We start from the raw sequence: 72,089 nt of genomic DNA, 5'->3' as shown, positions 1-72,089 counted from the left end.
CAGCTCCGGTCAAACATCCGCTGCCCCTTCGCTCATGGGCTGCACTTGGGGCTTTTTTTGTTCATTGTCTTTTGTTTAATTCCCTCCATCCCCTCTCTCATCCCCCCCCCCACCCCACAATGTTGCTGGAAACAGCCACCCTTGAAAAAACCCCCAAACAAAAGCAGCTCCTGGGTGTGTGCGGCGGGGGGAACGGCTCCCGCTGCCGTTGGATGGATCGGGGGTTGCTATGGAATTAGATTAAAGGATGAATAGACACTTTGGCGTGTCAGAACTGCAGCTACTGATTGTGTTACAGGGCTGTGAGCTGCACAGTCAGGGACTGAGCCGAAGGGACAGGCGGCTGGGGCTGTGGAACTCAGGAGGCTGGCTTGCCATTGGTTGAAGGGAGCCAGTCTATGATTGGCCCCTTCGCGTACCATGTGACGCGTTGCCGCAAGAGAACACCATTCTCTCGTGTCTCCTGCTGGCTGCCGCGTCACAGTATGTCGCAAGTTGCAAGTGAGGAAGGACTGGGACCGGATCGTGAGTTCAAACCGCAATGGTAAGTTGAGCTCACGCCCGCCGCCCGCGCCAACGGGCGCAGCGGGTCCCAGCCCTAACTGCAGATCAATGATCCTCATTGATTTGAACTCATCCCTGAAAACTAAAGCTTTGAAATTACTGCTGCATTCATTGCCTAACCCCTTCAGGTATACATTTGTTTAAGTATGATTCCTTTTAAACAGCTCTATATAATGTAGTACATACCTATACAAATTACTATATATCATGTTTTATTTCAGCATAAGTTCAGCTTTTCATTGATATCTGTCTCAGGTGGATTGCATATTATGTGACCAATGATATGATCTCATACATATTTTTCTTAATATTGTCCCAGATCTCTTTATGAATTAAATAATTTAATTTTAATTAATATTAAATAGTATTGCTCTGTGTTCCAGATTACACTGATATTAGATATGTATAGATTTACATACTTTTTGGACCAATACAGACTAGAACTTAACCCCACAAAAGTATATATTTTCGGAAAGTACTGTACATTTCCAAAGAATTCAAACATGGGTAGCATGTCTCTTCCGAGAAAAAGTTCTGACTGGGAATCTTTGTTGACAGCAATTTTACATTTATGAGAAAAAATATCAAGACCTCTAACTTCAAACATTGAAATTTCTTAAACCTACTCAGTGTAATCTTAAACATAAATACAAAATGCCAGTGTCCTGGGTCTTTTGAGTACATTGATACAAAATATGTATAGGTTTCATACTGTTTGGCAAATAGAGGCTTTAAATCAATAAAACTGTGTACAGTATACTGTAGCTCTTTACATCTGATTTTTTCATGGCTGAACAAAAAATGTACTCGTTATCATTGGCAAGGCAAAACTACCCTCTAGCATAAAAATACCCCCATAAAGTATATATTTTCAGAAGATACATCCCTCAAGGAATATAGACGGCTAACATGTTTCCACAAAAACACTGTTGGCCATGAATTTGTGCTGGAAATAGCGATCTTGATATTTATCTCATAATTTTACACTATGTTCAGAATGTACATCAAAATGACTCACACAAGCTCTGAGTAATTATCATAATGGATACCTGATTTTATTGTCCTCTGATTACGCAGATCCCAGATATGTATAGCTCTTCATATTATTTTGTAAATTAAACGCCCCCTGTTAGTAAGGCTTTTCACACCTAAATTTTGTCATGAGGGAACACAAAAAAGTATTCACCATCATTTGCAAAAAGGCAAAACTACCCTTTTGCATAAAAAATACTGCCATAAAAAAGTCTATACAGTATTTCTGAAAATACATATCTCAAGAAATGTAGACATCGGTAAAACTGTTCCACAAAAACTATTTTGGTCATGATTTTTGGTTGAAAACAGTAGTCTTGATATTTTTCACATAACTTTATACTAACAAAATTCCTCCTTCAAATGCAATGTAATTACCCTGGAACCTCCAAGTGCAGCTATACCAGGTATATAAAACTTTTTTTCTCTCGCAAATTAAGTCTCCAAATGAGTATGACTGTATAAAGCTATTCAAAACTGATTTTTTTTCCCAACGCAAAAGGTGTTGGCCATAATTGACAAGGCAAAAATACCCTTTAGCATAGCATAAACACATTTAAGTTTTTATAGTAGGGGACACAAAAATACAGTATGAAAGCGTGATATAAAAAATGGATATGAAACATAAATAGAGACAGACTTACTGACATAGAACGAACAGACTCAAAGGGAAGCAGCTCCTGAAGTTGCACTAACAGCTGTCAGATGTGTGCGTGCTCACGTTCTGAATCACATGCGACACCTTGCGAGCTTCATCACTCCCCTGAGACCATAATTTGCATAGTACTGTATACTCAAGATGGACCCACATCCCTCTCTTTCCCTCACAAATACAGATACACATACACACTCGCCCCTGTATTCCCCTTTTTCTACCTCCCCCAATCCATCTCTCAGTCCCCAGCCCATCAGATACATCTCTTCCCCGGTTCAAAGCTAAAAGGCATCTGATTTACCTGTGTGGTAGTATCATAGCGTGGAGCTGGAGATGCAGTGTGGAGAAGAGAACGTCCCAGTAGCAGACACCGGAAGTTGTAATTGACTTCTGAGACATACTGCTGGGGTGGGCTCAGATCCTGCCCTCCACTGCTGCTGCAGTAACCACCATTGTCCTCCTCCGGTGAGCTCTGCTGGCACCAGCCACCATCATCCACCTTCTGCCATCACAGTCCCTCATCATCTTCAGCTGTCACCTCCTTGCGAAAGTATAGGACATTTGGCCATCCCGACAACAGACCCAGGACAATGGGACAGTGTGCTACAAAAAATGGACAATCCCGTATACACCTGACAACCCTACCTTAGCATAAGAATACCCCCATAAAAGTATATAATTTCTGAAGGTACACACCACAAGGTATGTATGTATGTAGACATTGGTAATATGTTTCCTAAAATATATTTCTAGCCAGAAAGCTTTTTTGAAACTGTGGCTTGATATTTTGTCCCACAAATGGACACTAATTTCAAGTGTCTACATACTTGGCAAGAAAAAACAACTCTTTAGCATAAACGTACCCTTTTCAAGTATATCTTTCAGAATATACACACCCAGTGAAGTGCAGATATGGGTATTTTGTCTTTTTCCACAACATGAGATTATTGAGAATCCCATTTTTAGTGCCATTTGTAATTTTTACAAATACGCAAGAACATTTTAAAACTGTGATTTCAGTGACGGCATTGTGGTGTACCTTAGCAGACATGTACAGTAATTGGACAGATCAGTTCAAATCCATTCCCCGGAATTCACCAGAAATTTTAGGCCAAATCTGCCACCCACACAAAAAAACGCCCACGGATTTCACATTCAAATTGTTATTAATCCAGAATTATTTAAACATCAATTTTTGAAAAATACCTATTTAAATAAATAGGGTTGAAGCAAGAAGGCTCCAGAGGTGAACCCCATTCATTTCAGCTTCGGTGACTCACCTGCTTCCAGAGCAATTTACCTCCATAGGTGGTTCCAGCATCTCTCTTCAGTTTAAATGTCCCGGTCATGTCGGTCAATAGGAAACCGTGACCGTGACATTTAAACAGCAGAAAGATACTGGCAGCACCTACAGAGGTGTGTATCTCAGGAAGCAGGGTGTCCCCAGAGCTTAAATTAATGAGGTTCTGCTAGGGAGACCCCTGCTTGAAACCAATTTTTTGTAAAGTTTTATATTTTATCCTCTACTCCAGGATGTTGTTAGCCCTGTCTTTCCTACAGTATGTATATATAGGCTAATATATTGGCCTTTATACATATACATAGGCAAGATACAGTAAGATAAAACAACTGGAAATAGATGAAACAATACTATAGAAAATACATTACAATACATATTAACACCTTAGTAGAAAACAGGGAAAAAGTATAGTAATAACAGTAAAAATGATGACATACGGTAGCAATAAAACATTAAAAGGCCAGTTCTCAAAGGACATAAGGCCGACAAAAAGCCTCAGTAGAACAGATTTCAGGTCAAGTAATGCCAACTAACTCAGCAAACATCAATGTAATTGTGAAAGCCACAGTTTCAAAAAAGCTTTCTGGCTAGAAATATATTTTAGGAAACATATTACCAATGTCTACATACATACCTTGTGGTGTGTACCTTCAGAAATTATATACTTTTATGGGGTATTCTTATACTAAGGTAGGGTTGTCAGGTGTATACGGGACTGTCCCTTTTTTGTAGCACACAGTCCCATTGTCCTGGGTCTGTTGTCGGGATGGCCAAATGTCCTATACTTTCGCAAGGAGGCGACAGCTGAAGATGACGGGGGACAGTGATGGCAGAAGATGGATGATGTTGGCTGGTGCCTGCAGAGATCACCGGAGGAGGACAATGGTGGTTACTGCAGCAGCAGTGGAGGGCAGGATCTGAGCCCACCCCAGCAGTATGTCTCAGAAGTCAATTACAACTTCCGGTGTCTGCTACTGGGACGTTCTCTTCTCCACACTGCATCTCCAGCTCCACGCTATGATACTACCACACAGGTAAATCAGATGCCTTTTAGCTTTGAACCGGGGAAGAGATGTATCTGATGGGCTGGGGACTGAGAGATGGATTGGGGGAGGTAGAAAAAGGGGAATACAGGGGCGAGTGTGTATGTGTATCTGTATTTGTGAGGGAAAGAGAGGGATGTGGGTCCATCTTGATTATACAGTACTATGCAAATTATGGTCTCAGGGGAGTGATGAAGCTCGCAAGGTGTCGCATGTGATTCAGAACGTGAGCACGCACACATCTGACAGCTGTTAGTGCCACTTCAGGAGCTGCTTACCTTTGAGGCTGTTCGTTCTATGTCAGTAAGTCTGTCTCTATTTATGTTTCATATCCATTTTTTACAACACGCTTTCATACTGGATTTTTGTGTCCCCTACTATAAAACCTTAAATGTGTTAATGCTATGCTAAAGGGTATTTTTGCCTTGTCAATTATGGCCAACACCTTTTGCGTTGTGAAAAAAATCATTTCATGCAAGAAATTAAAACATTATACAATAAGAATCAGCACTTGATGACATTTCTAAAGCTTATTTTACATACTGTAGAGACTGGAGATCCAAATATATTATTACAAAATTACATCTGCTCACCACCAAAAGCCTACCACAATACCCTTTAAAAAATGTGAGCACTGTCAAGGGAGACCAGGCAGTTTGCACATTTTTACCAGGATCATTCATTGAGAAAACAAGATATTGAAAAAAATTGTAATTTATTCACATAAATTGGCATATAAATGGTGAAACACAAACTACAGACGAAAAGCACACTTACTGGGGTTCTGGGGGTCGTAAACTACTCTGGGTGCAGGCAATGCTAAATAAGAGTTTTCCCCTGGTCGGGACTTAGTCCTAAATCCTCTGGTTCCCAAATCGGCGTGAAGTGCCACACGCCACCGCTCCCTTCTCTTCTGAGAACATGGACTTTTTATTGACCGGATGTTAGTCCCAAACTCCTGGAACTAAAATCGGCTTGCAATCCCAGCCACTACCGCTATGTTCGATTATTAGAACTTGGGTGCTAAAAACGGGACATAGACTCTGGCAGGCAGACTTTCCTGGCATGAAATAGAAGCCGGTTGCTCTGCTATACGCGCAAGAGCAACTTTAAAAAGCCTGCCCGCACTTCTGACGCTAGAAAATCTCAAACCTGATTGGCTCAGACGTTTCTTATTGTATCTGGAGTTTCATTCACAAAATACTACAGTCAATCAGGGCATGGGAACTTTCTAGGTAGCCAATCAGAACCAAGCCGGTATAGAAAGCCGGGTCAGTGGAAAATCTGAAATTGCCAAGGGACATGCGCAAGTTTGCCACCTCCGTCCCTGGCTATCTCATGCCACCCGCTGGGTCAGGCTCCACTAGGTCTGGCAGAACAAAAGACAGCCTGGATGACTGCCATTGTTCCCAGGACGTGGGTACTTGAGTCTTTCCCTGCCACCCAAATGGCTTTCACACCTCTGGCATCCTCTGGTTACTTTGAACTCCGATGTCCAGCAGACTTACTGCCACCAACTTGGTAGCCCTGGCAGCCTGTCTGAACATCAGTTCTGAAAGTCCCAGGTCATTACAGTACACAATAGTACATTTCAATGTATTAATAAAATAGACTTTTATACATCCCAAAACCCTGGGTATGGGGAATAGAATAGAAAAGTATACTTTTATTCCTATCAGCCTGTATTCCCCACACACTGTCTTTTGGACATAGACAGGACTCTGAGGGTCCAAACACAACCTTATCTATGGTTGGAGCACCCAAGAACCCAATACAGTTTCTGGGCTATCTGGGCATTAACTTGGGTATCCCCCTTAACCTAGGGAACCCTTTAGTTACAGGGACACTTTTCATCCCTTTGCCCCATTTACCTTTCTGGGCTATGCTGGAGCAGGGAATCCTAGTGGTGAGTCGCGCAAGTTTTTCAAGGGGAGATATTGCCGGGACAATGTGTCTACATGTATCCGAGAATCAGGCATGACTCCTGGGGATGCTTTACACAAGCAAAACGCGTAGAGTAATTTCCGTGGCATTTTCAGAGGACTCCTATCCGCCCCTATCCAAGCAAAGCTTGCGGCCAAAACCCTCCTCCATCCAGAAACATCTGGGATCCAGTGGCGTCACAGACCAGAAGTGACACGTTGTGATCGAGACTTCTGAGACGGAGGCAGCGGAGAGTGCATGAGCTTGATACTGTGATGGTAAGGGGGTAACCAGACTCACTAATAAAGGTTAAGCCCGTTTGGTTACCTCTCATCCATGTATTGGGGTTCTGAAGTGTCAGCTCTTGAACCCTATGATTGTTAATGCATTCTGTAAAAATGTGCGACAATAATGTGTTTTTACCTTTCCAGGTGTGCCAGCAAGCATGATTACTAGGCTATGAGTTTCAAGGGGGGGTTTATGGCAAAAGTCTTGGCAGAATGTGTCTAGCTAGCCGGGTTCTAGAATTGCTGGAGACCCCGGGAATCAGGTTGGTTTCTCGGGTACATTGAGACACATTGCTCTGGAAAAATCTCCCCTTGAAAACGCTTGCATGACTCACCGCTAGGATTCCCTGCTTCAGCACAGACCAGAAAGGTAAATGGGGCATAATGATGTGTGTTATCCCTGGAATGGTAAAGGGGTCCCTAGTTTAAGAGGGGATGCCCAGTTAATGCCCAGGTGACCCAGAACCTGCAATAGGGGTTCTGGGGGTAGTCCAACCACACAAAAGGTTTCAAGGAGTTTCGAAGTCTGGTTTAGTGGGTGGGGAATATAGCTAGTAAGAATAAAGTGTACGATTCTTATTCTATTCCCCATAGCCATAGGACTTAGAAAATTATAAAGTATATATTTTATTAAACAGTATGTTTAAAGTGTGTATATGCTTGTGCACGGTATATGAGCTGGGACCTCCAGGTCCAGGTTTCCAAGAGACTATTTGGCTACCAAGCTTGGTGCCATCAAGTCTGCTTAGGTCCAGGACATGAAAGCCTCAGAGGTTGCCAAGAGTGAAAGCCATTTGGGTCCTGGAGTTAGGTTCAAGAACTCACGTTCTGGGTTGAATGGAAGTCATCGGACCGCCATTTGCCCCAACCCAGACTTTGAGGAGCCTATATCAGCGGGTGGATTCTGCATGACAAGTGGCAGAGGTGCCAGGTTGGCGCATGTCATTGTCAGATTCTGAATGCACGCTTGCCTTGCATCAGTAGACTGGCAGCGCTCTGATTGGCTGGTAGCAATATTCCCACGCTCGGATTGGCTGTAGTATTTCATGAATGAACTCTGAAATACTATAAGAAACCCTCAACCAATACGGAGAGCAGATTATAAGTGGCAGAAAAGAAGAGGCAAATTTGAAAGTACAAAAAGATGCTCAAGGAGAAATAGCAGCGAGACAGCTTCAGAAATTTCAGGTCGAGAAATTTTCTAAGTTCCACTTTTTGTGGTCAAGTTCTGAGAATTGAACGTAGCGGTTGCGGCTAGGATTTCAAGCCGAAAATAGTTCCAGGGCATTTGGAGCTAAGTCGCAGTCAAGTTATTTCAAGGCTTCTGGAGAAGATCCAACAGTGGCATCTGGAACTTCATGTCGATTTCAATTCCAGGACATTTCTGGACAAGTCCCGGTCAACCAAAGACTTTGTTTAACATTCTATTTAAGCCAGGAATGTCTAGTTTTCAGCCCCAGACCCCCAGTAAGTGTGTCTTTCTTATATATTTTGTGTTCCATTGTATGTATTCCTATTTTAAGGGAATAAATGACCATTTGTTTTATTAACTTGTTTTGCTCAGTGTTGTGATCCTAGTATAAAAGGTGTAAATGCCTGGTCTCCCGTGACAGATACACACCACTTTTTATGTGTCTTATTCCCTATGACACTATGTACGTTTTGATTTTACTTGTTTATAAAGGTTGTTACATTTGATACTAGATTACACCACCGCTGATGTTATCATCTGAGTGAGACTACGCCACACCAGAATCATATCCAAGTGGGGAACTGCATCCATTCATAGAGTCCAGCATTTGCCATAGTTTTGGAGAGGCCTTTTTATTTCTGATACCATGTGAGTTTTCATTTGAGAGAACTTCAAGCACATTTTTCCTTGTTTAAAAACTTTATTTGCACTATGTTGTTTTTCATTATTCTTTTCATATACAAAATTGATATCTGTGCTCCCCTATCTTCTGAGAAAAAAATCCGAGAAACAGGCATAATTCCAGGGTTCATTTTTAGGGGAACCGACAACTCTAGACCCCAACTACCTACAGTACAGTAGGCACATTCTGACAACAATTCCTCAACAAAATCCCCCTTGAAACTAATGCCCTAGCAATCCCTGCTCGCTGACATTTATTTATTTATAAACATGTTTTACCAGGAAGTAATACATTGAGACATACCTCTCGTTTTCAAGTATGTCCTGGGCACAGAGTTATAAAAAGTACATGGTTACGATAAAAGAACAGGGTTATAAAGGTAATTCATAGACATTTCATGGACAGATACAGTTGGAAAATTGGGTACAGGGGATAAAGGGCTTATGTGTTTCAGATAGAAATAGAGCAGCTTCAACATCACTTTAACATCAACTAACATCAGCGAACGGCAGCAAACGGCTCACGCCCTTTGGCTGCCCTTCGGCTGCGCCAAAGGCTGTGCGCCTTTGGAGCAACGCAGGTGTACGCTGGGTGGGTGAGGTTGAATCTGGTGCGTCTGTGAACAAAAAGATCTTTTCTTTGTCCCCTTGGCTCATTAACATTCCAGTGGGTGGGGTTGCCGATTCAACAAAGAACAAGCACATGTTAACTCTTAGCACGCTGGTCCTGTGCAGAGGGGAGCAGTTCTTGGGGGGCCCTCATCAGGCTGTGCGCCTTTGGAGCAACGCAGATGTACGCTGGGTGGGTGAGGTTGAATCTGGTGCGTCTGTGAACAAAAAGATCTTTTCTTTGTCCCCTTGGCTCATTAACATTCCAGTGGGTGGGGTTGCCGATTCAACAAAGAACAAGCACATGTTAACCCTTAGCACGCTGGTCCTGTGCAGAGGGGAGCATTTCTTGGGGGGCCCTCATCAGGCTGTGTGCCTTTGGAGCAACGCAGATGTACGCTGGGTGGGTGAGGTTGAATCTGGTGCGTCTGTGAACAAAAAGATATTTTCTTTGTCCCCTTGGCTCATTAACATTCCAGTGGGTGGGGTTGCCAATTCAACAAAGAACAAGCACATGTTAACCCTTAGCACGCTGGTCCTGTGCAGAGGGGAGCAGTTCTTGGGGGGCCCTCATCAGGCTGTGCGCCTTTGGAGCAACGCGGATGTACGCTGGGTGGGTGAGGTTGAATCTGGTGCGTCTGTGAACAAAAAGATCTTTTCTTTGTCCGCTTGGCTCATTAACATTCCAGTGGGTGGGGTTGCCGATTCAACAAAGAACAAGCACATGTTAACCCTTAGCACGCTGGTCCTGTGCAGACATGCCCGGAAAGATAAAAATACATAAAATACTTTATTAACGCAAAGTACATGTAAAGCATACAATGTTACTGGGATCAAGAGCTAACTCTCTTGAACCACTCGGATCAGGGGCAACCAAAAACAGGCTTAACCTTTACTTAGAGCCTGGTTACCCCCTCACCGTCACAAGCCCGAAATAGAAAATCTAGCATGCAAAAAGACTTTATTATTATATTTAAAGTTGGAGGGCAGCTGCAGTTGGCATAACTTTATAAAATCAACATTGAGGACTTGGGAAGAGCCTGTCTGTTGATGCTTTCTGTAATCTATACTATGTTATGCCAAATGCCCAGATGGGCAATCAATAAATCAGCAGAAAAACTCATAACACCTACCCAGTCATTTAATGCCACAAAACATTTACTAGTACTCAAATGCTTAATTTACACTATTACCATACATGCTCAGGGGCATTGTGTAACAGTACAATATATAATAGAAAATGCAATTACTGTCATTTGTTTTGAGCCAATACGAGCACTTCGGTTTTAATTGACAAAAAAGTCAAAATGTCTTCTTATAAAAATAACTCAAAGCTCTAAAACTATGCTAAAACTCAACACTTTTTAGCTAAATTTCAAATGTTTTCGTACAAAAAAATACTATAATAAAAATTAATTAGTCGATATTGGGGCTGCTAAGTGTAATTTCTAAATGTTATAATTATGATCTGTTACTAAAATTATTCTGTAATGAAGGAGTGGCTTGGCGACTAAAAACACTAACTGGCACTGAGTTCAAAAACTTGGTTCACTTCCTGGTGTTGGCTCCTTGTGACCTTGGGCAAGTCACTTTATCGCCCTGTGCCTCAAGCAACAAAAAAGTGCTATGTAAAACTAGTATCACTATACAAGAACAAATTATTATTATCTGAACATTTTATTTTCTGAGACAAAATATTGGATGCTATCCGTCTTTAAAATTGAATTTCAGTGCTATTACCCATAAAAACTGCAACAGCCACCTTTTTAATAGTTTACGTTTATGAGACGGGAGATCTATTCATTTTAAATCTTTTAATGGTGTTTTCTAACTATGGCCTTTTTTTGCAAAATTATGTAAGGAAAAAAGCAAGGGTATTAAGTACAGTAGATGCATGGAAATTGTTGGTTACTGTCCGCAAGAATAATATAGTAACATAGCAACTCAGAGAATGAAAAAAATGGTATATTAAGCCAAGCCTGGTCTTTAGTCTTTGAGTGAAGGAGTATTAATAAACGTGCAGTACAAGAGAAAAACTATATTATCTTTTTTTTAAGAGTCTATTTGAAATGCTTCTTAAACATTCTAGTGGGACTATGCTTTCTACATACGATTACTACTTACTATTTACAGCATAAACCTTTACTGCAGTATTAAAATACCTGTTTTAATTATACCTTGTATCCTAATGATAATATATTTTGTACTCTTGTTCACTTGGAATGTACTCTGTATTTTATGTTTACTGACAATGCATGTACTGTAAAACAATACAAGTAGCAATATTCTGATGAAATGATAATCCATAGTTATGGTAGATAGTGATATACTGTACTCTATGGAGTAAATAAATAAAAAAATCCCATTGATTTGAATGAAAATGTTTTTCATTGATAAATTTGGTGCAGTTTATTTGCTCAGTTTTCCAAATGGAAAGGATCAAGACAGTGTTTATACTGTAATTGGATGAGGTGGCACAAGTCTATATGTTGGGGGGGGAGCTTTAACAGGTTAATCTGATGTGGAGGGGTTTCCTTTACTTATCACTTCATTAATTTTTAACACACACCCCATATTTAAATTTGTACATATCTCTATTGTTTCTTTTTAAGTTGTTGGGCTTGTTTTGAGTTAATGATGAAATATTTCCCCTTTCTAACACAAGGATATTAACTTTTTTATACAGTATTAACTGTTATGGTCTAAGAGCCCAAATGAGTAGTAATTGAGGGCTCTATGTCAAATACCAGTTACATTTTAATGGAATAAGAATTTCAATATCCTTGTGTAGACAGGGAGTCCTTGAGAATGCTTATTCCCTAAGCATTTGCTTAGTTTGTTCACGCTCTAGCACTACATATGGGGAAAAAGCTGATCTTACACGTCAACGAATCTCCAGTGGCAATCTAAATACCAAAAAGTGCCTGCACAAAGGCTGATGCAACGTAACCAGGCAACCAACCCCCCTCAACCAGTTCACCAAGGAGGTAAAGGGTTACATTTTTGGGTGGGACGAGTGTCCTCAGGGGGTTATCGCATGGGAAATGTCTCTTAACTCATGGCCTTCCAATGAAGTAATCCTCCTGTGCTCCAGTTCCTCAGGGATGTCATAAGGTAAAACAGTGTCTGTGTGCGTCTATACAGGGATCTCATACAGATGTATAGGAAATGGCAGAGGATTGGTGGGACAGCGGACCCATACAGAAAAAAGGTTGGAATTCACTAGTATTATTTTTTCTCTGAGTCCGCTGTCCCACCAATCCTCTGCCGTTTCCTATATGCTTACTTGTGATTGGAGAGAGACACTCACATTCAGTACTGGTCTATTCACTCTACACGCTGATTCAGCGTGACACCCACCGAGGGAGGGACGGTGCTCAACAGAGAGCTGCACAGCTCCACACTGGATACCTTATCTGACACAGGGTCTGACTTCCAATCCAGGTCACGAAGTGGAGGTAATTTATTCGCTTCTTGCTGACTGCCTGGTAATTTCTCTATACTGTACTGTATGTCCTTATAGTGTCATTTTGTTCTCTCTTCCCTCAAAATACTGGGGCTTTATTTGAGTATGTTTGACCATTCAGTACTTATGCTGACATTATACCTAATATAATTATTATTTATCTGGGTCATCCTGAGCTTTTACTCGCCTAGTTTGTTTTTTCTTCATACAGATGTTGTCAGAATTTACTGTTCTCATGGCCGTGGAACAACAGGCTGAAATCCTTGGACCAACACCCCTTCCCTCCAGACAGTTTGTAAAAGCTGGGTAGCGGAGTTTCAGAAAGAAAAAATATCTCTGTGTCTTCCCAGAGCAGCTCTTACAGATGGTCTGTCCTGTCTCTTGATGACGTAGTTGCCCGAACACGGGCCTCTACGTCATGAGGGGGGAAACTAGAGGACCATATTCAGTCATCTACATCATTAAGGACAGGACATTTAAATAATTTTTCTATACAGCCTCTGGAGCACCCTGTTAATTTCAGCTCCGGGGAACATCTGCTTCCAGAGATGTAGGCTTCTATAAGGGGTGCTGGAGTCACTAACTTCCTATTGGCCCATGATGCGGGAGCTTAAACCTCAGCCAGAGCGGCTGCTGGAACCCCCAATGGAGGTCTATATCTCCGGAAGCAAGGTGGTCCCCAGAGCATAAACTGATGGGGTTCATCTCTGGAAACCACCTGCTTGAAGGCTGTTAAGAAAAATGAAGATAAAAACAACATTTGATTGCTTTAAAAGCTGCTCTGGGTAAACACAGAGAGAGACTGCTTCTCTCTGGGACTTCTCTGTGCAGCTCTTACAGACCTGTGGCTGGCTCTGTAGGATTAATGCTTCAGAGGTCCCATTCAAAAGTACGAACTCCTGCTGAGTTTATCATCTCGGCCGCTTTCTTTTATCTTGGCTGTGACCGAGCGCGGCTGCATTACATTCTAGCCCCCCGCAAATTGTCACAGTCACACGGATATTAAGTCTGGCTACATCTGCATGTCTTTATTTGGTGCCTCCAGCTCTCTTAAGTAGTCGCCCTGAAACTGAGCTTCAATATAATGTTAACATTCTCCCAGATAATGCATTTCAATATTTTTTAATTGTTTGAAACTCCTCAAATAATTCTGATAGGAATTTAGGATGTTTGGCATGTTAGGATTTTTGTAAATGACCTCATGTTTTGGAACGGAATACTCCATTCTTTCATCTCCCGAGCTGTTTATAACCAAGGACAGCCCATGACCTTAAAAAAAAATAGAAAGGAGCCAAAAATTGGGCTGGCAAGCTCTGAACTCTGTGGTTTGATTTAAATATGAGGGTGAAACATTATGGTGCAAACTCCTGGGTTAACTGGTATTTCAAAGAGTATAGCCTACTGCAAAGATTTTGAATTTTCAATTTTGTTGTGCATGTACCGCAGCTCTGTGTCAGATTTTGTCTGTGCTGTTTAAAGTGATACTGTATGGTGAGGGGTCTTCCTACTACCTCCAAGAAATTTGTAGCTGCAAAGAAAGAAGCACAGAAAAGAACCTCCTATGGTGAAGTATGTCTTTATAAAGTATAAATCAACATAATAAAAACTCCAAAATGTACAGTCACAAACGTGTCCATGTAAGTGGGCATATGTAGAGCAAAACTTGGCTCATCAGTTCTACATCCTGATCTTGGTACCCCTCTGCCTATTCTCTGCTCCCCTCTACATGAGCTTCAGCCTCAGATCTTCCGGATAGTTTCCTGGTGATGTCACTGGGGACTATGGATGCTCCGGTTGGCTAAAAAACAACAACACATGTTTCTCAGATTCTCCAGCTGCTTCATCAGGGGTAAATTGGTGTGTGATCCCTCGTAGGTATAAAGGCATACCCCGGTTTAAGGACACTCACTTTAAATATACTCGCAAGTAAGGACATATTTTCAATAGCACCATACCCCTGTGTCCGTACGCTCGCCTTGCTAGTACGGGCACTTATTCTGCCCTACAGACCGCCGTAGTAGTGACGCACCAATTCCCCTCGCCCAATAGGCAAACGGCAGCTCGCGCATGCGCCTGTCAGCACGTCCTGAACAGCAATACCAGCTCCCTACCTGTTCAGAAGCATCAATAAGTGGGAAAAAGGTAGTGCTACACTTTAAGTACACTTTCGCTTTACATACATGCTGTGAACCCACTGCGTACGTTAATGCGGGGAATGCCTGTATATGGTGTTGGGAAGCTTTAATGTGATAGCAGATACACCAGACAATCATTATCTGCTGAATACACACCCTTAGCAATACACAAATACAAATGCTACAGATACAAATTAACACAAATAGACACCATAAAGTGGGAAAAAGGTAGTGCTACACTTTAAGTACATTTTCGCTTTACATACATGCTGTGGACCCACTGCGTACGTTAATGCGGGGTATGCCTGTATATGGTGTTGGGAAGCTTTAATGTGATAGCAGATACACCAGACAATCATTATCTGCTAATTACACACCCTTAGCAATACACAAATACAAATGCTACAGATACAAATTAACACAAATAGACACAATACAATTACACCTAAACAAATACAAATTTTATCATACAAGAAAAGTATGGACAGCATAAGGAAAAAACCGAAACATATAACTCTCAGAACAAAAATGAAATAAAACTAACAACATATAGCTAGATAAAATGTACTAATGTATCCTAAAATCCATAACTTAATTATGTTAAAATCAGCAATGCATGCATCTGATGCTAAAATAATTTTAAATATTAATATAAATAATTAAACATTTTATTGACATTTTATTAAAAGTTAATGTGGATATGGAGGGAAATGCTGGGACGGAAGACTAAGGGGGTTATGCACTAAGCAGTGATAAGTCTTTTAAGTGAGATAAATGCCTTTATAGCGCAATACTGCGTTCTGTGAGATTCACAAAGCAGTGATAAGTGCTTTTACTGTAAGTAGCCATTATAGCAGGTTACTGTTATCACTGCTTTGTGAATATCACAGCAGGCAGTATCACGCTATAAAGGCAGTTATCTCAATTAAAAGCACTTATCACTGCTTTGTGCATAGCACCCAGAAAACCCACTTATCACTGCTTAGTGCATAACCCCCTAAGTCTTGAATCAAATAAAACATAGTAAATAGATAAAATGGGTGCACTATTTGTATAAAGGCACTATCTCTAAAAGAGTTTAAGAAATGGTAAAAAAAAAATCTGTATGAAACAAATGCTGGAAGGTCAATATCAAGTTTACGACCTTTAGGGCACAAAGTCTTAATTTTGTGAATCCAAAATATTTCCCTGTGACGTAACTGTTTGACTCTATTACCATCACATTTGTCTAGGTTAACTACTCTATACCTCCAATCTTCAAACCCTTGCTGCTATTGTTATTTTTCTCTTCAAAATGTCTGGATAACCCATGCTGTAGGAAACTTTTTTCAATATTTCTTTTGTATTCGACAAATCTAACTTTAAGAGGTTTTTTTGTCATGCATGTGACAAATACACTCTAAATTATACACTACGTGTGTAGTGTTGCAGTAATGAATTGTTTAATCTGGAATACTTCTCCAGTGATATACATAGTTACATAGTTACATAGTAGATGAGGTTGAAAAAAGACATACTGTAGGTCCATCAAGTTCAACCTACGCTAAATTTAGACAACAGATACTTTATCCTATATCTATACTTACTTATTGATCCAGAGGAAGGCAAACAAAAAAAAACCATTAAGGGGAAAATGATGTTCAAACAAAATTTGTTAACATCTGTATTGTTATTAAAACGGCATAAATTGCACCATATTTTAAGTGTATAAGTGATACCAACTCATAAGCTACAGTATATAAAAGATCCACATTGGAATAATTGTGTCCTTAAAAGGAAATGTAATATAAAGAAATTGCAAAACTTAAATATTCATATAAAGATATGTGGAAATCATTATAATTATAAATAGTTCTGGATTACAAAAACCCAGAACAGTATATGATACTGTGTAACAATATACTGTATATACTGTTGCGGCCCCTTTTATCCTCCTACATTCCCGAAAAAATTCGGGGATGTTTTCCGTTTTTCACGCACTTTGCCGCGCGTCAGCCGCAGTCACCAGACAGCGCTAATAGCGCTAAACAATTAAAGCGCCAGCGGCGCCCAAAACAGCCAAAAACATGCCGCTGCTGCCCGCGATTTAAAAAATCGTGGGGAAACGGCCGCATAAGGCTAAAGGCGGCCGCCACTGTATATCTTTATCCATTGGTCGACAAATCACCCAAAAATCTACTCGCCGAACAAAAAATCTACTTGCCACCTAGCCCCGCCCCAGCCCCGCCCCAGCCCTGCCCCTAGTCCCAGCCCCGCTTTAAAAAATTTTTTAATAAATTCCTAGTAAGAACAACATTCGTTTTTGACATTAGTTTACTTATTGTATTACATTATACTACAATTAGTCCTTGTTACGTGTGTGTGTGTGTGTGTGTGTGTGTGTGTGTGTGTGTGTGTGTGTGTGTGTGTGTGTGTGTGTGTGTGTGTGTGTGTGTGTGTGTGTGTGTGTGTGTGTGTGTGTGTGTGTGTAAATGTCGGATTTAGAAAAAAAAGCCAGATGTAAATGACTAGTTTACTGAACCCAATAAATAGTGCCTGGACGCCCCTGCGTCACAATATCTAAAGCCGCAATCCCGCCTGGGATCTTACCTGATCCGCAGTCCCTCAATGTCCAGGTACCCTCATTCCCGTAATGTTATACATTGGAGGGGAGGTGTTCCTTACCTGTCTTCTGGTTTAGGGCGGATTCCGATGTCATCCATGTGAAGCTCGAGAGTTAGATCTGGAAGAAAGCAGTATAGGTTATTTCGGTGTAGGTATAGGGCAGTTAAGATATATAGGGTAAATAAGAGATCCAGAGTGTGAGAGAGAGAGAGTGTGGGTGAGAGAGAGAGAGACAGACACAGAGAGAGAGAGAGTGGGTGAGAGAGAGAGAGAGAGAGAGAGAGAGAGAGAGACACAGATACAGAGAGAGACTCACACACACAGAGAGAGAGAGACAGAGAGAGACACACACACACACACACAGAGAGAGACAGAGAGAGAGAGAGAGAGAGAGAGAGACACACAGAGAAAGAGAGACACAGAGAAATAGAAAGAATGAGAGAGACACAGAGAGAGAGAGAGAGAGAGAGAGAGAACACACAGAGAGAGAATGAGAGACAAAGACAGAGAGAGAGTGACAGAGAGAGGGAGAGGGCGACAGAGAGAGGGTGACAGGGATGGGTGAGGGCGACGGATGGGTGAGGGCAACAGGGAAAGGGTGAGGGTGACAGGGAAAGGGTGAGGGCGACAGGGAAAGGGTGAGGGGTGAGGGCGACAGGGAAAGGGTGAGGGCGACAGGGAAAGGGTAAGGGCGACAGGGAAAGGGTGACACAGGGAGAGGGTGAGGGTGACAGGGAAAGGGCGAGGGCAACAGGGATGGGTGAGGGCGACAGGGATGGGTGAGGGTGACAGGGATGGGTGAGGGCAACAGGGATGGATGAGGGCGACAGGGAAAGGGTGAGGGCAACAGTGAGAGGGTAAGGGCGACAGGGAAAGGGTGAGGACGACAAGGATGGGTGAGGGCGACAGGGATGGGTGAGGGTGACAGGGATGGGTGACACAGGGAGAGGGTGAGGGTGACAGGGAAAGGGTGAGGGCGACAGGGATGGGTGAGGGTGACAGGGATGGGTGAGGGCAACAGGGATGGATGAGGGCGACAGGGAAAGGGTGAGGGCAACAGGGAGAGGGTGAGGGCGACAGGGATGGGTGAGGGCGACAGGGAAAGGGTGAGGGCGACAGGGAGAGGGTGAGGGCGACAGGGAAAGGGTGAGGGCAACAGGGAAAGGGTGAGGGCAACAGGGATGGGTTAGGGTGACAGGGAAAGGGTGAGGGCGACAGGGAAAGGGTGAGGGTGACACAGGGAGAGGTTGACACAGGGAGAGGGTGACACAGGAAGAGGGTGAGGGTGACAGGGAGAGGGTGACAGGGAGAGGGTGACAGGGAGAGGGTGACAGGGAGAGGGTGACAGGGAGAGGGAGACAGGGAGAGGGAGACAGGGAGAGGGTGACAGGGAGAGGCTGACAGGGAGAGGGAGAGAGGGTGACATACTCACACAGACTCACTCACAGACACACTCACACTCACAGACACACGCACTCACAGACACACACACTCACAGACACACAGACACACACACACACACACACACACACACACACACAAAGTCACTCAGTCAGTCACACACACAGTCACTCAGTCACACACACACAGTCACTGTCTCACACTGTAACAAACTCACACACTCACCCACTGTCACTCTCACTCTGTCACTCACAAACACACACTCACCCGCAAGGCAGGGGGTGGTCGCACATGGCAGCAATGGGGCCTCCGCATGGCAGTGGGCCCTCCACATGGCAGGAGGGCCTCTGCAAGGCAGGGGGGATCGCGCATGGCAGCGGGGGCCTCCGCACGGCAGCCGGCCCTCCTGCAAGGCAGGGGGGGTCGCACATGGCAGCAGGGCCCCTCTGCATGGCAGGAGGGCCTCTGCAAGGCAGGGGGTGCCGCTCCCTCCAGAGATGTACACCGCCGCAGCACCCCCCCCCCCCCAAAGCAGACGCAGCACCCCCTCCAGAGGCGGACACAGCAGCCTACCTCCCACCCCGGGCAGCAAGCGGGGACCCCCCTCAGCCTACCTCCCACCCCGGGCAGCAAGTGGGGATCGGGGGGAGATCGGGGGGCAGAGGGGGAGGAGATTATGGGCAGGAGGGGGAGGGCTGTGCTGTGTGCTGGGTGATAATGGTGAAAGGCAGGGTTGCAATGTGTGTGTGTGTGTGTGTGTGTGTGTGTGTGTGTGTGTGTGCGTGCGTGCGTGCGTGCGTGCGTGCGCGTGTGTGTGTGTGTATACAAAAATACAAAACATTGCAACAAAAGTAAAAAAAATATATAGTACATACAGTGCACAAACAAACAAATAAACATATGTTACCAATGAACACAGAATATTATTTTAATACAAAATGGAAACATATTTTAAAATGTATTTTTAAAAAGGTGTAATATCAACCACATAATTTAAACTCAATGGATGTTTATTTTTAAGTTTGAATATTTAGTATTGTTCCCTATGTAACCAATGGAGATCCCTATTGCAAGATCTAATTTAATCCTTAAGGGATTTTATAGCTACAAAATGTAATGCTCGTGGGTCACATTGATGAACCCTTATAAAATAGTCCAAAAGATATGTCAGATGTTGTGTTTGTTCAAACAACTCAGTAATATTTTTTATATTTCTTAAGTGTTCAAATACCCTAGTTTTAAGGCTTGTTTTAAGGCTCCTTATCGTTTCTCCAACATATTGTATTCAACAATAGCACTGTAATAAGTATATAACAAATTTAGTATTGCAATTAATAAATGAACATACATCAAAGCTCTCCCTAGAGGTATTAGATTTAAACTGTTTAGCAGGTCTAATAGAATCACAAACTTTAGATCTTGAACATTTAAACCAGCCATTGGGCCTAGATGATTGAAAAATGCAGGTGTAATGCTCAGAAAAAAGATGGGTGCCAAAATACTTTTAAAATCCATTGCTTTTCTAAAAATAATCTTAGGCTGTGGTGGCATTTTTTTTTATTCCTAGAATAGGGTTCAATTTGAAAATACTGTATTCCATGACGGGATATAATCCTAATTTTTTTCAATGAAAACCATTATATTGAATAATGAACAGGCGTATATCCCACTCAATCCTTTGATTTTATTACATTGAGTCGTTGCATATAATCCTCAATGTTCAGACTTCACTGGGACAGAGGATGTTTGAGGAATTGACCAATGGATCTCTGTGTACTTTGTTTATTGACATTTCGATCATTCAAAAGGCAACCTCTCTTCTGTTTTTATGCCCATTGGAAGGCTTTATCAACAGCTCCCCTATCATACTGTTTATATTCAAAAGGGGCTATTATGGATCCACTTACTATGTGTATATATACTGTAATTGTATTTTTTTCATAAATAATTTTTCGATTGTAGGATAGAAATTTTAGGCTCATTAGTGGATACTGATGTTATAAAGGGATTTCACTTAGTGGTGTATCTGCTGACTCGCCTTATTTGTCTTTCTCTTTATTTTTAAATAATGTCAGACTAAAAGTTCAATTTCATTTAGCAGTTACAGTAGTTGAATTAGCAATTTAAGCATAGGTTGTCAGGAGTATTTAATTGGTTTCCTATGATATTAGTCCTGTTTCGATGAATGGCTTTATCTCATGGCGATTGATTTCACTCAATATTTTAACACTTTGCAAGGCTACGGGAGAATAGATTTGACAAGATGGTACTATAACAACTTTTATTGGTGTAGAAAAAGAACATAACCAATAAAGGTTATCGTACACCAAGAACACAAGGGGAAAAGAAGGAATACTCTAACTAATGTTGAAAGAAGCTCTGAACTGTAAATCTTGAAATAAGATTTTTTTTCAGCTACAAATGAAGATCTTCAGGGTTCATAATTCCTTTGACATCTAATATTGCACAAAGTATTATGGTGAGGATTTAATTTAAAGATTTGTAAACAGAAAAAAGGCATTGAATTGTACAGATGTTTTTCCTGTCAACTTTTTTGAACGATTAATAGGGCAGTAGATTCAGAATCAGAAATAAGATTTCCGTCAACCCTTTCTGTGTTGAATGACAACCGAAGTATCAATGTGTTGCTTGACCACAAGACCAGTCCACACGCAGCGATATTCAGGAAATGGTTAGACCTTGGGAAACTAGGTGACTCAGGCACAGATATTATAAGAGATAATAAGGCAATGGAGAATGGGTTTACAAACAGAGCAGATAAAAGGAAGGACATGGCTGATTGGAATTAATAATTTTCTTCACAAACTTCAACATCAGCCTCAATGGGCTAGATATTTTGCTCAGTTCTTGATTTGCAGTGCTCAAGATCCCTAGTTTCAAATGAAACCAGATGTTGTCAATTATTATCAAAGGTTTAAAAGCAAAGATTTATACCAACACTGGAATAACAGTGATCATCTGGCTCAAACGTTTACATGTATAAAATCTGAGAAGATTGAGCAGCAGGTTTCCAGATGTTTGACCTCATTCACTAACGGGCATGACTAGTTAACTGAAATCCTTTTAATATGACTGGCTCTTCTTTTACAAGAGTTATCTTGATGTTTAACACCTCATGCACATATATCCTTGATGTGGAAAGTATTATTCAAACCCCATTTTTAAAGGGCAAACTAAAATGGTGTTGAGAACAACATAAGATTATGAAACACTGTAAAGAAAATTGGAAGATCTCCTGTTTGGCTTCTTATGAATAGGAACATATTGCACCTCAGTGTCTAAATGTATGAAAGCCCACATTTTTATGTTGCTCTTATGGTTATGAAGAGTGTGGGCATGGGGTAATAAGAGTCATACTGTAGAAATGACTACAAGATCCCATAGGATTTGTATCCTTGGAAATGAATTGAAATTCCATGTCTGTCTGCAAGCTTAATAAAGGTTTCACCGTTTGATGAATAGTCACAGGACTGAAGGCCATTAACTGATAATCACGTTCAATTAAAGGTTTTAATAGTGTACAATCAATTAGTTTTACTAAAGGTTGGTCAATGTGCAATCATGCAGTTTGTTGATGCTCTTTGTGTCTTACCCATGCAGAAGGGTTCTTCAACTTGTGGCCTGTGGGCCTTTGTGTGTGACATTCAGACCATCTCCTCTTACAAATGAAAAAATAAAATATAAATATGATACAAATGTTAAACATTTTGTAATATGATTACAGTATTATTCTTGCTTTGAAACATACAGTAAGGATACTTACCTCTTGTTTCATATACATTTCAATACTCTGCCAGCCCTTTGGAAAACTAGTTGAAGAGTATTTATTGTTTTACTATTAAAAAAAAAACGTTTGAAGAAAATATTTAGTATTTCCCATCTACTGAAAAAGGGTAGACCTTGATAAAATGGGAAATAGAGCGATCATAAATGGGCCTGTAATTTATATTTCAGATCTGCTTGGGTAGTTATATAATAAAAATATATTGCCCTTTGGTAACAATGCTGTGGTGACTTTATACTTAACTACTGTATGTTTATATACTAAATTGTAGATGGAGGCTCGGTAAGCAAATTGTGAACTTTGGCTGTCTTTCACCAGATGAGAAGTCAAATATTATTTTTACTATTAGCAGAAGATTGTCTGTAGGAGCCAACAGCTGTATATGGTAAGGCATAAATAAGCATTGTTTTATTTTTTTGTATTCGGAAGGTGTCACAGTGAGAGAAGTAACGTCTCCAACAAATGTTCTGTTTCATGGCTGATAATCAGCTGCAGTTTCTCAGGGTAATCGCTACATTCTCATTTTTAAATGTTATGAATGATTTAGAATCCCCAGATTTGATACAGATTAAATACCAATGTGCAAATATACATTACTTCTTACATCCAGTAACCCTATACTATACAATACAATACAACAATATTATACTTTGCTGTTCTTTTGACAAATTCTATGTACAGTAAGCAGTGTTGCCTTCTGTTAGGCTATCTAGTCATTAATAACATCTACAGTATATAAATAACCTGGTTAATTTATGTTATCTACTGTATGCTCCTGCTACCGATTCTGTATCTAAATACAGTCTCCCTTTTTTATTAATTGTTTTTTTTTCTAAAGCTACTGCTTTCTATATTTCATATTTATTAGAATAAATGTGAGGACACTTCCTGTACCATTACCATTTACGAGTTTGCAATTAACTACTAAATACAAATACTAAGAAAGGGGTTGGTTTATTATTTAATAGAATGTAATAAGAAGTTCTAACACTAAACAAATCTAGTTCTTTGAAATATTTTTTTTATGTAATAGGAAGTCCTGGTTCTATTATTAATTTCATGCCTGCAGCGCTTATTCCCACTATGGGTTATAATTTTATTTCATGTATATGTCTGCTGTGAAGTGCTATGTACATGGATGGCGCGATATAAATAAAAATATGCATGCGCACACAATATTGTACATTACTTCTGTGTACTGTATGTGCCGTGCATCTAGATTTCTTTGTGTTTGTAATGAACTGTACAGTGGAAGATAGCAAAACTCTACCATTTACTGTAGCTGTTGTTAAAAGCAGAGATGATATAATTTCCTTTTATATTAAGCCATTGTTTAGGTGAGGAAATGGCATTCAGATTATTGGACTCCACATTATATAATTTATACATGTCTCACTAATGAAGCTAATCTGTTATTTTTGCTATATTTGTTTTAGAGAATGTGAACAAGCTCCTATTTGGAATGACAAATATTTGCTTAATCACCCAAGGAAGGCTATAGCATAGAATTTATGGGACATATGAAGGACACTATAATCAATCAATTTACTGCATTATGTACACAATTCTCTAAATTAGATGCCTTTCCCTTGACGCACCATGGCTGTTTTCCTAACATTACCCTTTAGCAAACTAAGAAGACATTTGAAAAAATACAAAATAACCCCTGACGAAGCCGAAAAGGCGATATACGCAATGCGTAGATGACACGTGTAACGGTACCGTTGCAACCTCTGGCTATATTACAATACCCACTGAGTCAAAGCTAGACTGGAAAGCTGCCCTTACACATGCAGCTCAGAGACGCTGAGGACTATTGAACAGCAACAGAGATCATCACTTCACAATTAATGAAAGAAGATGATTCATCATACTTGATCATTTGCTGAAGCCTTTAATTCTGTTATACAGTATCAACCAGAGGAACTTTATCTATTGTCAGCCACCTTGATATTGATTTGTGTTTTCAGAGACTGAGACTAGAGCTAGTTTTATTGAAAACCATTTGCTCATTTAAACAAAAAACTAATAGTCTTATTATGTATATTCTTTTTTAAAAATCATGGTCAATCATATTTTCTTTTAGACATACTAGTATCCTGGTGACCTAATAGGGCAAAGATCGGAAATCTGTTCATTACTAGTCCACAAATTATGCACCATGGAATGTAAACATATACATTGGTCCACAGCACAGGGTCACATGATCCAGCCCTGCACCCTGAGACATGGCCACCAAATAGTGCATAGTATAACCAACGCTGATCAAAAGTGACAGTGATCAATAACAACACATATAGTATAAAGTATACACGTATACTAAAGTATCTGAATAGCCAATAGTAATATAAATATGTAATATATATATATATGTCCCAGGACATACTTGAAAACGAGAGGTAACTCTCAATGTATTACTTCCTGGTAAAATATTTTATAAATAAATAAATAAATATATTGAAAGAAATCCAACTACATTATTTGTTCATATAAACATAAAAAGAGCATCTGCAAACCATGTGAATATCTCTAAAGATTAGATAACACACTCCACCATCAATAAACTTCACACGAAATTAAACAGTATCATCCCAACAGATTCAACCAAAAGTAAAGACTGACGAGGGAATTGATACAAAGAGAAAGCAGTTGGTGCACTCGTGGTCATCTAATGTTTATAGAAAGCCTCTCAAGTCTAGAATTTCATTCAAAACTTTTGGTCTAATAGTATCCAACGTGAAAATTAACCTGCTCTCTCTCTATGCAGCAAACGCTCCTCTACATTACCCCCTCTCTTGAGGGGAACCACTGAGTCGATAATTTGCCATTTGAGCTGAGTCACATTACTGTCTGACAACCAGAAAATCTAAAGTTAAGTTACTCATTACTCAAGAGATTAGAAAACATTGTTGATGTAAAAGGTTGTTCTATGGAGAATGAAAAACAAGTACAGATGTAGTGAGCCTTGTCATCCCCAGAACTAGGGCCAGCTGCATGACGGCGGGTCATCCCCAGGACCGAGCATTATCGCTGTGGGGTTCTGATCTAGAAGCCTGGAGCCTCCACAGCAATGTTGTGGCAGGCACTGTTTCCTGAACCGTATATTTTTGCTTTTTCAGTCGCAATTTGGAGACAATGAGGCGTGCTACATCAGTACTGTAATTGGAAATGTGCATGTCACTGAGAAAGGTATCAGAAAGGTATTTATTTATTTATTTTTAATTATTTCACCAGAATGGATACATTGAGATAAATATTTTTGGGGATTTTCAATTACAATAGCCAGAATTTTTTTTTGAACCCCTTACATATTTCACATATTTCAAACCTAAAATGTTATTAGATCTTAATTTAACACCTAATAAAAGATAAAGATAACCTGATGAAACAAATGCACAAAAACATATATTTTCAACATTTATTTATCACAAATGATTCAACATTCAATATTCAAGTGTGAAAAAGTATGTGAACCTTTAGATTCAAAACCTGGTAGCACCTCCTTGAGCAGCAATAACTTCAACTAAGCGTTTCCTGTAACTGCTGGTCAGTCTCTCACATCGGTTTTGAGGAATTTTGTCCCATTCCTACTGTAGCAGGGTCACCCCTGACTACTAATCTGCCCTTCTCTTGGCAGTAAGTCCTGGTATAAGCAGGCCTTGCCAGTAAGTCATCATGGGGTTTTCCCCCTTCACCTTTGGTGCTGCACTTGAGTGACAGCAGGGGGTGGTACACCCTGTTGTAGCTTTGACAACGGGGTGCCCGCCTTCTGGCTATACTTAAAGGCAGACACCACCCTAAAAATTTGTTTGTCCTTCCCCATGAGGAAGGCAGGTCACGACTGGGAGCCTGAGATTGGGGCCTTCCCATGTGCTCTTCCCTCTGGAGAGGAGTAGAGTGACTATACTTCTGCCTCTACTAGGGAGGTGGGGAAGAGCTAGCACGGCTGCGGGTGCCCTAGGCCTGTAGTGATGGTCCAGGGATTATCTCCGGTGATATCTGATAGAAGATATTGTGATCTAGCATGTGACTGCTGAGTATCTGTATTACTGCAATACGAGCAGTAATAAACCCGTTCCTGTTTTGCAATATACCTCCTGCCTGGTGTGTGATCTAATTGGGGGGAGATTAACAATTCTACTGTGGGATTTCACCTCCATATCCCTGGAGCCTACGGCAGATGGAGGCGCTGCACTGCTAAGCATTATCTAAGGTATGGACCCGAGAAGTCTTTTCCTGTGTCCCAAAGTCACCATGGACGACTCAGCCCTCTTGTTAACAGCAGGTATGCACCACAAACACCCAGTAATGGCCTCGATATGCGATTGGGGGGGGAACACCATTACATTTGGAGGCACTGCTGAGATCGAGAACGATAACGGAACAGGCTTACAGTGAAACAAATCTGGAAGTGATGAGATACGCTTCCAGAGCAACTACTAATTGAAATGGGGGCTAGGTGCAGTCAGGAGGAACAGAAACCTCGCAAAGCACGACCTAGATGGCCCTAAAGGGTGAATAGATCTGGAGACAAAGGCTATTGCTGTTCTAAGTCACCATGATGTGGGTAGTCGAGATACCTAAAAGGAGGTGTGCCTGGCTTGTCCCTAGGAGACTAGCCGAGGTAAGGATCTGCGATACGGCAGCCAAAAGGGGTGGCGTAAAAGTACTGCAGGGACAGCCCAGAGTACTACTAGCCAGTAACCAGACTATGGAACCACAGATTGCTTGTAATGGACTAATATCGTGTACAGCGTATTGAGATGGAGCTTTATTAGCCTGGGGTACAACCTACTCTTGGTAGACTGCTAACCTATGTGCTGTGAGGAACCACAAGGAACGGATTCCTGCTGGAATCGTGGTCACTGTGTGGTCTGTGAAAAGACTGTACCCAAAATGGTGCTTCTCTTGCCCGGGAATCCACCACGATAGTTACATGAGCTAAAATGGTGTCTTCCGCCAAGCCTAGATGGCGCACGTTCGGCTTGCAAACATGCTGCCCGTGATCTTTTTGCAAAGATCTGGAAGGGTTTGGCGCGAAAGCCAGAACCCCACCCAAGCGATGTGACTGGCTCAGCCAATAGCCAGAGTAACGCCCAGTCAACGCTGCCGAGTGCCTATCTACCACAGATCATCTCAGCTCTCCTGCTCAGCTCTCCTGCTCAGCTCTCCTGACCCTAACAGGTACGGGGTGACAAACTTCCGGTTTCACCGGATGTGACATCATCGCCGCCGGACATGCGCCTGCCTGGTGGTCTCATGAGACTGTCCATGGCCAATGATGTTGACAATATGGCGTCCAAGTAATCAGTGGAGCCTGCTGCACCACCGCTTAAGTCAGCAGCAGTGAGTGCGTGTCAGAGTTCCCACACGCTTTCTGTTACGTGGCTTCAGGTATGGGAAGGGATCATTGTGCCTCTGAATCCCTGCGTTTGTCACCGCCCAGGGGCAAAGGAAAGCCCCGTCTACTGGACAGATCATGGACTTGCTAAAGCCCCAGCCACCGGCCCTAGCAGTTAATGTCCCATCTCATGCTTCTCCTGTGCAGGACATTGTGGACTTAGCCCAGGCCCAGTCTGCCCTTGTCACTGCTTCATCCTCGACTATTGGACTCCCTCTAGATAAAGACCTCGGCTTGCCTCTGACTACCCGCACCTCTCCATCCCTGACCTCGGCTTATGGATAATCTACCGCTCTCCTGGCTCCAACCCTAGACTACGGCAAATGGACACTAACCATCCCACTGGCTCCGCCCCTGGATCTCGGCAAGTACTCTCACTAATCCAATCTCTCCAACCCAGGCCCAGCTACGCTGACTACCCACCCTCCAGGTGTGGTCCCGCTGCTGTGGGTGCGTTGTCTTATACTTTCCCACCTCGTTTTCTAAATAAATTGTTATTACTATATTACGCTATGGAGCGCACGCTTCATTTTGTTTTTTCTCTTTTTAGATATATTAAATTATAAATATTGATGAATATAGAAAAGATAAAGCTCTCTCACAATAATCATAGATATAACAATGCTAACTGTATAATAATCTAACACTGAATCAAACAATGACGTGGCTAGGATACAAGAGGGGAAGTGTTAAGATAACATTAAACATTTTGTCAACTGCTAAAGACTAATGAGTTTCCCATATTGAATCAATACATTTGGTCTAATATTCAAATGAGAGGTAGATAATTCATCTTAATAAATAAGATTGCAAAAACTCCTAAAACCATTACAAGCATACCCCGCATTAACGTACGCAATGGGACCGGAGCATGTATGAAAAAGCGAAAATGTACTTAAAGTGAAACACTACTTTGTCCCACTTATTGATGCATGTACTGTATGGCAATCATCCTATATGTGCATAACTGATGTAAATAACCCATTTGTAACAGGCTCTATAGTCTCCCCGCTTGCGTACAGGTATGGAGCCGGTATTGCTGTTCAGGATGTGCTGACAGGCGCATGCGCGAGCTGCCGTTTGCCTATTGGGCTATATGTCCTTACTCGCGAGTGTACTTAAAGTGAGTGTCCTTAAACCGGGGTATGCCTGTATGTGAGATTACAAAAGAAGACCATTTTAACTATGACAAATTTATGGGTCTATGAAAATATTCCAATGTTCTCACACTAACTGTAATGGCTAACAGCAAATGCATTTCAAAACAAATTTAGTACAATTAATTAAAAATGACTTTAAAACAATAATAATTATAAAACATTGAATACAAGAAACTAGATGAAATAGAATCTATTTCATGTGTTAATCCAATAACCCTTCATGTCATTAGAATAATACAATTCCCAATGAAGAGTGGTACCAGCAGAACCGAGCTGACTGAGATTTTCTGAGCAGATTCAGTTGAATTGAGGGGGGGTGGGCGGGGAGGGGGGAGGGAGTCTGCAAAGAAGTAAGTGGCTGTCTGCAGTTTGTTTGTGTGCTGTTGTGTTGTATATCTGTGTAGAGGTGCTGTGCTGTGTGTGTGTGTGTGTACAGAGCTCCAGTGTGTGTGTCAGCAGCAGTTTGTGTGTTGTGTATAGAGGTGCAGTGTATAGAGGTGCAGTGTTGTGTGTGTGTATGTTCTGTGTATAGAGGTGCTGTGTTGTGTATAGAGGTGCAGTGTTGTGTGTGTGTGGGGGGGGGCTGTGGGGGGTGTGTAGAGGTGCTGTGTGGTGCTGTTTGTGTGTAGAGGTGGGAGGGGAGAGTGCAAAGTTTAGTAAGTGGCTGCTATTCTTATTGTGGCTGCAGTGTGTGTGTGTGTGTGTGTGTGTGTGTGTGTGTGTGTGTGTGTGTGTGTGTGTGTGTGTGTGTGTGTGTGTGTGTGTGTGTGTGTGTGTGTGTGTGTGTGTCTATAGTGCTGTTGTATGTGTAGCAGCAGTTTGTGTGTGTGTAGAGCTGATGTGTGTGTGTGTGTGTGTGTGTGTGTGTGTGTGTATATATAGAGCTCCAGTGTGTGTGTGTGTGTATATGTGTGTCAGTGTCAGTGTCAGCAGCAGTGTTTATGGGTGTAGCATGTGTGTGTAGCAGCAGAGTTTGTGTGTGTAGAGCTGCTGTGGTGTGTGTGTGTGTGTGTCGAGCTACTGTGTGTGTGTGTGTGTGTGTCAGTGTCAGCAGCAATGTTTATGGGTGTAGCATGTGTGTGTAGCAGCAGCGTTTGTGTGTGTAGAGCTGCTGTGTTGTGTGTGTGTAGAGCTGCTGTGTTGTGTGTGTGTAGAGCTGCTGTTTTGTGTGTTTAGAGCTGCTGTGTTGTGTGTGTAGAGGTGCTGTGTTGTGTGTGTAGAGGTGCTGTGTTGTGTGTCTAGAGCGTGTGTGTGTGTGTGTGTGTGTGTGTGTGTGTGTGTGTGTGTGTGTGGGGGTACTGTGTGTGTGTTTGTGTGTAGGGGTACTGTGTGTGTGTGTGTGTGTGTGTGTGTGTGTGTGTGTGTGTGTGTGTGTGTGTGTGTGTGTGTGTGTGTGTGTGTGTGTGTGTGTGTGTGTGTGTGTGTGTGTGTGTAGCAGCAATTTGTGTGTGAGCTGATGTGTGTGTGTACACAGAGGGGGCGGCAGTGTGTGGATATAGATATCTGCAGTGTAAGCGTATATAGAGGTGGTTTCATATATTTACCATTTTATTTTAATAAAAAAACTATACAAAAGTGTCTATTATTTATGAAATAAGCCTACATTTAGCCTATAATAGTAATAATCCCCTCAGAACAGGGCATTACTGGCCAATAATGCCCTGGCTGGGTTAAATTCCCTCAGCTTCGCCTCGGGCCTTCAGCTCTTCCAGCCAGGGCATTATTGGCCAGTAATGCCCTGTTCTGAGGGGATTATTACTTAATTAACATGTTCATCCCCTCTCTTATTTTATCTATCTGTTTAACAGTTAGGAGTTCTGTCCTTTCCAACTCATTCACTTTGGTCAATGTGTTTTCTAACAGGATAGGATCATATTCCTTCTCTAAAAACCTCTGTCTTAACAGAAGAGCTTGTTCTTTGGAAATGGCATCTGATGTACAATTCCTTCTGATTCTTTTCATCTGCCTTTGGGGAATATAAGTTAACCAGTTCTTATAATGGCAACTATTCATACGAAGGAGAGGTATATTTTAAATTCCCAGATGTTTATTATTTGAAATGCTTATATGTCCCGAACAGAGCATCAGATTTGGAAAATAAAAACAGCGTTGCAAACGGCAAGAAGATATATCATAAAGTAAAAACTAGAATGCAAAAAGTAGGGATCGGTGTGGACTGCTGCTTTAATCGCTTTTATATGTGAATGCATTTTTACAAGTTATTTTTGGTTTTCCAGGTCCACTCATTTTAAAAGCAAGTTATGACTCTAGCAAAGCACACAAAGGTACACTATATCTCCAGTTCATGTTCACAGTAATTAAAGAAATTCAAGACGCCTTTTTAAAGATGATTCTAAAATGTTTACCCACTACATTTACAATAAAAGGGGGTATTCCCCACTATTTTGGATTGTTAATATATGCAGTTCTCTATTTCAAGATATTGAGGGCCAAGTACTTTTACAGTTTCATTTATAAAATAATTGAGGTTACGAGTTACAGTATATAGCACAAAATTGGAGGTGTGTATTTCTCAACATCCTCTGTAGAGATATGTTATACAACTAGTCAGAGAGAACAGGAATATTATTGAATCAAAATGCGTTTTTTTCACCATTCTCTTGTCTATATTAGAAAGCTGGATAATCTTCTGGGGTATGAATCGCCTTTTAAAGCAATTACTTACAGGGGAAATGATGCTAATAGTAGCACAACTCTTCGGGCATTAAACTGAAAATACAGGCGGTCCTCGGTTATCCGACACAATGCGTTACTCAAAATGGCGTCGGATAGCGAAGCGTCGTAAAGCGAAACCCGTTTTCCCATAGGAACACTGTTTAAATCAAACGTTCCGTTCCTGAAGGCATTTTTAATGCTAAAATACACAGAAAATGTTACTCAAGCAATAAGATATGCAGCACACACATAGATTATGATGGAACCATTATATTTATTGATTCCAGAACTGCAAAATAAAACTATAAAAATAAAACTATGCTGTATTCTGTACAGAAATGTACATGAGCAAAAAAAAAAACACATCAATTATTGGAGGAAGATGATTGGGGGGGGGGGGATCTTCAACAGACAACGGACTTTTTGGAGGTGATGTAGGTGGAGTTGAAGGTTTCGGCCTCTTGAAGAATCTCTTCATTGAAGTGTGGACAGATCCTTTCCTTTTCTGCGTGTAGATCTCTCTATAGCAGCTGATTTGGTTAGACACCCCACGACTGACTGTTGAACTCCGTTCAATGTTAGGGTCATTGTCCTCAAATATGGCCAGTGCGCTATCAATGTGCTTGAATGCCGCAGCCAACAGTTTGCTTGACAATGATTTACGTGGCTGTGGCTGTGCCGCATCAGCAGATTGGTGGGCCTCCTCTTCAGCAATTTTTTGCTCTTCTAATTGCATGAGGTCTTCATTGCTCAACTCGTTAGAATGTGAGGCGAGCAACTCCTCAATATCCTCGGTTTCCACCTCCAAGTTGAGATCTCTGGCCATTTGCACAACAGTTTCTGTAACTTCTGCAACAGTCTCTGTAAGGCCTTGGATATCAGACACAAAATCAGGGCACAAATTACGCCAAACTCCATTTAAATTGGATTGTTTCACCTCATTCCATGCCTCTCCGATGTTTCTCACTGCATGGAGAATGTTGTAACCCTTCCAAAATTCTTTTAAGGTTGGACCACCTTCCACATCGGTTGCTCTGATGGCCTGGGCAAATGTTCGCCTAAGATAGTAGGCCTTGAAGGAAGCAATAACCCCCTGGTCCATCGGCTGTATCAATGAGGTGGTGTTGGGGGGCATGAACACCACCATGACGTTTGGATGATGGTCATCCAGGTACACGGGATGGCCAGGATCATTGTCCAGGAGCAGCAATGCTTTGAAATTGAGGTTCTGGTTCATGCAATATAATTGCACAGCTGGAATAAATTAATGCTGGAACCAGTCCTCAAAAAGGCTCCCTGTTACCCATGCCTTACGGTTGGACTTCCAAATCACTGGAAGTGTGCTCTTTGCATAACCCTTGAATGCCCTAGGGTTTTCTGCATGATAAACAAGCAAAGGTTTTAGCTTGAAATCACCTGCAGCATTTGATCCAAGCAGAAGAGTCAGTCTGTCCTTTGCAACTTTAAACCCGGGCATACATTTTTCGTCTTTTGCAATGTAGCTTCTTCTGGGCATTTTCTTCCAGTAGAGCCCAGTCTCATCAACATTGAACACTTGACGTGCGCAATAGCCACCGTCCTCTATAATTTTGGCCAATGTAACAGGGAAGGTTTTAGCTGACTCCTCATCCGCACTAGCAGCTTCCCCGGTCACTTTAATGTTATGCAAGTTTGCAGTCTCTTTAAACCGCATAAACCAGCCCTTACTTGCAGTGAACGTTTCCTCAGTGGTCCCTTCTCCATGCTGTTGCTTAATGTCCTCATACAGACTCAAAGCCTTGGCCTGAATTAAGGCTAAACTAATGGGCACATGACTCTGGGATTGATCTTCCAGCCATATGATGAGGAGTTTTTCTACCTCAGCAATATGCCCAACACGTTGCCTTATTGTTGTACCTTGCATAGGTGCTGAGCCCTTGATCTGTTCCAAGATTCTTGCCTTGTCTTTGATTATTGTCACAATAGTTGTGCGAGGTATATCCAAGGCACGTCCAATTTCTGTGTTCGTCTCTCCTTTCTCAGAGCGCTTTATTATGTTTTGCTTGGTCTCCAAAGTTATAAATTTTCTATTCCTTTTTGGAGTAACAGTACTTTGCTTTTTGCTTTGATCAGCCATGGTTTAGGGCCTAAAATACACCACCAAACCTTCACACAGACTGTTCAGAATGATTTCCCTAGCCTGCAGCCGTCTGGTTGTTCATTTGTAGCAATTTTTTAAAGCGTCGTAAGAGCGTCGGATAAGCCGTTTGGGCGTCGTAAAACGGGCCATAGGGATGCATTGAGAAGCGTCGGATAAGCCGTTCGTCGTAAAACGAAACGTCGTAAAACGAGGACCGCCTGTATTAGAGTACTAAGGATTTATTGCCCAGAATAGCCATTCTTCTGCTGCTGTGGGAAATGTATCTTGGGATCCCGTCAGTCACTGCCTTGAGTCTGACTTGAAACACTGTCTGACTTGAAACACTGTAGGAATGAGTTCCATCACAAGAACAACCATTTAAATTAGATTTCTGTGTGGCATGTTGTGTGATAACGTTGGCTCGTCACCCATCTCATTTTATGTTGAAGTAGGAATTGCATAAGATGTTTTTACTCTTTTGGTGTTTCATTTGGAAATTTGTGGAAAAAGTAATTAAAAAGTTTATGGTGGGTAAAAAAGTGACAAAATTCCTCAATCGCACAGTGTACCTATCTAAGACATGCAATTATTTGCTGGAAAAGGTATATATAAAAAATAAAAAAAAGACATGAGAATAATAAACAGGGAGATAATGTTTATAAAAGAAAAAGGGCAGATGTGATGAGGTCCATTTATATCATCTCTAACAATATGCGTAGCCATTGAAATCCAATTGTACATAATATCATGGGATAAATGTAGCAGGTTGCAATTACATTACTTAATTTCTACCAATCTGTACACAGTCAAGAACAATGACAAAGTTGAAAAACCGAGCAACCCTGTTTTAGAAAGTATTTTAACGTCGAGTTGATGAAAAAAAGCTAGGACAGTCAGTACTAGTGCTACCATATGTGTTGTATATCATCAATAAGGATTTATCATTACTTCTTTAAAATTAAGTTATGCTTTGTGACTTGTTCACACATACTTATTATCAAAAATAGAAACCGTATTTAAAAAAAAAAAAAAAAACTTAAAAAGATTCATGTTTAATCTGACAAGGTGGAATTAAAAACTTGCTCAATTGGTTAAAAAACAGTGTCACATATCGTATTGGGACATTTAGCAAAACCATAGGAAATACAATAACAATCCAATTGTCATTACTGGTTCATTGTGTAAATCAAGAAAAACAAAACACACGTTTTATTGGTTTGTTTTGTCATTCATTTTCGAAAATGTCATCATAGCTAAAAATGTAAGCTACTGTTGAGTAAATAAATAAATTATTCAAAAGTAATTCATGATTTGTGTCTAAAGTTCAGGAGGGGAAATACTGGAACTACCATATGGGTTGAGTTGTAAGTACATTTTTGAGGTGCCTACCCAAAGGCTCCTGGCCCAACCCAACTCTTGCGTTCTCCTCGAGGATGTCTCTTATCTATTCTTCACGTTAGTGAACGCTTCTTCATGGGTGCAACCTCTGAACCATATGAAGACAAGAGAATTGACAGCTAAAACTGGTCTGCCAGTCTCTCCATTTCTGTGGTTAGACTGGTGTCTATAGGGAGATACTATCTCTATGAATAACTCAATATATGATATAATCAACAACACTAGCCCCATCTACAACACCCTAATGATCTATTCCTAAACATGTCCTGTTTCATCCGCAAGGTCTCTCTTAAGGAGCAGGTGCCTAATACGGTAAAGCTATGCACCACTGGTGTGGCTGCAATAATTTGAACTTCCAAATTAAAATGGCTAAAACATGTCCCGTTTTTTCCATTAATTTGGGGGAAAAAAGGGGACATTATAAACCACGAATAACGATATAGCTACTGGTGTGGTTGCAATCATTTGTATTTCTAAATTAATCTGACGAAACCCTGTCCTGTTTCTCCCACTAATTTAGAGAAAGAATTTGGACATTATAAGCCACTAGTATCCTCTTTATACCAGAGAAGGGGTTGACCACCAGATAACCCAGTTCTGCCTTTTAAATCCCCCCGTTTAGCACTCTTAGGGACTGTCATGATAATGTAATGAGGTATTACATATTTGAATCCATGTGGTGCTTAAGGGGTTAATTAGCTACAGTTTGATGTAAAAAATACAATATATATTGGGTTATGACAAGCCCAGGCTTGTTCCAGGTTGTGCTTGGCTTCTTAGAGAGCTTAATTGAGAGTTCTATCCTGTATGGCTCACTTAAAAGGATCATTGAGCCTGACGAAGCCTGACATAAAGCGAAGCGCGTTGCTCTGAATTTGACTGCAGACGGCCACCGTAGGGGACTTGCTGAAGCTGACGTCACGATATAGTCATTCGGCCACACGGAGGCTGGTTCGCAGTGCTGGTACGTCACAGCATGCGACCCCGGTAACTACCAGCTGTATCAAGCATGTCAATGTTAGGTGCAGGGCGAATCATCAAGTCCTCCGTTTGTTTCCCCCAAGGGGACTAGACTCTATTAGTATCTACTGGTACGAAGCAACAGCTTATTACAGGAAAGCAGAGTCATTTTATCACACGGAGGAAGAGGAAGTAATAATGTGGATCTATCATGTTCACCACGGTCAGTCCAAGACTGTGGCACTCGTTAGATTATGTGCATATATTAGGTATAATACAATAGCATAAACCAGTAACTATGACAGTATATTATCTAAACTATTCATATAGGGACTATTGAACTTACAAGTCAATCTGTGTTTTATAAAGCATTGCCCTATTACTGGCTATACCTACAGTAACTAGGCTATTTGATGCCAATAAGACACTCATAGAAGATCTTAGAGCTGCAATATTCCAGCACAAATATTGCAGCCATAGCAGTATATTCTGCATAGAACAACATTTATAAGTGTTATTGGCAAAATAGCAGCATCTCGTGTACCCTATGAGAGATCCCCCCACCTCCCCACAAACAGTGAAATCCAACTATAATATCAATATACAACCATACATATAGGGCGACATTTCCAAGTTACCCCATTGTGATACTCTAGGACTCTAGAAGAAAAAATACAGATAACAAACAAACAGATAATACACAAAACAGAGATTCATTGGCGCACTGTCAGATATTAAACCTGGCAAAATGGATAAAGTCCCATGGCCTTGATGATGGAGATAATATGTCCACAGTCCACAGCACTAGATTCCTTTGGATTAAAGCCTGATCTGGAAATACAAAGACAGAACAACCATTGCGCAGTACCCTATGGTCAGTTCTGCTCTCCCCCACCGTTGCCAGCTACTTACTTAAAAGTAGATAAAATGGGCCTCAAAAGGTATCTTTACTTGCCTCACGGCTGGCTCCAATTGAACGTTGTGGCAAGTGACGAAAACCTCACTCCAACTCCACGTCCGCAACACCACAAACCGTAAGTGAAGGAAAGATAAGGCACCAATAGTGTGATACCAAACATTTATTGCTATAAACAACAGGGTAAACAACAGTGCACTCACATGCCATTAATCCCTACATGCAGCATACAACGTGCCGTCCGCTCTCATGGGAGGATGCCGGGGTGATGCAGGAGGAGGCTGGAGTTGGCGTGAATCCCCGCTTCGTGGCCGCAACTCGGAGCGCCTCGTCCTTCCTCTGATGACGTCACCGCTGATCAACCCCTTCTCCTCTCCAAACGTATGCACGCTGTATCACGTACTGAAGGCTCCACCCTCAGACCTCCTGTAAGAGACCTGCAGCCCTCACTGAGGTTATATATACATGGATATATTACCTCAGATCTCCTGTAAGAGACCCGCAGCCCTCACTGGTGTTACATACACATAGCTATATTGCCTGAGACTTTTCCGACCTCCCGATCTCTGAGCCTTCAGTACGTGATACAGCGTGCATACGTTTGGAGAGGAGAAGGGGTTGATCAGCGGTGACGTCATCAGAGGAAGGACGAGGTGCTCCGAGTCGCGGCCACGAAGCGGGGATTCACGCCAACTCCAGCCTCCTCCTGCATCACCCCGGCATCCTCCCATGAGAGCGGACGGCACGTTGTATGCTGCATGTAGAATACCTGGCGCTTAAAGAGTCACTGTGTCCTTTTGAAAACAGTCCAGTCTTTAAAGAGTGTCTCAAAGTCCAAAACTTGAAGTGGATTGCTGTAGTTTTTCTTCACTGCTGCAGCTCTTCAATACACCTGAAATTGATACAAGGGTACACCATTGCGCAGTACTACTGATGTTGGATGTTAACCCCTTACTAACAACTTCCCCAGTGTGGACTGAATACACTTACAGGAGTGTTTCTTTCAGGATACAGTGGAGACAATCTGTGCTTTATTCCCTTTCCGTTCTTATACACCACGAATCTCCTGGGTGCTTCCTTTGTCTCTTGGGATTTCGTGATTCCCAGAATCCCCCGAACTCCACGAGCCCCCAGACAAGGATTTGAACAATAACAAACAAAGGGGGTCACAAATTTAATTATCCGAGGGGGGGCGATAGGTTGAATTATTTATCCAAAAAAGAAAGTTTTTGGATATATACTTTAAAAACCTTAGCCCCCAAGGGTTTAAACATAGAATTCGATCTGTCTTCATTTCTAAAAGAATAAACATATTATATGCCCTTTTCATTTTAATTTGCAATAATGCCCTTAGCCCTATTCACACAGGGTTGGTCCGTTTTAGCAAGTATAGATTTTATTAGGATGTATATATGTACTAACATGTTGTATCACGTTTAGTTGTAAGTCTGCTGATTATGGTGTATTTGAATCCCAAGGTGTCAATTCCCTTAGATACTCATTGGTTAATAGCGGACAAGCATACACTAACAGGTGTTGCATATTAGTTCATTACTGGCAAAGTTAATTATCCCTAGAGGGTATTTAAAGACAGATCAGCTACAACTCCTCATTCCTTTGAGAAAGTGGCGTGCCTACGTCACGAAACGCGTTAGGGTGGGAGGAGCTAGGATCCCGTGTGAGCAGTGCAGTGCAGCATCAGTGTTTGAAAGGTGAGGAGTCTGCCAGAACCCTTGGCTGTAAACCGGAACGCAGCCAGGTGGGGGGAGAGACTCTATCAGAACCAACCGGAGGAGTTATGCTGTGAGAGAGCCCTTCTCATCCGGAGCAAACACAGGAGGCACAAGCTGCGGACGGCATCCTTACGAAGTGTTGTTATGCATGTACATATGTGAGTACATGTGAGTAAATCATCCATTGTTTTTAGTGCAGGTTTACCAGCCGTTTTATAGGCTTGTTGAAGCCGTTTTTTATAATTAAATTTGTGACCCCCTTTGTTTGTTATTGTTCAAATCCTTGTCTGGGGGCTCGTGGAGTTCGGGGGATTCTGGGAATCACGAAATCCCAAGAGACAAAGGAAGCACCCAGGAGATTTGTGGTGTATAAGAACGGAAAGGGAATAAAGCACAGATTGTCTCCACTGTATCCTGAAAGAAACACTCCTGTAAGTGTATTCAGTCCACACTGGGGAAGTTGTTAGTAAGGGGTTAACATCCAACATCAGTAGTACTGCGCAATGGTGTACCCTTGTATCAATTTCAGGTGTATTGAAGAGCTGCAGCAGTGAAGAAAAACTACAGCAATCCACTTCAAGTTTTGGACTTTGAGACACTCTTTAAAGACTGGACTGTTTTCAAAAGGACACAGTGACTCTTTAAGCGCCAGGTATCCTCCGTTTATTTTCTTGGTCCTGTATACAAATTGAGATATTTGCTTTGTGGGAAACCTTTGGCAGCTTTTACCTCTTGTTAATCACAGTTGGTTTTGTTCACGTGTATGTCACACATTTATAGGTGTAGCGCTTGAGTTAGGGTATCACAACATTTTGTTTTATTTATGCTGCATGTAGGGATTAATGGCATGTGAGTGCACTGTTGTTTACCCTGTTGTTTTTAGCAATAAATGTTTGGTATCACACTTTTGGTGCCTTATCTTTCCTTCACTTACGGTTTGTGGTGTTGCTGACGTGGAGTTGGAGTGAGGTTTTCGTCGCTTGCCACAACGTTCAATTGGAGCCAGCCGTGAAGCAAGTAAAGATACCTTTTGAGGCCCATTTTATCTACTTTTAAGTAAGTAGCTGGCAACGGTGGGGGAGAGCAGAACTGACCATAGGGTACTGTGCAATGGTTGTTCTGTCTTTGTATTTCCAGATCAGGCTTTAATCCAAAGGAATCTAGTGCTGTGGACTGTGGACATATTATCTCCATCATCAAGGCCATGGGACTTTATCCATTTTGCCAGGTTTAATATCTGACAGTGCGCCAAGGAATCTCTGTTTTGTGTATTATCTGTTTGTTTGTTATCTGTATTTTTTCTGCTTTGCCATACATGCCTTGTGGATAGGTTTGTTTTTTATTCCTGAGGCAGCCATCCCCCAGTCTACCAAGTTAGTTTGTGGGGTATCACTTATTGGGTTTCCCTTAAAGGGGATTCTCTCTTATTTTATTATTATCTTAGAGCACTTATTCATTTTTAAGTAGTGTATAAGTTAGGTCAATAGGTTGAGCGCTTAGTATATGTTTAGTTGTAATATTTTTCACCTCTAGGAATCTAGAGCATCAATATAAACAACCTGTTCCACCAGAGGTCACCAATAGGTAATTTACCGGCAATGTATTTAACAAAGCTAAACCTACTAGGAAAAAGTTTTTTTAACTATCCACACTATATTCTCCATTTCGCTTATAGTCAATTAGGAGTAACAGTCTGGCTATATCAGAATACAAGACAGACTGTTTACCCATTTAGTGGCGATGCTCACTTTTTGATAAAACGGATCTAACCACCTAACAGGACTGAGGGAGAATATCCTTTCGTTCAAACGAGATACAGTACATTGTAGCATTTCTTTGACACAAGATTGGGACATATTACCTAGAATAGTGTTCCTACCAGGGACATGTGTCTGTTTTTTGGTGTTAAGTCCACCAATATTTTATGATTACTACATTAATAAAGGTTTATTTTAATTAATCCATCATTACTATACTTGGGAGTCCTATATTAGGGACCTTCTTCCAACTCCTATGGTCTTTCATAGGGGTTTCTTTGATCTCTGAATAAAATATGGCGCCTGTGACAAGTATATAAACATGGTCATTTTACAGTGAGCTTCAAAGCATTTCTTGGCAGAGGGTGTATGGATGGCCAGGGGTGTGGAAACAGAGGGTATCAAACCAAGATGAATTTATTAAAAATTAGAATATCATGAGATGTCATCCCTTCTGCATATTAAAAGTAACAAATCTATAACGGTGTCACCGAAGGGCACGTTCTGAAATCACACATTGTCCAGTATGTTTAAGAGAGAATGAGGGACAGATATTCACTTGTCTCTTAATTTTAGGATTACAATGTTCATATTTAGTCTCATTGCATACACCTTCAGTGTCTAAATGTATTGATGTGTCTCACATGTGTGTAAATGTTAGTTTCAGAGTTATGAGTGCATTTAGATATTTCAGGTAAACATCATTTGGTAAGAGGTTTTTTACTCTGTCGTAAAACTGTCAATCTCACATCTGATTTATGACAAGGGCTGGGTTTATGTGGTTTACATGGGAAGAGAGAATATTAAGTCTGAGCAAAGATTATGAAAATCAGATCCTACCAGAGGAGTGTTTTGGATTAAACACATAGATCTCATATTCTAAACCAGTGGTCTCTCTCGGGAAAATCTATAGCATTTGTAATATATAGTTTTTTTCTTTTATGTTTTACCCTTTTATTTTAAGAAGTTGTTCTGCATTTAATAGTAACTGTATGTTTTTCGTAATTCTTTTTCTGTAACCTACTGTAAGCACATGTTTTTCGTAATTCGTTTTCTGTAACCTAAGCACTTTATTTTTATATATATATATATATATATTAAAACATTTAATAAGTAATGCTTTGGGCTCTGAATGAACTGTTGCATGCCCTGGGGAGAGTATTTACGTATTCGGACACATTTTGCTACAACTGATTTTGGTGTGTTAAAGTGCATAGATTTTCAGAAATACACAGGGGTCTGAGGCCCTACCAAATATTAATTTGACATCTTTTGTTTGCATAACTACCTCAGGTGGTTGCACTGTATAGATACGATTTGCAATTGAGTAGGGGTTAATATTAACTCACAGGAGGTACCTTGCGGAGGTAAAGGTGAGATGGCTAGAGTAGGCATGGGTATTAACCCTAGTTGCATATCTAAGTCACATGCTCATTTGTGTGCTGTTCGTGGCGGTAGTATATTGGGACGGATTTAGGATAGATAGAGCTAATTTGAGGGATCTTTGTGAAGGTGAAGAGTGGGCAGCTTGTGGGTTATTTATTAATCCTTATCCTATAGAGGAGATATTGTCCATTTGATGGACTTTGGCGAAGGTGAAGAGTGAGAGCGCTTGCGGACATAAGTATTAAACCTTGTCCCATATGCAGGTTGCGTGCTCGCAGGGTAGAAGGAGGGGCAGAAGAGTGTAAAGCTTTAAAAGTGAGGAGGAGAATTGAGTGAGAGATGCAGGATTTCATAGGAAGCCATGAGAGTGATTTCAGCAGAGGAGACACTGAGCCAAATTTAGGAAAGAGTAGAGTTATTCTGGCAGCAGCCTTTAGGATAGATTGTAGGGGAGACAGGGGAGAGGCAGGAATGCCGGACAGCAGGAGGTTACAGTAAACGAGATGGGAGAGAATGAGGGCCTGAGTCAGACTTTTAGCAGTCGAACAACAGAGGAAAGGGCATATCTTTGTAATATTGTGGAGGAAAAAGCGACAGGTTTTAGATACGTTTTGAATGTGAGAGGAGAATGTGAGAGAGGAGTAGAGTGTGACCCCTAGGCAATGTACTTGGGCTAATGAGTGAATGATAGTACTTCTAACAGTAATGTGGAAGGAGGTAGTAAGGCCAGATTTGGGAGGAAGTATGAGGAGCTCTGTTTTTGCCATGTTAAGTTTAAGTCGGCGGAGGGCCATCCAAGACTTACACCCTGCTGAAGACAAGGACCATGCCCATCCAGAGCAAAGTCAACGTGATCAAGGCGATCATCAGACCCACCATGACATACGCCTCCCGGTGTGGAGTGGTTGCCACCAACGGCACAGATCATCTCTTCAAAAATTACAGAACAAGGCACTGCGGATTGCGTCCGACGCATCACTTCCTACAGGAATAGCAGACCTTCACAGGGAGCTGGGCATCGAGATGCTGGATGAACATCTAAAGAAGCTCAACAAGAAATTCTACAAGGAACTGGACCAGAATTCAAATCCGCTAATCAAGAAGCTTGCTGCAATCTCTGCAAACCCATTTGACCGCTACCCACAACCCATCACAGCGCTGACCCTGTGAAACCAACTCAACTGTGGCAAGTAACACAGATCAAGAAGCTTTCTAAAGTGTGCGACAATACACTCAACAAGAGAACTTGGAGTAATGAAGCTCAAGCCTCGGTATCCAATATCACCACTGACAGATTTAATCTGTTAGTCAGAACAGAACAGGAAGCCATCCAAGAAGATATCACAGAGAGACATTCAGAAACTTTAGTCTGTACAGCAGGTGTAAGGTCAGGGGTTGAAAAATAAATTTGTGTGTCGTCATGATATGTGTTGTGATATGATTCACTTATTTTAGAGTATATTGTGTGTTGTTAAACCTCATTGCTTGCCAGTTCGTTTCTTAATAAAGTCTTTTTTATTAAAAGTTGTGTTGATGCCACCATTTCAACCCTTTGGATTTGAGTGCTATGTAAAAAGATCTCTTTTCTTGCCTCTGCAAGGATTTGTTCTCTGTGTTTATAACGCTACTCCCAGCACCCTATCTACAATCAGACAGTAGGAAGATCCCCCCATTTTCCACCCAAACCAGCTTATCTCTGTTTTTTGACAGCATACATGATACGCAGAACCAGAAAGTGAATAAAGTCATGTGACCTGTGTCACAATCCACTGCCATCTCAGGTTTCATTGCCTCAGACAACATGGCTGACAATTGAGGATTTTTTCCTTCGCTTCTAGAAAGGTGGCTTTCAACAGGAAGTGACCTCATACCCACACTGAAGCAACCGCGGCAATCTTGCTTCCTGGCAATTCCTGCCCTCATTTCCTAAAGAGGAAGGTACCAGTCTTCCCTGCCTCTACAGAGCCTATTGTGTGGCCTGTGCAATGAGTTACGTGTTACGTTTATGTATGTTGTTTGTGCTCTCTGGGAGAAATACCAGCTAGGCAGAGGTGGGGAGTATTGACCAAAATCTGCAGACAATGATTCCGAATGGAACACAGAGGTACAGGGAGCAGAAATACAGTGTGCAGAAGAATAAGACTACCTTGCACAGGCAAGGAAGAAGGGAAAAGGAGGCTTTTAAAAGGTAAGCACAGGTGAGAACAGGTGAGAACGGATGAGCGTGGTGCCGCTAGAGACACATTGGTGGTGGTGGAAGTGACAGCATTTATGACATAGCCAATGACAAATAAGCTCAGTCAGGGCTCTGTAGCAGTTGTACTTGTCTCAGTCAGACTCTCACTTGCTTCTCACTGATTATTTGTCTCACTAGACCCTGCTGTTATGATTATAATGATAAGTACAGTATATAATTAAAGGGTGAAGCAAACAATAAAACATTGAAAACACAAAGCAGTTGTCTGTGTCAGCACCATAAATTAGTAAAAACATTTTCACTGAAGTGGTTGTCAATGTGCTAACAGAACAGTGCACTACAAATATTTTACTGATAGTCATATGTATAGTAGTGTTCACTTCAAGTGAATGGGCAATAACTTACATTAGGTGCCTTGTAGCTGTGCACGACTTAGAAAAAAATATGGCTGCAGTGTTTTTCTTCTCTCTATGTTGTGATCACTTGTGGTAGTGGTCTCACGAAAAAACACTTTTCTCTAATTACAGTTTATCACCAACAAATCAGAAAAAAAAAATAAAGTGAGTATGTCCACGGGCTCTCCCTCCAACCCTTGTGTTACTGATGGAACAGTAACTTTTAGGACATACTGTACACTTCAATAACCCAAGCACTGTCAACTCTGCCAACTGCCCAACCATTGCAACATAAATGTTATGGCACATGTTGCTGGCAGTGGCAATGCTTTATGACTAAGTGCAAGGCTTGTTTGGGTGCCCACAAATTTAGCTAAATTATTATTATTTATTTATGTAGCCATGCCATCTGTAGCTACAAGTTTGCTTCCCTCCTGGCAGTAAGCCCTGGTATAAGCAGACCTTCCCAGTAGTTATGGGGTTTTCCCATCCTTGGTACTGCACTTGAGTGACAGTGGGGTACGGTGACATCAGGCTTGGGCATGACCAATCATGAGTCAGACCTGATGCCCTCCTCCTGGCTGTACTTAAGGCACTTGAGGAAGGCAGGTCACACATTAGAGAGGCTGCATATTGGGCCTTCTATAGTCCTCTTCCCTCAGGAGAGAGTGAGTGTGGACCATACCTCTGCCTCTGCTAGGGAGGCAGGGAAGAGCTAGGATGGCTGCGGGTGCACTTGGTCTGTAGTGATGGTCCAGAGACCGTCATCCAGTGATAGCTGTGAGACTGCATTGGGCAGAAGCCTGCCATTGTTCCTGTACTGTACAGAAGCTATGCGCTGTGCCAACAAGCCGAACTAGATGTTACATTTCTGGCTGGCAAAGCTAAGTGATCATGTGGTTGGGCCCCCACAAAATGGTTACAAAAATTACTTTTTTTTTAAAGCCATTAGTAATGACAATAATCATGATGATGCTAAATTGAATACTTATATCAATTATAATGGACACACTACAACTATAATTGTTAATGGTGGTAGTTAAGAATATCTATTTCATGGGCATGAATATTGGGACTGGTGGTGGTGGTGGTGGTGAAAGTGGACCGTCCCCTACACTAGTGCTAATGGTGGTAGTATTGTTTGGCAATGGTAATAGCTGCCATGGGTGGGATCTGGGATGGCACTGGTATGATGGAAGACTGGTAGGCATAGCAATTGGTCAGCTCAACAGTCCACACACAGTCAGCAAGAAAATTAGATTTTTATTTAGAAATAAATCTTGATTCTGTATTGTACCGCTGATACTATGTGTGCCAGCACAGGCTGCAATTCTGTTTTTGTCCACCCAGTAAATGAAAGGCTCACAGTGTGAAGAGAGATATGTTATATCATTAATGCATGCCTCAACCATGTTAGCCGCCAGTGTTCTAATCTCCTCCTCAGCTTTCAGCCTCATACGCAACAAACCATAATGTGGCAAGATTTTGTCACAATCGATGAAGGCTCGAGGCACATGCACATGAGCTGGCTATGGCTAGAGCTTCTGCACATGCGTTGAGGGAGACGGCTCTCCCTGTGAATGACTGGCTCTGAGCATGCGCCGTCTCCACCACTCTCCTCCTGAGCACATTCGCCGGCCTCAGCGCTTGTGTTGGTTGCCGCGGATGACCATAATGTTAGTGAGGTAAGTGTTGTGAGGGCCGCTTCTGCGCATGCGCGGCCTGGTGGCCTCATCTGCCAGCACTGACATCACTTCCATAACCTACTTCCGACTCCTGAAAAATGGGTTTGGCCCCAGCAAAGAAGTTTCACTTCAAAAAGGTTAAGCGGGGAACATGAATCAGGTTGTCTTTGTGTAATGTTGCTATCTGATTTATTCCACTAGCCCAACTTTCAGGCCCATTGGAGAAAGCCAACTCTCAATGATCAGACATGTAGTCCCCTCTGTCCCCTATTCCTCTTGTGCACTAGCCCAGATGTTTGTGCACCATTTTACTGTGTGAAGTATCAATAGCCCGAAACACAATACTTCAACAGACTCTTGGTACAGGTATGGAACAGCCTCAGTGTATAAATTGGCCCTGCTGTGTATTTTCCATCAACACAACACAGAAGAGGGGCCACACCGCTCACTTAATCAATAATAATGAAAGTTTTTTTTACAGTTAGTTAAGACATAAATGGGTGCTCCCTATGTACTTAATGCTAATAGTATTAACAATTGATGATATAACGTGAAAAACCCTAAGGGATATAGGTGACAGGTGGTCACCAGATTGGGCTAAAATAGCTATAAGAACTGTGAAATCTTATACAGGTATATATATAGTGGTCTCAGCAATTTGGATAAAACTTCATTAAATTAGGGCTGTTTATTTATCACAGTCATGAAGTATATTGATTTATTCATATTGTGACTATTCAGTGAACACCACGTGGGATTTTAAAATTGTTGTTTATTTTAATTTGTGTCACCTACTGTATATCACTTATGGTTTTTCACGTTATATCATCACTGTATAAAATATAAACATAATGTCAATGTGGTGTGCACCACAAATGTACTATCTGTGGGTTATTCTGTGACTTTGTCACACCTTCATTCAATTGTTAATAGTATTTTCCATCAATGCTTAGTTGGTTGTAGGAGCTTCCTAAAGCCCTTGCCCTCTACAAAGCTAAAGGGCAGCAAATACACTACATGCATTATATCCAAATATATAATATTATGCAAAAGGGTCTTTTATTATGTGAGCAATATTACATATGCACCCTCTTGAAAGCTTTACTAACAGTGGGTTGCTGTAGTGGATTATTGATTTTGTTTCTAATAATTATTCAGAGGGGCTCTTATTTCACACCTATGCTGCCCAATCCCACTTCTAGCAAACAAGAGCCGGGCGCTTACCTTAAGTGTTGTGTCAGGGTGGGGGGTGCAGTACGATGCTTAAATACAAACCAATGGAGGTGGTCTCTCACAATGGAGTCTGTTAGGGATCCCTGTGCTCAACCCCAGAAAGGGGTTTCCAAAACCCTTGTAGGATATAGAGAGAGAAAGAATAGGGGGAGCAAAAGGGTTAGAGCATATTAACCAGCAATAACAATCTTAAGATAATACAGGTCACTATCTCTGGAGTGTCAATAAACAGATGATGATAAATCAATACTCACACGGCCCTGTGTGAGCAAAGTTGCGTAGGGGTGTCTTGATTTTAGGGGTCTGGTCTGTCCACGTGGTGAGTGGGGTTAAGGGTATATGAAAGTGAAGCAATAACCATAAACACTTACACGGCCATGTGTAAGCACAGTTGTTGAAAGGTATCTGTGGTATACACCTAGATTGCCCGTCCAAGATAATCCCAGGGGTGCTGTGCACGCTGCTGCTGGCAGGCAAGGGGTTACAAAATGACATTTTGAGCCTGAGGAAGCCGTTTTACACGGCGAAACGCGTAGCTCTATTTCGGTGAAGACTTTTGAACTATTGGGGCTTCCGTAGCTGGTGGAAGCAGTTGCAGACACAGCCGCGCCAGGAACCGCCATCTATTCTGACTCCGGACGCGGAGGAGAGTGCGGCCGGGAACAACTGCGAACCACAGCCACAGGAGCACGCCGGGACAGTGTTATTTTATGTGAGTGCATTTGTTGTGGATCTAATTCAATGTTTAATAAACGTTTACGTTTTTAAAGACCATTGCTGATACCACACTGTCATTTTGCCTCACCCACTCCCCTTGCTGAAACGGGGAGGGAAAGAACCCCAGAACGGGAGGACCGTGACGGAGACCCGTATTTAACCCCCTGCCTGCCAGCAGCAGCGTGCACAGCACCCCTGGGATTATCTTGGACGGGCAATCTAGGTGTATACCACAGATACCTTTCAACAACTGTGCTTACACATGGCCGTGTAAGTGTTTATGGTTATTGCTTCACTTTCATATACCCTTAACCCCACTCACCACGTGGACAGACCAGACCCCTAAAATCAAGACACCCCTACGCAACTTTGCTCACACAGGGCCATGTGAGTATTGATTTATCATCATCTGTTTATTGACACTCCAGAGATAGTGACCTGTATTATCTTAAGATTGTTATTGCTGGTTAATATGCTCTAACCCTTTTGCTCCCCCAATCCCACTTCTAGCAACAGCTTGGGCTGGAGGAACCCACACAGTTTACTCTTCAGAATGACAATAATCAGCATAATTTTCCCTATTACCAACACAAAGTACATCATCATCATCATCATCATGATAACTTTTACCATCACCACGAAAACCCTTTAATCAACTACCAGGAATTGACCCATGATCCCTGACAACTATGCTGCATTTTTTGCTATCTAGCATTTTGATAACAGGCAATGTGGCATATAAGTGCAGAGGTACCCAGGTGAGTCCACACTTTCCATGCCTCACAATGTCTAGGCACAAAAAAACACATAACTACACCCTAATTCTTACTTTTTTGTTAAAATAACTCCAAACATTGGATTTCTAGAGGATAGTGAACAAACAGAGTGCTTCCCTGCCCTTGTACTTAAAGATGTAGATTTACTAGAAGCTCCTGCTGGCATAAGTGTTATTCTAGAAGCTGTCCTACTCCCTCATCTGATTGAGCTACAGTATCTCTCCTGTCCCTTCCAGTACCTCCACACTAACATATTCATCATCATGATTTGAATCATTCTCCATTGTAACAATTTTCTGATGTGTATCGATAACACTAGATGTCCTCTTGCCTCTCCCATTGTACTTTTAGTGTCTCTTCTCCAAACACCTCCTCCTCTATCGACCTCTCTGTGGGTGTACCCCAGGGCTCTGTCCTAGGACCTCTCCTCTTTTCTCTGGACACACTCTCTCTAGGTAACCTAATCATAGCTCTTGGGTTCAAATATCACCTCTATGCCGACGACACAATAATTTACTTTTCGATCCCCGACCTTACACCTGCTGTACAGACCAAAGTTTCTGAATGTCAATCTGCGATTTCATCCTGGATGGCACTCCGCCAACTTAAACTTAATATGGTAAAAACAGAGCTCCTCATACTTCCTTCCAAACCTGTCCCCACTACCTCCTTCCACATTATTGTTGGAAGTTCAGTGATACACCTAATAAGCACGTGCCTAGGGGTCACACTCGACTGCTCTCTCACTTTCTCACTTTCTCCCTCTGCAATATCACAAAGATATGCCCTTTCCTTTGTTGTGCGACTGCTACAACTCTGACACAGGCCCTCATTCTCTCCCGTCTTGATTACTGTAACCTCCTGCTGTCTGGCCTTCCTGCCTCTCACCTGTCTCCCTTACAATCTATCCTAAACGCTGCTTTAGGTTCGACCAACCTAAAGACATTGCAGAGGAAGAGATAAACGTATCCTAAATCAGTACAAGGCTTCAGTTTTAATAAGTTAGCAGTAGAAACAAGTGTTTGTGTTCAGTTGTAACTGGAACCCTTGAATTCAAGCTTGATATATTATAAAATTATCACATATTTTGAATGATCCTATTATTTCATAGCCCGTTTGTAAATGATTATGCAAATAAAACCCATATATTTGTTTCTTTTCGTTTTGAGAAATATTTCCTAGATGTCAAGCAAAGTACATTCAAGACATCTGCTTTGCATATCACAATTAGAACACAGTATGGTAATATAATGACAGTGGATCTTGGTGTCACGGAACAGCCTACAGGATGAAACTAATTTCAGAGGAAAATATTCTCTACTCTTATTGCATGCAGATGACTGTCAGGCATTGATTAGCATAGAAAGAAAATAGCAAAAATGAGATCAAACAATTCAAAGCTCAATTTACTATCCCATCTGTTAAAGGGACTTTGGGATTTGCATCTTATTTTCATTGACACATGTTGGGTGCCCTCCTAAATTCAGGACACTGTCAATGTTTAGCGGAATATAATTTGTTACAGCACTGAATACCAGAATGTACTTGACAAGAGCGAAATAGGAAAGATGTTCTTAGAATTCATATAAAGTAAAACAGTATTTTATACTGTAAGTGATAATTACAATGGCAAACATGCAAAGAGACCGTGATGAGGAAATACAAGGCCACTCTATGTACGCCTTTAGCTAAATAGGACAGATGTTCACATACTTTGGAATAAAAAAATTGGAGGAAGTATGGGTGAATGAATAGCTTGCATCAGCTGCCCAATATTGAGTAGAATGCATGAATATGCTTTCTAACTGAATAACTTGCTTGTAAAGTCTAATTTATATGATAAAAAGGTGGCCACATTGCTGCTGTTAGGGTTCATATCAAGTACAGCTGGTGAATGAGGATAAGGGGAATGAAAAGGAAAAAGCAGTGCATGGTCCATTATTTAAATGAACAATAATTGGCTTGTTTGCATACCTTAATCTGTGTTTCACACTAGATAGAGCTGTTATTATTTTGCTCATTATTTTAGTGGATGGGAAAAACATTTTAGTTATAGCCAAAGCACATAATTATGGATTAGTAGCTCAGGGAACAGAAGTATGTGAAATACAAGTTTATATGTTAATGCCCAACAATAAAATAAGGATAAATAAAAAAACATTTGCTCCCTGTAAGACATGGGTGCAGAGGTACATTTAATGGAGACCGATTAGGGTGAAATTATATCTTGGCTTTATTGTGCCTGTTCCTTTAACAAGGAAAAACATACAAAAACAAACAAAATAAAGGCCTACTCCACTTTGGAGAATAACTAAACCTTTACTCCAGCCCTTTCTAACTGGATGGGTAGCTAAGCTGGTTACCACCCTAAACACACAAAAACACACATACACACACACACCAGTCCAACAAGAAAGTCTCGTATCTGTTTCTGTTGCTGTAGCTGTAGGGGAAGGCCTCTCTGTTCTCCAGGGTCAGTATCCTTGTGTGCTATGGCACTCTGTGTCCAGGTATAGAGGCCTTGTCCCCTTGTTTTGCCATCAGCATACAGTCCTTTTGTGTGCATCAAGACATCATATTTTCCTCCGGTCAGCTCAGTTGTGGGCTAAGGAAATCTCTACAGTCCTCTTTCTCCTTATGTTATCCCAAATGTGAGCTAAGAAATCTCTCACCTGTTTCTCACATCAGGCTTTTTCTAAGAGTCTTAATCAGCCAGGTGGCGTCTGGTTGTTGCCTGTGTGCAATTAACCTGCACACTGCTGGATTTAGAGGCAGTTTCTCTAAAACAGTGATAAGTCCCTGTTACATACCTCCCCTGTTTGTGGGAAGCTCGTGCTTACCACGGCCAAAGCCCATCCTTCTACTCTCATTAAAAATATCCCTGAGGCTCAAATGAGAGTGGATGGAGAATGAGAACCCTCAGTCCAACTGGGATTGGAGCCCTTTCTCCATGTCAGTAATGTCTCATCAAGTAGGTGCTTGAGCTCAGCACTCTTCAGTCACTTTTCCCAAGCACAATTTTTCTTCTGACAGCTTGGTCACATATTTTCCCCTGCGCAGTGCAGTCCTTTCTTCCCTGAGTTTAGGGTGAACACCATTATCGGGTTCTGCAGCCATCTTCACAGGTGGTTCAAGCTGGGTGGAGTTTTTATCCATACCGATTGACTCCCGTAGTGTTTCAGTTTGGTAGTTACCTAGTGTTGTACCTGTAGGGGTGTGAACACCGAAACAGTTCTGCCTCAATCTAGCCAAAGATCTTTCTAGCAGATATCTTCATTGTGAGGAATATGGCTTGGCCCTGGGGCCACAGTAGCTTGACTGTACTGGTATTGCGCTTCTCAGTTGTAATACGGTTCTTCTTTCCTGATTTGTGTGGGAAGCCGATTGTAGTACTGAGATGGCATTGTGGGTACGCTTATAGCAATGCACAGATTACTTGGTTGTGATGTAGAACCTATATCTGGATTGAATCACACCAGCAGCTTCCTTCATTTTTTTGTAGTATCTTTGCTGCAGACACTTCCTAACATTTGACTGTAGCAAAATTACACACTGTTTCAAATGTTCATAATTCTTTCTTTGACGTTGCATTCTCCATATGGATTGGAGAAGGCAGGCTGTTTTATTCTGGCTATTTAGCCACCGATTCTTCATTCCTCTGTATGAAGCCTGTATGGTGAGCGCTGCAGAGCGTTTGCAAATATATATTTCTCTTTCCAACCTTGTTTGGACAAGAGCTTTGTAGTACATCTGAATTACTCTGCTGCTTTTCTCCCTTTTTAAGAAGTTTAGCTCAACAGCGAGAGAATCCTGTTTCTGGAGCTTGCTCTGAGTGTGCATCAACGCATTGTTCATTATATTTTGGAGCTCGGCAGATTTCTTCGCTCGGCCTTAGCTGCTTGCCTCAGTTTCTGGACCTTCTTGTGCTTCCTCTTGTACCGAGTCATCTGGCCTCCAAGCTTGACCTCTAGCGATGCTCTGGTGATACTCAGGGTAACTCTCAGTTTCTCATGCTGCTTTACGTTGGACACACTCGGTAATCAGACGTTCCTGCAGCACTTGTACTTCTTTAGCAGCCTGCAGATTTTCTTCCTGCAGACATCGCTGCTTCTCTTCGGCAATCTGTAGGTATGCATGCAGACCTTGCAGTTGGTTCTGCAGTAGGTGCTCTGCTTGTGTGCATTGCTCCAATGCTTCTTACTTTTCGTATTCAAATAGTTTCATTATTTTTTGTAGCTTGTGCAGCTTTTCCTTCTTTTCATTGACGTGGTCAGTCAAATCAAAATTTTCTGCTTTCAGCCTTGTATTTTCTCTTTTAACAGATTATACATTTGAGGGCCTCTTCATAGTCCTCCTTCTCTTACACACTAATGAGTTGAGATTCCCGGTCTCCTGGCATGAGACTTCTATCTCTAGGTTGAGGGTGTGAAGCTCCTTCTGAGAGACTTTAAGATTCATACTAAGACTGGAGACAGCTTTTTGAGAGATGTCCAGCTCTTCAGCGAGACTGTGAAGTTCCCTTTTAGAGACTTCCAGTTCTGTGTGGCAAACTGCTGATCTCTTGGTGTGAGGCATCCAGTGCTACACGGAACGTATGAACCTCATTCTGCGACATGTCCTCCTCTGTCCAGACACTGTTGACCTCCTGGTGTAAGGCATTCAGTTCTATGCACAGAGTATGAATCTCATTCTGAGAGACTTCCACCTCTCTATGGCAATTGCGAACCTTTTACTGAGAGGGACTAATTTATTTCAGTCCAACAAGAAAGTCTTGTATCTGTTTCTGTTGTTGTAGCTGTAGGGGAAAGCCTCTCTGCTCTCCTGGGTCAGAATCCTTGTGTGCTATGGCACTCTCTGTGTCCAGATATAGAGGTCTTGTCCCCTTGTCTTGCTGTCAGCATACAGTCCTTTTGTGTGCATCAAGACATCATATTTTCCTCAGGTCAGCCCAGTTGTGGGCTAAGGAAATCTCTGCAGTCCTCTTTTTCTTTATGTTAGCCCAAATGTGAGCAAATAATAATAATAATAATAATAATAATAGCATGTTCTTGTATAGCGCTGCTAGTTTTACGAATATACCTCTGGATCAATTCCATTTTTTTAAAAGGAACTGTTCAACAGAGAAGGACTTTTTGAATCAATCTATTGCTTTGGTGTAAGCTGGAAATTACACAACTATAGCGTTATATCCCAAAACAAATCAAATATACAAAATGTTTACAAACAATCTAATGTACCATAAACATAAAATCAAGTCATATATCAAGAAAAAAGTTTAAGAGTATCCACTTAGATCATAAAATCCTGCAGCCGTGAGTCCTCTGGGATTATCCAAATCCCATAGAAACAGTCTTTGCAAATAGAGTCATCCTTGATGCTAGAACTTTCACTCGCTCAATTCAATGCATGAAAAATATAAAAATGTAAAGAAACAATGAGGAGTAACACACTTAATTAAAGATGCTGTCACCTCTGTGAAATGGTAACACTAGATGCTATTTCACCCTTAACACTCCAGAAATGGTGATGGAAATGACTATAAACATACACACACCACCACCACCAAGCAGTTAACCCGTTACAGCCTGGATAAGTAATCTAGGTGTAACCCAATCAATCAAGATGTATCTTATTACACCATAGTACTCCAAGATTACACCGTGAATGATAGTTAATAGAGAGTACTCACGTCAATGAAGTTGAAGATGAAAAAAATTGCACCTCTACCGGATGGACAATTATCAGCAATAATATGTGGAAAAGAAAAATTAAAACATAGCACAGAACTGATATATACCAAAATCTAATGAACTAACACTTGAATTAAAACTCATAAATTCCTTCGTTCTTTGTAAGTCTTTCAACCCATTAAGCCTGGTGGTGGGGGCCCTTTGATGTCTCTTTCCTCTGTTGCTGCTTGGCTCCTTGCCTCTGTGAGTCCACGTGTAGAGCATCCTCTGGTATTACTTAAGTAATTATCCCCTCAGAACAGGGCATTACTGGCCAATAATGCCCTGGCTGGAAGAGTTGAAGGCCCGAGGCGAAGCGGAGGGACTTAAAACCAGCCAGTGCGTTATTGGCCAGTAATGCCCTGTTCTGAGGGGAATATTACTATTATAGGCTAAATGTGTGCTTTTTTCATAAATAAGACACTTTTGTATAGTTATATATATAGCAGGGTCGTCCCCTTACCTCTCAGTGTGTAGCGGTGGTTCCCCCTGAGGCCCCTTACCTCCCGATCCATAGCGGAAGGGCGTGGGTACTGCTGGAGGTTGCATGGGAGGCAGAGGAGGTGATCATGTCGCAGACGGCCCCATTGCAGGGCGGCGCCATGTTCAGTGTGCACGCGCTGGCGCAGACGACTTGCACATGCGCAGTGCAGCCAGACAGAGTGGCAGCCTTAGGAGGGAAGTATAGATGGGGACTACAGACCCAGAAGGCATAGGAGCTGTTAGTAAGGTGGCTAAGCTTAGCCAATGGGAAGGCTGGATTCTCCTGCTCCTGGGATGGATACAATTCACGCACAGGAGACCACCTTAGTTGGAAGCTGAACACCAAATGTGTAAGGTGTGAGTGTGCAGGTGCCTGTGGCATCTGCACTAGGCCAGAGACCCCTGATAGGCCCCAGCTAGGCCCAACTCCCCTCAGTTTGTGGCAGCTACAAGGACATGCTCATAGATAGGGATACTGCCCCTATTGCTTGTAGTGAGGGACACAGCCAGGACACCGCAGCATCCTGGCCCTTGGTGGTCTGGGACCAGACCACCCCATGGAAGAGACTATCCTTGTGGTGGACACCCCATGCGTGGACCACCCCATGTGGAGGCGGAAGCGCCGGAGTCGCGGATCATTGTTGGGTCTGTGTACCCCACCGCAGGACGCAGAGCACCCGGGTGTGGACACACCCGGCAAGTACCCCACGCACAAGTGCACCAACACACACTATAGTGGCAGCGCTGACGACACATAAGGGTGAGGAGTTATATCCTTGTGGACACCAGGGTGGTTGTTGCCCGAGGGCCCCATCGGGTACTGTGGGGACTGTGAACAGGAGTGTGGGAAACTTGGCGGGTGGTTACGGCCATGCGAGGCCTGGAGTGTAGGCTCTAACCAGTAGCCATTACTCTCTTTCTGCAGTAAAGCTGTTATTTTATGTTTTACCCAGTGTGTCTGGTTATTGTATAAGTATATATAGAGTATATATATGTATATAGAGTATAGCCATGCATAATAATGGTATATTGCTTTCCTCTCTGTTGGCAGTAAGTCCTGGTAAGTACAGGTATGCCAGCAGTAGTTATGGAGGTTTCCCTCATCCAATGGTGATGTGCCCTATGTATGGAGGGGAGTGGCTGTATGCTCTGAGTCCCTGGATAGTGAAATCAGGGATGCGCCTGCCTCCTGAAGTATATAAGGCACAACACAGTTAGTTACAGTGTTCTAGCAGTGTGTTTTAGCAGCCGTGGAAAGCTGTTAGGAAGTTGTATTGTCCTGCATAAGGGATTGTAGGAACACTTTGTGACCCTAGTGACGTAACTAGAGGTCCAGGTTGACCAATCAGCCTGTCTAAGCCACTCTGTGTCTAGGGACCTGGCACAGAGAGGATCTCCCTAGGAGAAGAGGGGATCCCACTCCAAATTGGGAGGGCGTACCTGGCGAAGGGACAGCATGGAGAGATTTGCGGCTAGAGCCGGCAGCTGCATGGGGCAGTCTGCTACATCACCGTCTACAATAAAGATGACCTTGTTAGTGATACCCCCACTGTGTGAGTGTGAAGTTACTCCGCAGTGGATGGCACCACCAAGAAGGAGTTCCTCACCAGGACCATCTCCCTGCGGAAGCACAGATCCTGATGAGGTGGAGGCGCTGCACATGATGTAAGTTGAACTCGCACCCACTACCTCAGCTACCTGCTCTGTTGGATATCCCCTACTAACATCAAGCGGGAGACTCAGGAGTTCTGTTGCCTACAGGTGCACCACCAAACACACACGTAATGGGGGTTGGTTATTAAAGTACCCGGGCCAATGTGAGATTGGGGGGGGGGGAAACCCGTTACAATTGGAGGCGCTGCTGAGAGATATATATACCTATCAACAGGACAGGCTTTTGCTAGGCACACGCTAGGAAACAGGGAAAGTGTATGCTGCCACTTTGTGCTGCATTGGGATGGAACCGCAGGGATACCCTGGGAACCTGAGAGGAGTTAGTGGGTCTGGAGAGGAGCTATAGCTGTCCGAGTCACCTTGAGGTCGCGCTAGGGGTATGACGCCAGAAGGGAGAGCTTGTTAACTAGGTCAGGTGTCCTGGAGAGGGTCTGCACTAGGCTGACTAAGAGAGGTAGACGCCCAAGTACTGCATGGGAGCCCCAGAGTACTCTAGCCATTCCAGATCACTTACCGAAGGGAGCACAGACTGGGGGGAAGGAGATACAGTAGACACTGAGAGTGAGCCTAGCCTGAGGTAGTGCAAAAACGAGTTAGACGTATGTTAGGTACACGAGGTGGTGCACAAGGCATGTTTATTGTACGGATGTGGTAGCTGCCCCGCAGAGCGGAGCTCCATGTACAGTAATCCAGTATACCGTGAGCAAGAAGCGACCGTCGGAATGGAGGATCTGCAAAGAGCAGAAGGTCCAGGATGCCGGGACGAGGAAGGAGAACAAGCTACAGGAGAGACTCTTGTGTGTTTGTTATGGAATGGTGTGAAAGCCGTGGCTGCGCCGTGTTTGTCATGCCTATGTTCTCGGGATGATACCCCTGAGAATAGTGAGGACGACAGCCTTGCGAGATGGGAAGAACGAAATGGACGTTGTTACACCCCAAATAACAAACAGCCAGACGCTACCTCAAATACAAAGAAGGACAGTGCTTACAAAAATGGCGGTTCCCGCGTTCCCGGGACACCGCGTGGGCCAGCTGCAGAAAGTCTTGCAACTCTGCGATTTGCAAATTGTTGGCCGGGATTGGCGGCAACAAGGAAACCCCACCCAGTTGGGAAGTTTGGCGCGAAAGCTGGAGCCGCGCCCTCATGGACTATGACTCACTCTGCCCCTGTGTTGGGTCAGCCTACAAAGCGGCGAGACTTCCCCCTAGTTTCAACCAGGGGGAGTGGTCTAAAGTTCCACCGGATGTCGATGGAGGAAGCGGGGGGAAGGACAGTGCAACCCTCCTCTACCCTTCAGTTGCGAAGAGCCATTGATCAATACAGACCGCTCGGACGAGTGCTTCCGTTGGTGACCATGGCTGAGCAAATGGAGAAAATGGAACAGAGTCCCTTGATCTCTACCCATCCCTATTCGGCTCCAGGAGGCTTCCTGATCATCCGAGTAGAGGGTGTGGAGACAGTGGTCTGTCTCTGCATGCAGTGCAGACTGCCTGGCGGAGCTGTGGGCAGTGAGGCTCGATGCCCTCATTGTGGATTACAATATATGTGGCCAATGACCACCTTTGTGCCGGTACAAGCTGGGGGGATGAGAAATCCTACCCCGACATTGGCAGCAGATATTCCGGGTGCACTGTGGAATGCAAGTGCAGGTCCCGCGGAGCCGGAGTCAAGCCGACTTCTCAAGCAGGAGAAGCCCAGTCATCGGAGAGGTGACCGGAAAGGAGCCCATAGACGGTCCCCTACTGGAATACCCCGACCGAACTGTAAATTAGAGTCCTCGTACGAGGAGTGTGCCAGGCTGGCAGAGGCACAGGACTTGTTAGAGGAGTACCATACTACTGGTATTCCGTGGCGAGATGCTATTCCTCGTGGTGTGGAGACACGGAGTCAAGTGTCTCAAGTGCCGCGACAACCCGATCGCCGGAGTCCCACTGCCGTGGTGACTAGCGGGTCGGAAGGAGGTCGATCCACCCCGACCCTGCGGAGCAGTAGGTTAACCCCGTGCTCACCGCAGATCCCGGGGGTGGAGGTGAGCGAAGAGCGGAACCAGGGACCGCGCAGCAGAAGGGCGTTACCGGATATCCTCGTGGAGGAAGAGGTCTCGCTTGGGGACCCAACCCAAGATGGCGTCGCAGCACGTGCGGATCCAGAGGCAGTTCCGGACGACCTGAGCGGTGTCAAGTGGGAGGCGATTGCGCCTCTACGGTCGAGCAGTGGGAGTCGATCCCCTACGGACAGCAGACGGAGTGGGCGCTCGAATCGGAGAACGAGAGGACCCACTACCGAAGGACAGAGTGAACATTGTGGCGAACGTGAGTCAGTTGTTGCGGAGGAGCAGGCCGTGACCCTGCCGGAACCTACCGTTCAGCCCCGTCCCCCAACCCCGTTCATCCCCAAAGTTAGCCCCAAGGCCCTAGTTCAAACCCCTGTCCCTGTTACCTGTTCCTTCGGGTCTACCTCTAGTTTGGGTGTGTCAGGGGATTCCCGGGGTCCTACCACAGAACGGACTGGAAGCCTGGACTGGGGAACTTCAGATGATGGATCAAGGGTGGAGGGAGGATTTCTCGACGAGGGTCGATAATTAGCGAAAGCCATAGTGCGCTGAGCATTGAGGGCGGACACTGGTCGCAGCGTAAGGAAAGGGTTGCGCGATCTGAGGGTACTTCAGGGGTATCCTCGGGCGGGCCTGATGATGAGGAGGAGCCACTAGAACCTAAATCCGAGGAGGTACGGGAGACTATGTGGTGGGCACCATTATATGAGGGATATGTCGCCTGGATCGACCGCACTCACTTTATTCTAGAAAGGGATGGGGTGGTTGACCATTGGTGGGCCCCTGGGGATTTTGACGATGAGGCCTATCTCAAGGAGCTACGAGTACGGTGGGACCGAATACAAGTAGGTCTTATTACCCCAAAAGGATCGGAAGGGTTAGATGATCCAGTGGAGTCAGATGAGCCCCTGTCATGGGTGTTGCCAGGAAGGGCTGGGCAAACTAAGTTGACCAGGGCCTGCCGAGCTGAACGGGCTATTGCGTCTAAATATAAAAGGTACAGAACACCTACAAGCTCAAATTGAACCCCCAAAATACCCACAACATATATATAAGCATATAAGTTTCACAGAGGAGTGCTACTGAGCATGGCAATTTATATTTAAAACCAGAGACATAACGGTCTGCCGTGAAGTTTGGCTCAAGGGCTTACAACAATTTGGCCAAAATGTTAAACTAAAAGACCATTTTATTTATTAGTTATTTATACATGTATATTTAGGCACTGTACCGTATATAAGTTTTTCTGGATGTGCACTGAGCTTTGTCTGTGTTTTATGTTATGTCTCTGGTTTTAAATATAAATTGCCATGCTCAGTAGCACTCCTCTGTGAAACTTATATGCTTATATATATGTTGTGGGTATTTTGGGGGTTCAATTTGAGCTTGTAGGTGTTCTGTATGTTTTATAATTCTTGTGCAGCTAGTCTTGGCTGTTTTGGAGGGTGGCAACCTCCTATCCAATTGAAGCTCACTCCCTCCCACATTTAAATGGTTAAAAGCTCACTCCATGGCATCTCCCACTATCAGGGGAACTTGCCTGCATGCAGTGTGATTGTGACAAATCTATTACAGAGTGCTTTTCCTGGTAATGTACAGGTTAATAAAAGCTTCAATCAGACTTAGAACTTTTGCAACTTATATTGACAGATTTATTATAAATCATTCTTCCTGGCAATGCACAGGTTATTAAGAATTTATATTAGTGTAGGGACCCTTGAACGAGGTCTGCCGTGAAGTTTGGCTCAAGGGCTTACAACAATTTGGCCAAAATGTTAAACTAAAAGACCATTTTATTTATTAGTTATTTATACATGTATATTTAGGCACTGTACCGTATATAAGTTTTTCTGGATGTGCACTGAGCTTTGTCTGTGTTTTATGTTATGTCTCTGGTTTTAAATATAAATATAAAAGGTCACACGGGCTGGAATACCCATATGTCCCTGAACCTCTGATGAGGGAAATCGAGGACAATAGAGAAAGGTGGCTTCGTAATGATATTGAGTACTATATCGTTAATAAGGGAGGAGCCATTACGGGAGTTCAGGCTGAGCAGAGGGTCTCCCAACTCATGCGGGTCTGGAAGATAGGGCGCAGCGTGTATATGCACAAGGTGGTGTACTGCAATGAGAGAGGATTGCCACGTGAGTTTAGTATAACTGTCCATGATGCAGCGGGGCGGGAGGTAAAGAAACCAGACCCTCGGCACTTCTATTAGGTCCCTTAACGAGTGGTCTGCCTTTTCCTTTGCTGCTTACTGCTGGTCAATGAGCGTATGTTCTGTCATTATTATGTGAAGTGATAATGTTTAAGCGCTAAGTTTGTGTGTTCTATTTTCGTGTTTCCTGGAGCAAGGTACACCAAATTTAGGACCCAGCCGGGAAGGTGGGGATTCACCAGGGGGAGTATATAGCCATGCATAATAATGGTATATTGCTTTCCTCTCTGTTGGCAGTAAGTCCTGGTAAGTACAGGTATGCCAGCAGTAGTTATGGAGGTTTTCCCTCATCCAATGGTGATGTGCCCTATGTATGGAGGGGAGTGGCTGTATGCTCTGAGTCCCTGGATAGTGACATCAGGGATGCACCTGCCTCCTGAAGTATATAAGGCACAACACAGTTAGTTACAGTGTTCTAGCAGTGTGTTCTAGCAGCTGTGGAAAGCTGTTAGGAAGTTGTATTGTCCTGCATAAGGGATTGTAGGAACACTTTGTGACCCTAGTGACGTAACTAGAGGTCCAGGTTGACCAATCAGCCTGTCTAAGCCACTCTGTGTCTAGGGACCTGGCACAGAGAGGATCTCCCTAGGAGAAGAGGGGATCCCACTCCAAATTGGGAGGGCGTACCTGGCGAAGGGACAGCACGGAGAGATGTGCGGCTAGAGCGGGCAGCTGCATGGGCCAGTCTGCTACATCACCGTCTACAATAAAGATGACCTTGTTAACGATACCCCCACTGTGTGAGTGTGAAGTTACTCCGCAGTGGATGGCACCACCAAGAAGGAGTTCCTCACCAGGACCATCTCCCTGCGGAAGCACAGATCCTGATGAGGTGGAGGCGCTGCACATGATGTAAGTTTAACTCGCACCCACTACCTCAGCTACCTGCTCTGTTGGATATCCCCTACTAACATCAAGCGGGAGACTCAGGAGTTCTGTTGCCTACAGGTGCACCACCAAACACACACGTAATGGGGGTTGGTTATTAAAGTACCCGGGCCAATGTGAGATTGGGGGGGGGGGGAAACCCGTTACATATATATATATATATATATATATATATAATAAAAGCATTTCGTTAGCCACAGAACGGTATCATCTATTTATTTTTTGATTATATATATATATATATATATATATATATATATGCAACAAACAAGAACAAAAAGACGCACTCCTAGTGTATTAAAGTACAAAAATAATTTATAGGACTGTAAAATATAAAAAACGCACTCACAAACAGAGCTAAGGTATAAACATGTATGAGTAATACTCAATCGCCAGAGAACTGCATGGGTCCACGCCAGAATCTCAGTAGATGGTAAGGTGCCTTCCTTGCGGCATGTGGTACTCCAGCAGGGGAGTGTTGGTAATCTGTATGCCGGATTATGTAAACACTGTGTCCCAAAGAAACACATCCTCCGGCTACACCTCCTTATGTGGGCTCCAATCCACAAAAAGGTTCCCAGCAAGAAACTGAAATGGTAACTCGCTCTCTGCAGCCTGGAAATTAGCTCACTGTTTGGCTTGCGATAACATCAGCTGCTACACTCGAAGCAACAATAAAGAGAAAATATAAACGTTGGTGTACTTTATATGCAATAAAAATTAGCTACCATTTGTACACCCTACTCTATAATAGTATATAAGAGACAAATTAGATATAGTGTAAAAAAATAAATATAAATCAAATCCCATACCAATAGCCATAGAGAAATTGATAGTTATATATAACAAAGGTGATAGTTGTATACTGTATAGCACACAAATATAACCATACAAAATATATACACAACTATATATATATACATTATATTATAATTTTAAAGAACTTTGCTGGATTATGATCGTCATAATATAAAGGACATAAGTGAAATCTAGTCATAGGACCCTCACTAATGAATATGGGGAAAAGGAAGCAGATGAGTCACATTAATGCATCATGAACCAGAGGAGCAAGAACAAGAACAGAGGAAGCAAAAAAAACTGAGACCGATTGGGGCCACAGCACGTGTATAAATATATATGAATATATAATAAAAATATAATAAAAATATATGGCAATGTAAAATTAATATAATAATACAATAAAAATATGTGAAAAAATTTGACAAATTTTATAAAATGTTATATAATTAATAATATACAAATATATTATGTTTTTTAAACATATATATTTTTTATAATAGTTTATTTACACACACTATTGTCATCATATCATGTATTGTAATTGTAATTGGATACAATGATTGTATGAGTCACACAATTGCCAAACTATTTCACATATTATTATTGTTTTATTATATTAATTTTACATTAACATATATTTTTATTATATTTTTATTATATATTGATATACTGTAGGAGATTTGTAAAAACCCACAAATTAAAAAAGTATAACTCCTTGAGGTAACCTCAGTGCAATAAACTTAAGTGCATAAAACTTCCCGGCGGACCCGGAAGGTATTCCATAGTCCACAAATGTATGATTGCTAATATGTTCTTACGATATACCAGAACGTGGAAAATATTCTAAAAGCAATGACATTTTTTCTTATTATTTTTGTTTTCCCCTCTTACAGTCTTATTGGTTGATTTTTTTGTACTAGTTATTTTATACGCTGTCTGGACAGTGATGTCGTTAATGATTACCCCACTAAATGTGTTATATTTGTATGTATGCAAATGTATGTAATCTAAAAGTAACACGTCACCCTTTTTTTGTTCTGCTGACCCTGAGGAAGATCCCCCTGTGGGATCGAAACGTTGGAGTTATGTGCTGTATTTAATACATTTATTTTCATTCACCTGAGTGCTGTCTCCCTTTTTGCTGCTATGCGGTAATGTATACTTTTATTATTTATATGGGACATGCACCTATTCATTATTGAATTTCTATTGGAGTGCCAGTGATTTTTTATCACATATTCTATTTATGCACTGTGCACCCATAGTGTGTACATTACGGTTTATCAGCTGCTTTTTCATTATTGATTATATACCACTACTTTGAGGCTCAGGACTGTTAGATATGGAAGAATTTGCTGACGCAGCTGAAATATTTGCTGACCTTTCTGAAACATTATGCTACACGGATGCAGATGTAGCCAAAATACGCTATACAGAATCAGTTGATGCTGTTTTTGGACCGGAGAAACCCTCTGATGTTTATAATGATCTAATACGTTTAAAGAAGAGAGAAGTGGATTTCTACCTTCATGCTGTAACGCTATCTCATTACCACAAGGAGAAACTCCTTCCCCGTGGTTTTCGGATAAAAAACCAACCTACGATTGGACGCACGGATCCGGAATTCTGTAAGAAGTGGGTGGCCATTTTAAATAAATGCTCCTTTGACCTGACCCTGCTGGTTATTGAACAGTCCACGAAGGAAATAACGAAAATTAAACAGGACATTGCTGACATCAAGGACAAACACGGACACATTCTGGAATCAGACTCTTCAACTAATTGGATTGACAAACTCCAGACCGCAGTTGACCTACACAGGGCCAACCTTATCAAATACAAACGGGATAAGTTGAAGCAGGTCAAATCTGATTATAAAGAATGCAAAGTGTATAAATGGCTTTTGGGGCTTAGTGACAGCACTCAGGGTAGACCAGGGCAAAGGAGATACTATTCCAAATCCAGAAAGGCAGCTTTTGGAGGGTCAAGATATAATACCAGTGACACGGACCTATCTGACACCCAGGACAACACCACTACTGAACCTTTTTTAGCAAAACCACAGAATCTCGGCAAGAAACCACCGTTACCAGATTCAGACGCCGGGGACCAATCCGGAGGGGCGGTTGGAAATCAAAGGTCTCTACCACGAGAGTCGAAGACGAAAGGGGCGAGGGGAAGAACACAGAATCGGTAATCTTTAATTTATCGGACTATACCCTCACCCCGGCAGAGGTGGCGGTACTCCATAAAGGGCTCTCTTTTGTTCCCACTAACGCACAACAGCCCTTTGACTGGGAAGTAGACCTATACAGGATGCACCGTCAGCTGAAATTGAAAGACTTTTTCTGCAAGAGAGATGAGTCTGCTACCACTGGCAGAGGATTGAGCGTCTATTCGGATACTAAGAAATTCAGACCCAGAAGTGTTTTTGATCCGCAGATTACTAATCATAGCATTTCCACCTTCATGGGACTGGTTGAATCAAATACTAAACCACGAGTTATGAACCGTCAGATTAGCTATCACAATCTCACCAAGAGTGAGCGTCTGGCATTAAGATCCCTTAACAACAGAAGGGAAATTATCATCAAGCCTGCGGACAAAGGGGGAGGCATTGTAATAATGCCATACTCCTATTACCGCAATGAGATTCTGTGTCAACTCGCCCACCAGGACCATTATAAAAAGCTAACCGCAGATCCTACAGCGGTATATAAGCGTGAGGTGGATTCAATTATCACAATGGGACTAAATAATGGCTGGATCTCAGAGGATTTGGCTAAATTCTTGACCACTGACTTTCCGATTATGCCTGTACTCTACACCTTGCCTAAGGTACATAAATCTCTCATAGCACCGCCGGGTAGACCAATAATCTCGGCGCGGTCATCACTATGCCACCCACTGTCACAGTTTGTTGATTTTCACCTACAGCCTATGGTCCTACAGATGTCATCATATATTAAAGATACTACGGACTTCATAACTAAACTGTCAGCACTAACATTGGATTTAACAGATGTCCTGCTTGTGACACTTGACGTGTCAAGCTTGTACACTAACATCCCCCACCAGGAGGGGATGGAAGCTGTCAGGAGCCATCTACACAGTACCGGCCGAGGAGATGGTCCTCCATCAGAGTTCCTTATGACTCTCATAGATCTTATATTACATAAGAATTACTTCAGATTCAAACGGACGTACTATCTCCAACTCATGGGAACTGCTATGGGGTCTAATATGGCCCCATCTTATGCGAATATCTATATGGACACATATGAGCAGACACACCTTCTACATGATTCTCCACACGCTGAGTCTATTTTATATTATGCTAGATTCATCGATGATGTGTTCCTCCTGTGGGGTGGGGGCGAACATGATCTGTTGGAATTTATTCATTATGTGAATCTCATACCATCAAACATACGCTTCACGTACCAGTACAGTGCCACTAATATAGTGTTCCTGGATACCGTGGTATACAAGGAAAATAATGTATTGTGTACTAGAATACATACAAAGGACACAGATAAGAATACTCTCTTAGACGCTCAGAGTCATCACCCTCCCCCTCTAAAGAGGGGACTCCCCTTTTCACAAATGCTCCGGGTACGGAGAATTACAAGCGATCCTACGCATGTTGAAGCAGCTTTACAGAAAATGGCAGATCGCTTCAGAGAGAGGGGCTACGATCGGACAGAAATTGATCAAGCATTAGCCAAAGCACGTTTACCAACAAGGGGTGATCTACTGAAACCTACGGTGACAACCATTGAAAATGATCGGTTTCACATAGTAACAACATATAGTACTGCCTCAAGCCAGATACAACGCAGTATAAAGCAAAACTGGCACATTTTGGCAAATGATAAATGTATCGGAAAACATTTTGAGTCCCCACCCCTCTTTTGCTATCGGCGGGGTCGGAATGTGGGGGATTACCTCATAAAGGCGGACCCAGTGGATAAATATGCAGCGAAAACGACCTGGCTAACAAAAGCTCCGGGGGTGCACAAGTGTAGAGGTTGTGTAAACTGCCAGTATTTAATGCTGGGCAACACTTTTATGCATCCGCATAAAGGTTATCCAATTAAAATTGTGGATTTTCTCAATTGTGACTCAAAATTTGTAGTCTACATTATCAAATGCCCCTGTGGGCTTCTTTACGTGGGCAAGACATCGCGTATGCTTAAGGAACAAATAGCAATGCATCGTTCCACAATACGCAAGGCCCTTGCTGACCCCACCAATTCTGATGATCTTAAGCTGTTACCAGTGGCAAGGCACTTTAAGCTTAAACAGCACAGCTTAGCCACCTTTCGTTGTATGCCCGTTGTACAAGCCCATACTCCAACCAGGGGAGGAAATAGACACAGGCTTTTGCTCCAGCTTGAGGCGAGGATGATTCACAGACTGGATTCTATGGCCCCCAAAGGCCTGAATGAGGACATGAACTTGGGTTGTTTTTTGTAATTTTTTGTAATTTTTTGTAATTATTACTGTTCAACATCAACTGTATGTATACATGGATCAGCGTAGTTCAAAATGATTATGTAAAAGGCATTTATTATACAGTATATTTTACTACAGCTTGTATATTCTTGTCGTTCAGCTTCTTCCATTGATTTTATTTTCCCCTCCCGGTTCTCTTCACTTTACCCTCACTGTGTATTGGGTGTTCTTTATTCCACATTTTTGCAGGTCCGTATATTGTATATTTATGTAGTTCTACAGACAGTATGTTCCTTTATTTGATCGCACTTTGTGTCTTTAGCAGTACTGGTATACTAGGGGTTAACTAGCAACCTATGTATATCCATGCAGCATGTGACGCCGACAGGTTTATTATGGGTTACCCGACTGGGATTACAGCGGGTTCCATCTGTCATAGGATTCTACTGATATACGCATGCCAGTATCTGTTATTCTTAGGTGCTGTTTAGAAGTAAATTCATCACTGCTACAGCACATACACATTTGCAGTGGTGTATCTATACACGTGCAGTACACATGACAACCACCGGTGTCTGCTGCCTTTAAAGAGTTGAGCACACATGTTGTTGCCTTGAAAACCGGGCCTGCTGATGCAGCATCAGTTTGTTTACATGCAATGACACTGACAGCTTGGGTTTGATCATGTGACTTGGATTCCCCAATAGGAGTACAGACATGGAGTTGGAGCATGATCTAATTAGATTGTATTATGCACAGCTGTTTTGTCGCCCGATGATGATGCTTTCTGATGATGTGGAGATGTTTATGTCACTTGGGTGTTGGGGTATATAAGTCAATCACTGTCCTGTGTCTGTTGCACCACCCTGAGGAAGATCCCCCTGTGGGATCGAAACGTTGGAGTTATGTGCTGTATTTAATACATTTATTTTCATTCACCTGAGTGCTGTCTCCCTTTTTGCTGCTATGCGGTAATGTATACTTTTATATATATATATATATATATACTTTTCATATCCTATTAGCATATCGCTCTCCTAAATAATGTCAGGTTAAATTCATAGGCTGACCCGAACGGCCTTTAATGCATATGCGATGTTGGGAAGAACACCTCTTTTGCATGTCATTAGAACTAACAGCCGGAAAAACGTTATTGAATGAGTAGCACTGGGTTGATGTTATGTTATTTGCTTTAGTGTATAGTGTTATAATTAACCTAATGTTCATTTTGATTAACGTTAGTTTAAATAACCTACCGCAGCTTAGTGCATCTGGCACTATATGGATAATATATCTGCAAATTAATTCTACATCAATAGCATGGTAACTAAGGATTTATGGTTTGGTATCCCTGTTTGATGGTCTATTAATGTTAGTTGAATATAGTACTGTACAATTTGAAGAAAGACTAGCCTGAAAAAGTATTACAGTTACCTAACAGGCAGCAATATGAATCACATGGTTAGAAAAGCTATCTTATTGATGTGAACGCTCATGCAAATCCACCAGAGCATACAGTATTCAATGGAAATCACAGATTTCGCATTGGTGCTAAGCCAAACAAATTTGGTAGACCCTCTATAAATTATACATGAATACGTATTATACATGTTTGTTCTCAAAGTAAGCACTTTACATTATATTAGATTGAAAGGTTTGCTCTGTGAAGTGGTCAGAACTTCCCAAGAAAACAGAAAGAAAAAGTTTGTACATAACGGAAAAACTGCCTTTTCTTTGTTCTGTGCACGTCCTAGAAATGTTTCATATGCTTGTTGGGATATGTTGTTACTGGAACACTGCCTGTTTCCTTGCTGTAACAGACACTCGTCCCTTAAGGATGTAAATAGTTTAAAATAGGTTTTCAGCATTCCATGCTTTGACCCTGGACAGAGGAACTGCTAAGAAGGCACAGAAAGAGATGTGTGCAGAGGTTTGCAAATGGAGGCCGTTTTAGGGTGAAATTAATATTAGGCTTTATTGCCTGTTCCTTTAAAATGTAAATAGAAAACAGAAAAGAAAAACCTGGTCCACTTTGGAGAATAACTAGACAGTACTATATGAGAAAGAGAGACAGGCAGACAGACAGCAAGCAAAAAGCGCACGCTCCATAGCATATAAAAGTTTTAATAAAAATGGAAGGGGGAAAGACAATGGGGGGGGGGGTGAAACAAGCACACTTACAAGCGAATGCTATAAAATAAGCATATGTGAATCACCGCCAACATTGTCTGCTCCGGATCACAACGTTCTCTGGTGACACACTCACAGTGTGAGAGGAGTGATCCTGTCGATAAGGTGTTTGAACCGGAGGAGGCAAGATACAGCCAGGATGTAATCACTAACTGCTTGCTGTAATTCCTGTGATCTTGCCGAGCGCATTAAGTCTGTTCAGATCACAACGGACCTTTGCTTGATGACGTAAGTGTCAGATGGAGGAGTCGTGACGCGTTTCGTCACATATTGTGAATTTATCAAAGGATGACTAGGAAGCTAATATGGGTAGTATAAATACCCCCTTGTTGCTCAGCAACGTAAATCACACACAGGAGTTTCCAAAGATGCAATTAGAAAGGCTGATTAGATCAAGCTAATACACATTAGATAAAATACAAGCCAGATCAAATCCATGAATGTACAAACAGAACGCAACCCAATACATTAACTCTAAACCACAACCTGAAAACGATATATATAAATTAGTGTTGGACCGGGTCCTACTTTAAAAAAAAAAAAACGGGTAACGATACCCGGCCAAAATCAAATGATCTACCTGGCCGGTTACCCGGTTGGCACTTACCTGGGATTGGAGGAAGACGGCTGCAACATCTAGACAGGTCAGCAGAGGTCCTGTGGCTGTGGCAGCATCAGCAGTGTGTGTTCAGCCCGCGCGGGAGCTGCAGGACTCCATAGCAGTTTGAGATGGGAAACCATGTGACCCGAGCAGGAACATAAGCATTCCTATTGGGCAGCCGGCTGTCCAATAGGAACGCTTCTGCTCCTGTCACGTGTTTCCCCAGCTCACACTGTTATGGAGCCCTGAAGCTCCCACGCGGGCTGAACACACACTGCTGATGCTGCCACCGCCACAGGACCTCTGCTGACCTGCCTAGATGTCGCTGTGGGCTTCCTCACGGGTCTTCCTCGCCTTTCGTCGCTGACAGCAGCTACCCTGACATTACCCGGCACCAGGTATTACCAGGCGCCGGGCCCACTTCTCAGTTGCCGGGTCCGGGTAATTTCCGGGTAGCTGAAAATCCGCCGGGTAACGCCAAGTACCGGGTAATTCCGGGTACTCGATACATCACTAATATAAATTCTACATAATATATAATTAAAAGAATATAAAATGAACAATTGCAGAGACATAATAAGAGAGACCCCACATGTTGTAAAATGACTCAAGGTGGGCAATGAGGGAGATTATAATTGATTGTATTAATATAATATTGTATATAAAGAGAGGAGCTGAGGCAACAGGATCAGACTGAGAACAGTCCAGAAAAACAGCTCTCAACAGACTTGAGGAAAATATTATATAACCCAACAATAAATAATGTGATAAACAGATATAAACAACCTATACAATGAAACAATTATATATAAATATAAAGTAGAAATCCTATGTATATATATATATATATATTATAATTATATATATATATTAATCGTTATACTTGTGCATATTAAATTAGATATTGTCAACTACATAAAAAATATACATTAATGAACAAAAATGTGGGACTGTTAATCATGTGCCCCCCAGTTTGCGCACCACTGGACTAGATAACTGGGTGGACAAGACAGAGAGCTGCACGAAAAAAACACGGGGCTCGGGGGGAGCATGTCAGCGCGGCACACTGCTGGAGCAGGCTCGGGGGAGCGCGTCAGCGCGTCACAGTGCTGAAGCGGGCTCGGCGGGGAGCGCATCCCACTGCTGGAGCAGGCTCGAGGGGGAGCGCATCAGTGCATCACACTGCTGGAGTGGACCACAAAGGAAGTCCATGCGGGCCGCATGCAGGCCGTATGTTGTGCAGGCCTGCTGTAGGGGAAGGTCTCTCTGCTCTGCTGGGTCAGTATCCTTGTGTGCTATGGCACTCTCTGTATCCAGGTATAGAGAGGTCTTGTCCCCTTCTTGCTGGCACCATACAGTCCTTCTGTGTGCATCAAGACATCATATTTTCCTCAGGTCATCCCAGTTGTGGGCTAAGGAAATCTCTGCAGTCCTCCTTATATCAGTCACAGCTAAGGAATCTCTCTCCTGTTTCTCATATCAGGCTTTTTCTAAGATTCCTAATCAGCCAGGTGGAGTCTGGTTGATTGCATGTGTGTAATTAACCAGCACGCTGCTGGATTTAGAGGCAGTTGCTCTCAGTGATAAGTCCCTGGTACAGGCAGATACAGCCGATCTGAGAAAAATATGGGAGCTTGTTGAGCTGTAATAAAGAGAACATATAATAATGTGCAGTCTCATTGGAGATTTATTTGAACTCTGTACAGGTCTGCTTTAAACATTGGGTCATACAAGAATAATCTGATACAAAAAAGTATTTTTGCAATTTTCGTTGAATATTATAA

The sequence above is a fragment of the Ascaphus truei genome, chromosome 1, assembly GCF_040206685.1.
Source record: "Ascaphus truei isolate aAscTru1 chromosome 1, aAscTru1.hap1, whole genome shotgun sequence".
In the NCBI taxonomy this organism is placed as follows: domain Eukaryota; kingdom Metazoa; phylum Chordata; class Amphibia; order Anura; family Ascaphidae; genus Ascaphus; species Ascaphus truei.
This window is presented reverse-complemented; position numbering follows the sequence as displayed.